Raw genomic sequence first — 72089 nt, 5'->3', positions numbered from 1 at the left:
AAGAGAGACAGGTGGCTGAAGAAGGGGCCCAACAAACTACCACGGAGCAGGACATGCAGGAGTGTTTGGAGCCAGTTAGACAACTCCTTGCCCACAGCCCATCCAGGTTTGGGGTATTTAGACATCCCCACACTCAACGTAAGCTAACAGATTGGAATTTGGAGGTTGAAAAGAAGTGGCTTATAATAGGAGATTCCAACCTGTGCAGTTTTCCAGCTTTTTCCTGCAGGGACTTGCAGGTAGACAGTTTCCCAGGTGGACATTTTCGACATGCACAGGCCTTGATGGAAAAGATGATACCACCACAGGGTTTGGTAGTAGAAAAGGTGGTCTTATCATTCGGCATTAATAGTCGTGCTAACAAATGCAGGGAAACCACCATAAAAAATCTACAGGGAGCAATAAGATCGACCAAGAAGCGGTTTCCATATGCAGAAATTTGGATTCCACTGGTGAATTTCTCGGATCAACTTCCGGACGATGAAAAAGAGAATCTTCAAATTCTCAATGACCACATCACCAGAAACATGCCTTTTATTCCATTATTACCAGTCGAAAAGTTCCATACTGAACGGGATGACATTCACTGGACTGCAGAGACAGGTAGATCGATGTTGGATCATTGGATGGCGGTGTTAAACTCCATCTCCCCCTGAACCCAGAAGTAGAGGGGGACAAGGGATTACAGTCCTTCCATTCTGAGGATGTAGTAGTTTTGGCTAGGAATTTCATGCTTACTAGGCCACAATTCACTCTTTTAAGTAGGGGTTTGTCATTCATTCCAACTCTAAATATAGGTAGAGAACAAAAACGTCAACTACAATTGGACTTACAGATGTATCATCGGAAAATTAAATTGGCCACGTATTACAGACACTCAAATAGACAAAGTACATTACCCTTTATGGGACCATCGGCTTGGTCACCTCCTTTAGACTTGTTGCCACAGGAAATAAAAACCTTAATCAATCAGGATCTGGAAGTAATTAAAAAATGTGATGGATATATTCAGGAAAAACAAAATATCCTGTTGGAGGAAGTAAAAGCTTTACGTGATTTGCAGCACACTAAACACATAGTTATCAAGCCAGCTGACAAAGGGTCAGCTATTGTCATAATGAGTAGGGAACAGTACATATTGGAGGTGGAAAGACAGCTCAACGATGCAACTTATTATAAAAAATTGGACAAACCCATGTTTATGGACACTATTCCTATGGTGACTAAGATCTTAGATACATTGAAGGCAAAGAAATTTATCAATGAGAAACAGAGACAATATTTGAGTGGCAATTTACAACCAAGAGAGAGAAGGTTCTATGTTCTGCCAAAAATACATAAAGATCCACGGGAATGGACGGTACCATTTGAGGTTCCCCCAGGCAGACCAATTGTTTCGGATTGTGGGAGTGAAACATATTTCACTGCAGAATATTTAGATTATTACTTAAACCCATTATCTGTCACACATCCAGCCTATGTTAAAGACACATATCATTTTGTGGACATTGTCAAAAATTTGAGCCTTCCATCTGAATTCTATTTCTTTTCTATGGATGTGAATAACTTGTATACAAATATCCCCATCCAGGCTGGAATTCATTGTGTTCAGAAAGTGTTTGAAGACAACCCAGATCCAAAAAGACCTGATGAGGAGTTATTGAAATTGTTGGAAATTAATCTCACGCGGAATGACTTTGTTTTTGATGGAAACTTTTATTTACAAATTAAGGGAACAGCGATGGGCAAAAAATTTGCACCGGCATACGCCAACATTTTTATGGCTAGTTGGGAAAGAGAGGCACTCCGGAAATGCAAGAGAAAACCCATGTATTACTTAAGGTACTTAGATGATCTGTGGGGAGTGTGGACCGGCTCTAAAAATGAGTTTAAGGAATTTGTAGACACGCTAAACTCCCAAGATCCTTCTATCCAGTTAAAAACGGAGATCAATGAACGGTCTGTGGATTTTTTGGATACTACAGTCTTTAAAGGAAAGGACTTCCCGACTACATTGAAATTAGACATTAAGGTACACTTCAAAACTACAGACACACATGCACTGCTACACAAAAATAGCTTTCATCCCAAACACACATTTAAAGGTATTGTGAAATCACAATTGCTAAGATTCAAAAGAATCTGCACAAAAGCAGAGTACTTTAGGGAAGCTGTGAAGATTTTATTTAGAGCAATTAAAAATAGAGGGTATTCCAGATCGTTTTTGAGACATTGTCTCAAAACGTTTCAGAAAAAAGGGGAGATGAGCAAAGAAAACCTAATTCCCCTCATTACAACGTATTCTTCAACAAGCAAAATTTTAAATTCTAAATTGAAGTCCAATTTTGATACTATTGTAGTCAAATCAGATTTATTGCCTCATTCAAGGGTAATCTCAGCCTACAAGAGAAACCAAAACTTATTGGATCTTTTAGTCCAAGCCAGATTACCTTCTCTGACCTTTGAGAAACCCCTGTTATTAGAGGAAAAGTTTTGCAAATTAAAATTTATTAGGAATACTTCAGAAAAAACAATAATTAGGATTCAACAGGGATTCTCAGTAAAGTCAAAGAACTGCATTTACGTCATTTTCTGTTACAAGTGTGGGGTGAAATATGTTGGGGAAACCAAAAACACACTTTCCACACGTATGACGCAACACAGATATAATATCACACACAAGAAGGAGTCGGATACACCTTTAGTAGCACATTTTATACATCATGGTCTGGGGGCCATGAGATTTGCTGGTTTACAGAGAGATATCAATTGGACTGATGGGGATAGGAAAAAGAAGGAACGACATTGGATCTATTTATTGGGGACCAAGGAACCTATGGGCTTAAATGTCAAGCATTATTGATTAAGCCTCATGAAGTTCCACGCTTCTTCAAAACAGGCGTGATGTTACACTACTTTTGAATATGATACAGTTGCATTCCTAACCCTAACTTCTCTGGACCTAAAAAAACTAACCACATTTTTTATCCAATTCATTTTTGGACATTTACTTGTCCCTAAACATTTTTGGAGTTTTTACCTAAATCCAACCCTTTTCATTTAAGCCCATTCATGATCTTTTCCCTAACCCTAAGTCCGTGGGGCTATTGCCTAACCCTAAGTCCGGGGGTTTATTGCCTAACCCTAAATTTTACTTTAATCTAACCCCAGCCGTGATCCTTACCCTAACCCTAAGTCCATGGGATTCTTGCCTAACCCTAATTGTTACAACCCTAAACAAATTCAGCCTTATCCTACAAGGAAATTTTTAATAATTTAAACTACATGAAAAACATTAAAATTCCTAAAATTTAAAATCACGAACATTAAAAACCACAATTACATTTAAGGGAATAAAATTTGTATAGTTAAAAAAGAATATGCTTTAAAAATCACAATTACATAAAGATATTCAGGGTTAAAAAGGGAAAATATTAAAAATGTTTAAAATGTCTGATTTGACTAAAAACATAAAATATTAAATTAGTTAAAAAAGAACATGCTTTAAAAATCACAATTGCATAAAGATATTCAGGGTTAAAAAGGGACAATATTAAAAATGTTAAAATGTCTGTTTTGACTAAAAACATAAAATATTAAATTAGTTAAGTTTAAAAAATTTTCTTAAAAACATAATAGTTTTAGTTATGTGTGTACGTTCTATGGTTCGCACACAGGATTCACATTAGTGATTTCATATTTAAAACAAACCATTCCTTTAAAAGATAAAAAGAAAAAAAGAAAAAAAGGGGGCGGGTATAAATACAGCTGCACAGCAGCTCCGCTTCATTTCTGCTCTGACCTACGAAGAGACAACATATCCCTGGGGCTCTGCAGATCAGCTCATACGGTGCGCAGAAACCTGAAGAAGACCTGTATAGGTCGAAACGTCGTTTTGAGCGCACCTCTCACACATTGTTAAAAGGAATTTTTTTTAAAAAATTTTTTGGAAAAAAAAAAAAAAAAAAAAAAAAAAAAAAAAAAAAAAAAAAAAAAAAAAAAAAAAAAAAAAAAAGCATAAAAAAAATTTAAAAATTTAAAAAAAAAGAAAAAAAATATATAAAATTAAAAAAATATAAAAACGCGAAGAAGTGCATTAACAAAATACGTTTTTTTTCCTTTTGGAAAAGACTGCTTCCCCTTTGGGAAACACTACCTTGGTTTAACACCTTTCATTTAATTTGGCATAACAAATTTTAGTTCATTTACACACATATATATTATTTTTCTTAAAAAAAACAAGCTTTAGTTTACGTATTGTTTCCCCATTTGGGAAACCCTCCCTTAGTTGTTGGTTTTAATAATTTATAAAAACAAAAAAGCTTTAACCCACTTCATGGGAGACGAATGGACTACGGTCCGCTATGGTGGCGGACGACAAAGAGGCCGTCAACCAAACAAAAGTCGTTGGCGCGGGGGACCTGACGGGTTGATGGACAGTGCACCTCCCTTCTCCTACGGGAGGAGGAATCAGTTCCCCTATCCTAACCCTAACCCTAACCCTAACCCTAACCCCTAACCCAGGACTGAACTGGCTAGCTGGCTTAGTGACCCCTGGGCCGTTTCTGAGTTTTCATTCAAGAAGCAGGTCTGAATTCACACCTTTCTGGTAAGTTTTCTCACCTTGTTAAAGTGGTTGTGAACTATTATGGTCCATCAACTGAGCATTCCAGAGGTTATGCGGTGTATGAAACGCTGGAAAAGCTGCTCAAAATTGAACTGGCATCTGGGGTGCCTGGATGGTGACAGTTTGCTGTTGCCATTTTAGGTTGCCCCTCCTGGAGGCTGGCAGGATGGTCACAGTTTGCTGTGGCTGATCCTGTTTGTCCTTTGGGGCCATCAATTTGAGCTCTTTCTACCGCAATTTACAAAATTAAACAGAAAGTGGTGTTTGCCAATCCTCTTGTGAAAATCAGTGATATTCACTCTAAAACCGATTTTCAACTTTAACTATTACACTTGTGCAAAACTGCAGATTGCTATGGTTGTTCCTGTAAACCTCAGTGATGTTCACTCTACAAACCGATTTGCAACTTTAACTATTAACCCTGTGTAAAACTGCAGATTGTTGTGACTATTCCTCATTTTATGCTATTTTCACCAAACTTTAGAGAAACTAAGACAAAGATCTGTGTTATAATGGTGTTTGCCAATCCTCTTGTACAAAACAGTAATGTTCACTCTAAAACCGATTTTCAAACTTAACCGTGTACAAAACTGCAGATTGCTATGACTGTTCCTGAAAATAACAGTGATGTTCACTCTAAAACCGATTTTCAAACTTAACCCGGTACAAAACTGCAGATTGCTATGACTGTTCCTGAAAATAACAGTGATGTTCACTCTAAAACCGATTTTCAAACTTAACCCGGTACAAAACTGCAGATTGCTATGACTGTTCCTGAAAATAACAGTGATGTTCACTCTAAAACCGATCTTCAAACTTAAACCGGTACAAAACTGCAGATTGCTGTGACTGTTCCTGAAAATAACAGTGATGTTCACTCTAAAACCGATCTTCAAACTTAAACCGGTACAAAACTGCAGATTGCTGTGACTGTTCCTGAAAACACAAGTGATGTTCGCTCTACAACCGACCTTCAAATTTACCTGTTAAGATTATGCAAAACCTAATTTATATGACACACACCAAGACTTGATCAATCTTGGCTGGGCCTTCCTCGGGTTAGAGTGTATAGTGATAAATGGCCGAAACACTCAATGACACCCGAGGTCCACTACTGATGATGTGTCTAATCCTTTAATGTTTAATCTCTAACCATTCAATATTTAATATTAAATGTTTACCATTTATGGTTCAACTATAGGCGTTTTTAGCTTAATTTTGCTTCAATCCTGAGCTATTCTTCAATTTCATGTTTTAGACTGCTGTTCTTTTCCTTACTACTGATTTTTCTGTATTTTACACTGTAAAATAGAATCTTTCCACAATTTTAGTTTTTCAGTAACTGTTTTTATCAATTTTTAACTGCATAGTTTATGTTGTACAGCCACAATAGAACATAGTGCTCTTTTCAGTTGACTATAGGGATCATGTACTAGGTACATAACTCACACTTAGCTGTTTTCTCACCTTTGCAATTTGTGACCTTACTGGGTTTGTTAATGGTGATAATATTGATCCAAATACTAGTAATAGTATACTACTCATTGGAAGGAGTTTAGTAATTTTTACTGGTAGGTTTTTCACCCTTTCCTCACCTCTTTTCCCTCAGGTCTTGCCTTGAGGGAGTAGAGGGGGGCAGAGTAACGGCCCGATCCGGCGGGGGAGAATGCAGCCCGTTCAGGCGGTTCTCCCTGACCTCTGTCCTCCTCGACTTACTCTTCTCTTCCCCTTTTCTTTTTTATGTGTAATCCTTAATAATCCCTTGAGTTTCATACCCTTAATGCTTGTTCTTGCCTAACACCTAAATTCACTGGGTGTTTTAATGCCTAAACTTAAAAATTTGGCTTATTGTATTTTGGGCTTGATACCTAAAACCTAAAATTATTGAGTTTATGTTTGATTAATAATTTTTTATATAATATTTAATATATATTTGTTTATATACTTTTTGTCTTTCAATTTATGACCTACCCTGATGTCTTACCCTAAACCTAAGGTTTCAGGGTTATTGCCTAAAACCTAAATTCACTGGGTGTTTTAATGCCTAAACTTAAAAGTTTGGCTTATTGTATTTTGGGGCTTGATGCCTAAAAACCTAAAATTATTGAGTTTGTGTCTGATTAATAATTTTTTATATAATTTTCTTAATATATATTTGTTTATATAGTGATAAATGGCCGAAACACTCAATGACCCAGAGGTCCACTACTGATGATGTGTCTACTCCTTTAATGTTTAATCTCTAACCATTCAATATTTCATATTAAATGTTTACCATTTATGGTTCAACTATAGGCGTTTTTAACTTAATTTTGCTTCAATCCTGAGCTATTCTTCAATTTCATGTTTTCGACTGCTGTTCTTCTTTTCCTCACTACTGATTTTTCTGTATTTTACACTGGGAAATAGAATCTTTCCACAATTTTAGTCTTTCAGTAACCAGCCTTTCAGGACTTATCTTACAGTGGGATTAGGACCTCAGCATTTATTTAGTAAGTTAGCTTGTTTGAAGGAGAGCTTCTACAGCCTTAGCATGTTATACAACTCTGACTTTAGCTCTTTATTATTATTATTATTATTACTATTATTACTACTATTTCCTCTGCTTGGGTGCGGCCAAGGACATGAGAGCTGCGGACGGCGTGCGACGGCCAGTGCATTACCTTTGACTTTCCAGTTTCAACCACTCAGTCGCTGGACGAGTTGGGGAGAGTCACCGAGAGAGAAAAATTGCCTAACCCTAACCCTAACCCTAACCCCTAACCCTAACCCTAACCCCTAACCCCTAACCCTAACCCTAACCCTAACAGACGCTTCCAGATGCCCTTTGTTTCATTTCTCTCACATCCTCCCTTTGTGAGATATAAGCCCTCAAAATTTGGAAATTCCAACATTTGGTGCCCCCTGGTGGTGTCCTGGAAAGTCACAGAGCCACCATTCTTGGATGTCTGCACTTGGGTTACTGAGACCTTTCTAACGACACCTTGTTCAAGTCTCTACTACCACCTATAAGGAAGCCACTAATCTGAGCATCGTCCTCTCCACCCTCTGGCTGACTGAGAAGGCAAAATGAGCCCTGCAACACGCTGAGGAGAAATAACATGAAAATGTATTTTGAGTGTAATCACACTTCAATCACAGCTCAGTCAGCAAAATGTACCTTAAAGGACTGAAACAGATGGTTTTCATATCATCGTTCTGAAATCAATGTAAAACAGTCCATCAGTTCACCTACAATAAAGTTGGGCTAAAAGAATGAAAGAAATACACTTAAAACTGTTTAATATGTAAGTTTAACTAATTTTAATATTTTTTAGTAATTTAATAATTTTCAAGTTGGACCGTAAATTTGAGACAATTTTATCAAAAAATATCAAATTTTAATGTTTTAAAATGTTTTTTGGATCACCAATAAATGCCTGTACTTTATTTTGAAAGTACCTCCAAATTGCAAATTTTTAATGTTTTAGCGCCCCCTAGGTGTAGTACCACATCTTCCAAATTCCCCTTTAATAACTTATTACTTGGAAGAAACAATGGATAGAATGTAATCTGAAAAACGTTTCTGATGCTAGAGCGCCACCTACAGGTTTGTTTTCAATGAAAAGTGTGATAACAGTTGACCTACAATTAAGTTCGGCAAAAAAAAAAATGAAAGAAATACACTTAAAACAGTTTAATATGTAATTTTATTTAATTTGAGTATTTTATATTAATTTCAATATTTTCAAGTTGGACCATAAATTTCAGAAAATTTGGTCAAAAAATACCAAATTTTAATGTTTTAAAATGTATTTTTAATCACCTCCAAATGCCTGCATTTTATTTTGAAAGTACTTCTATATTAATAATTTTTCATGTTTTAGCGCCCCCTACGTGTAGTACCACATATTCCAAATTCCCCTTTAAATAACTTATAACTTGGAAGAAAATATGGATAAATTGTAATCCGGAATTGATTTTTGGTCCTCTAGCGCCCCCTACAGTTTTTAGAATTGGTCCAAGTAACACTTGGAAACTCGCCACCAACTCCCATATGATAGATTGAGTTCCGGGTCCGCAAATTGTATTGTAAATGGATCCGTGGTTTCGCCCATTCATTGTCTATGTGAATCTCCTCACCCTAACCCTAACCCGGTTAAACTTCCCTGATTACTTTTGCCTCTGCCGTTCTCCCTCCCTGTTGGAGGGAGTAAGGGGGAGTCAGGTTTAGCCTAAACCGGCTCAGTTATGGCTGAGGTGCAAACACACCCTCCATTTCTGCTACCTGTGCGACCCCTGTTCTTGTCCAGCAGTTAGGGATATCAATGGCCAACTATGGACTCTAGATGGACAATATTGTCTATTTATTAGTACCCCTATATATAATCCATCCTGAAATGGCCAATACCTAATACCCAGTGGTTATTATTCACTCCCCCTACAGCCCTGCACCACTCCATACCCTAACACCTAACCCGGTTAAACTTTCCTAACCCTAAGTCCACCCGTTTTATTCCAACCACACGAGGTTAATCCAGCCCTAACCCTAAGTCCTAAGCCCTAAACCCACCCTAAACCTTACCAATAGCCCTTTCTATGGCTAAACTCGAACACTAAATAGTTTGTCTTAACCCTAGCCCGACAACCCTGCACCACTCAAACCTTAACGCCTAACCCACTAGACTTCCCTAACCCTAAGTCTATCCACTTTGTGCCAAACCAATCCTGGATTTTACCCTAAAGAATACTAACTTTAATTTCAATCATGGCAACCTGACCACAATTCTGAAAGCAAATATAATGGCAATATTGACCCTAACCCTAAGCCCCGCCCCTTTCCGGGACCCCGCCTTCATTTTCTATAACAACTCGTGCCCTCACTCACTAGTGCAAGCACAAAAAGCAGGTCAATTTTAGCAAGTCCCATTGCTGGGAATGCTCTTGGCCACGCCCACTTTTGTGATCCCGCCCCCAATTGCCTTAACTCGCCCACAGAGCGTCAAAGTATGGGGAGGAACAGGTATGGCCAATCCCATGCTGGGAGGACCCAAATCAATCCCTTCAGGGACTTGCAGAAGCCCAACTCCAATGGGAATACATATAAATGCAATAGCCATCTCTCTCATGGTTTCTATATACCCAGAATGCCTTGGGAGTTTTAACACCGTTTTTGGGCATTTTCACCACTTTTAATCCTTTTTAACCCCCTACAACCATATATTGGCGTGTTCGTCTAATCAAGGGCTTTCCGTTGACATACATATATCCCACCTATAAACCACTTTACAAAACAGTCGAACCAAAAACAAACAGAAATTTCCCATGATGCCGCTGGACTCCATATAATTATAGAATGCAACCATGAGTGAGAGTACTCTATCCCGGAGAGATCTAAAACATTTTTTAATGCCGACCTTCCAGGGAATCGGGAAGATACCTTTTGAGGTAAGCTTCCTCACATGATTATTACTTATCATGTGACTTGATCCTGGGGTCGTGCGGTGTATGGGGCACAGGATCAAGCTTAGCACTCCAGGGGTTGTGCGTTGTATGGAACACTGGAGATGCTGATTCCCTCTACTTGATCCTGGGGTCGTGCGGTGTATGGGGCACAGGATCAAGCCTAGCACTCCAGGGGTTGTGCGTTGTATGGAACACTGGAGTTGCTCGTCCCGGCAAGTGTCCTTCCCGGAGGACGGCCGGACCGTCGCGGCTTGCTGCGGCCGGTCTGGTTCGTTCTCTTGGGGGACACCAGGGCATGGGGGGCCGTAACGACCTAGAGAGGCTTGCTTCTCTGGGGGAGCCCCTCAATCCCCTGAGATGAGACCATTTCTCAACCTTACTTGGGCAGGCTGGAGTAACCTCACGGTGTCAACAACCGGCCTGTTTACCGAACGGTTCTGGGTAAGGAGGTAAGTATGCGGCCCTCCTGCGTTCCACTCTGAAACAGCACGCAGGATGTGGTGGTCCAGGGCATCAGGACCTTAAACGTGGCCCAGTCTTCTATGAGGGTTAGCCTCGCTCATGCACGGTCCATTTTGCACCTCACACGTCCAATCCAATCCGTCCTCTAAACTGTTGTTCCACTTCAGGGTTCCAGGGTTCCTGGAGAAATCCAGGTCCCCGTTACCTATGGCATTGGGATGGTGGTGGCTTGCTGCTGCCATTCCGATTAGCCTCTAGGTGATAACCCTCACATTGGTGGTTCAACAATTGGGCTCCTTCAAATTGTCATCTCCCTCCAAATTTACATCCCCTAACCCAGCTTAGAGGGTTAGGCCGTGGATGCACTGGACAACCATTCCCTTTGTTTATTCAGATTATTAAAATTTTTACTAACTCACTCAGATAACGTTTTTCAAAGCTCGAGCTTTAGTATATTGTTTATTTTCTATATTAAATTTTACTCCCTGCAGTATCTCATTTTAATTCCAAAATTAGAAGGTCCTATTGAACAATTGTAAACAAAAACCAATTGGTCTTCATGACACACACCAAGGCTTGATCAACCTTGGCTGGGCCTTCCTCGGGTAGGGTGTCTAGTGATAATGGCCGAAACACCCAATTATCCCGGGGTCCACTACTGATGATGTGTCTCAAATTTCTATTTTAGTTCAAATTTTACTTTAATTTTAGTTTTACATTTAATTATCCCTTTTAACTTACAATCTCTAAGATCAGAATTAAATCTATATTTCTGTTTCATTCGATTTTTAAGCCAAATTTTTAACGTTCCCATTAGCTTAACTAAGTTTTTATTCCCTCCCAAACATTTTACCTACAACCTCCTGCATTGGGGTTGTGGGCGGGGGTGTGGGGACATGGGTAGAGTGGTGGTGGGGGTCCTGGGTCGGTTTGATTTGTCATTTGGGGAAGAAACTCGTCGTGGCTCCATTCTGTGACCGGTTGTCCTTGGACTACTGTGGGTTCCTAGCCGGATTGAATTGCGGCGTAGGGGGTTCATCCGAGCCCCTTGCTTAGCTTCTTTCCGGTATTGGGTTTTCATGGTGGCTCGGGGATGCCGGCCAGTTTGGTTGCCTGCGGTGGGATTGAAACTTGTTGTGGCTTCATTCCGTGGCCGGGTTTCCTTTGTCTGCTATGGGATTCTTGCCGGTCTGTGTGCGGTGCGAAGAGTCTGTTAGGACCCTTTGTTAGCTGCATTCCGGTATTGTTTTCCTTTGGTGGATGAGGGATCCCGGCCGGGGTTGTTGCTATACGACGGGCGGAGACCTATCGCTGCCACTTTCCGATGTTGGGTTTCCTTCGGTGGCTGGGGGATCCTTGCCGGCTTGGGTGTAGCCAAGGGGGCTTAATCGAGCCCCCTGTTGGCCCCATTCCGGTACGGGGTTTATCCAGCGGCTGTGGTTCCCAACTGGTCTGCTTGGCTTTGCGGCGGGTGGAGGCCCCTCCTGGCTTCATCCGATTCCTGGAATTACCTGCACGATCTTTGCCTGGTTCCTGGGCCCTTGCTCGCTCCCTGATGTGGTATTAGGATTGTGTTATTGTGTACCTTCCACCTGGGTCTAACATACGGAGATGAGCTCTTGAGGGACATGCGTCGGCCCGTGCCTTGCCTTTGACTCCCTACACCAAACTTTTTCGGTCATTAGACTGAATTAGGGGGATGTCATCGTGACACTAAACTCACCCTAACCCTAACTCTTTTAGTACTGTTTGTATTTGCAGGTCCACAGTTTGAAGTAAAAAAATATATTTTAGTATGAGTGTTGTTACCAACGTTTACCAGTAGATGGAGGCATTGGATTATTTTTGGACCTATATCCTCTCTAACACAAGGGGAGCTCCTCAAGTGTTGTTGGATAAGGAGTGCTATGTCTGTTTTAACTTACAGACCTTTTTATTTTTATTTTATTATTATATAATTCACATTCTACGTGTGTGTGTATATATATACATATATTTGGGAACACTGTACATCTAATTTTTCTATACATTTCACGGCCATATGACCACTGTATGAGCAATTAGTGACTTAAACTCAATACTGTATGTTTTCCTGTATTACTCTTGGATTTCTTTTGTATATATGGAGTCTGTAGTATGGGAATGCTGACTGGAAAGGAGACTTTGCTGTGTGTAAACGTATAGTTTGCATTTATTAAGTGCCGGGCGCTCAGATGGACAGCAGAGGGAGCATGGACTGTGAAGCATTAACCACTCCCTAAGCGCTGGATTGGCACTCTTTAATTGCATCATTACGCACAGGTGCAATGAGAGCCTCTTAACCGTAGGCCTACGGCTGAGGCGCCCTTTTGGAATCTGCCTTCAAGCTACTCTAAGCTCGACTGAATCTCTGGTGAGAAACGGCATCTTTCTTACAGCAAGCAGCCTGAAGAAGGTTCTTTATGAACCGAAACGTCGCGAACGCTTGCTGTTTTGTATATTTGTAAATTTTGTTAATAGTTTTTTATTAAAAGTGCCGAATGGCAAAAATTTAAGTTCCGGTTTTACTTCGTTTTATTTTTTAATACTTTAGCACTAGCTACCTGCTTAGTATAGTCAGTTTGCACCTGTTTTCAAACACCTAACCATCATCACCATGACGTGGCGAGACTACGGAGAGGAAGAGGACGGCTGGACCTGGGTGTCATACCGCAGAGGCCGCCAACGCAACTGGACGCGACCGGAGGAGAACCACAACGCAAACAGGTGGGGACAGAGAAACCGAAGCCGGTCCTGGCGAGCATCCCCCCAATATGAACGCAGATCATATGCGTCAGTTACCCGGTCACGAGTCACTACAGACCAGCCATCGCAGTATGTGAGGAACCGCAGCAGAGGCACCGGTAATCAGCAGCGACAACCCCGCCCCTCCCTCCGGGCGCAACAGTTTCGCACAACAAACGCACCATCTCAACGGTACGTACGACCACACCCGACCCAACGCTCCAACATGCCACATAAACCACCGCAGTCTGATGACCCGAACTTTGGTGACAAAGTCAGATCCTGGCACAGACTAATTAAAGCTCAGCATCACCTTGAGAATGTATCTGATCTTTATAATGATCCGCCAGCCATTAAACGGATCACTGCACACTTAGCTGAAGTAATAAAACCAGCCCATTCTAATGACAGAACCAGACTCTTAATAGACGGCAATGCCAGAAATTGGGCTCATAACACTATGATCATCCTCAGAGAACATTATGATGACACCATTAAACTTGAAAAACATAGATTGCTACAGTTTGGTGAGGAAGATCTTCTGGCTCCATTTGAAATAGCTACAAAATGGGCCAGACGAGCGTTGGGCAAAAGACTTAAAACTGAGACATTGGAGCGGGCCCAACTTAGATTGCTGGAGGAGACTCCCTCCACCCCGGGCTCGTCCTCATCCTCTTCTTCCTCCTCATCATCCCCCTCGGCACCTGCCATTCGACGGCCCCAGCCTGCAGAAGGAGGAGAAAACTCAGAGACAACATCACACTCCACTCCTGAACGCACACAACCAACGCCGCCTCCCCCCTCTTCCCATCCCGTCATGACAACCACTGCCACCATGACGGAGCCACTCAGCAGCGGTTGGTCTCCCTCATCACAAGATTGTGGCTTTACCACCATCTCCGCGGGCGACATCACCTGCTTTCGACAGCCCAGCTCGGCAGCAGAGCCCCCCTCCTCCACGAGAGCAGAGAACAAGAGACATCAATCAAAGGAGTCAACCACTGGTCCCGATGACATCACTGGCAACTCCCCTCCCTCCTCCAGCTCGTGCCCAACCCGGCACAGCACCTCTCACCTCTCGGGACAGAGCAATGCTGATCTTCGCAGACCTCCTAGAAGAAGAGGCAAGGAGACATCCAGCTTCAGCCTCTCCTTCACAAGTTTCAGTCCGCTCTGGTCCAGACCTTCTGGGGCCGGCTCGGAGGCCACGTGTAATGAAAATGGGCCCCATCCTTTGCCGCAGACTGGAGGCCAGCACTCAGAGGCGTCTCCCCTTCCGGCTCAAGCCCAGAAGGGCGACCTCCACACTCAGCTCATCCACCACTACACCTTCTGATCAGGTAAACGCTCCTGCAAGACACATGAACACTTTTTATAAATCACGTGACTGGGCACTGAGCCTGAAGCAGAAATATGCTATCTTGGGCGACTCTAATGTGTCCAAGTTCCCAGTCCTGGACCACCCCGAGCTGCAGGTGGACAGCTACCCCGGAGCCAAGTGGAAGCACGTCACCCGACTGTTCCAAAAAGCACCACGAATGGAGCAGGTGGAGAGACTGATCCTTTCCTTTGGTATCAACGACAGATCCCAGAGGGACAAAAAGCTGGTTGTGGGACAGATGATGGCGGCCCTTTTGACAGCCAAAAATAAATGCCCAAATGCTGAGATCTTTGTTCCCAGAATTAACTTTTCCTCCTCCCTTCCTTACAGAGAGCAGGTAATTCTTACACACCTTAACAACCACATTGCTCACATGGCCAACCACATTCCTGAACTGCAGCAGAAGGACTTTAAGCTGACCAAGGACCATGTCCACTGGACCAGGGCTACGGCGGCACGCATTCTGCAATTCTGGTGTGAGTGGTTAAAATAAAGAGCCCTAAGAGCCTGCAACAGAAGGATGGGCATGGTATTGTAAATAACAATGTTTGTAACTTATCTAAAAACTTTATTCTTTCCAATGCACAGTGTTCCCTATTAAATATAGGTTTAACTTTTATCCCCACACAGGGTTATAATAATTATAATAAAATTAGATTTCAAACTAGATATGACATTCAAAAATACCATAGAAGAATTAAGCTAGCCATTTACTATCAGGGGGATGTAGATAATAATGTAAATAGGAATAATACCAAACCTTTCATGCCTGAATCGGACTGGTCTCCTCCAATGGGCACTCTCCCTCCTGAGGTTGGTCAACTGATTGATAAAGACCTCCGTTATTTTGACAAAAAATTCAGGATTAAGGACACCCAACATAACCTAAGTTTAGAAGAAACTAAAGCACTTAAAGAACTTATAGAAAATAAACATTGTTATTAAACCAGCTGATAAAGGCAGTTCTATTGTCATCATGGACAGAGAACAATACATATGGGAAGGTAATAGACAATTACTAGATACCACATATTATACTAAACTAAATGAACCTATTTTTTATGAGACTATCCCCATAGTAATGAAAATAATAGACAATCTATATAAGAAAAAATTCATTAATGCTAAACAGAGGAATTATATTAGGGGCTCCTCAGAACCCAGAGCCAGACGGTTCTACTTATTGCCTAAAATTCACAAGGAGCCTGCAAAATGGAGCAAGCCACATGAAATCCCTCCTGGAAGGCCCATAGTGTCTGACTGTTGCAGCGAGACCTACGGCACAGCAGAATTTATTGAATATTATTTAAACCCACTATCTATAAAACATACCAGTTATATCAAAGACACTTATGATTTTGTTGAAAAAATCAAGCAAGTCCACTTACCTGAGGAGTGCTTTTTATTTACTATGGACATCGATAGTCTATACACCAATATAGATATTACAGAGGGCATTAATTCAATAAAAAACATATTTCACAAATACCCGGATAGTCGAAGGGCTGATAAGGAACTACTCCAATTGCTCGAGATCAATTTAAAGAGGAATGATTTTGAATTTAACGGCCAGTTTTACCTCCAAATTAAAGGTACAGCTATGGGGAAGAAATTTGCTCCATCCTATGCCAATATCTTTATGGCAGAGTGGGAAACAGAAGCTCTAAATAAATGTAAAAAAAAACCCTTATATTATTATAGATACCTGGATGACATCTGGGGGGTCTGGACCCATTCCGGGGAGGATTTCCAGGAATTCCTTCAAACATTAAACACACATAATGCATCCATTAAGCTCAAGTCCACCACCAGCGTCACAGCAGTGGACTTCCTGGACACCACCACTTACAAAGGCTTACACTTCAGCACCACACACAGATTGGACGTTAAAGTCTATTTCAAACCCACAGATACACATGCTCTACTATTCAAGACCAGTTATCATCCGAAACACACATATGCAGGCCTCATCAAATCACAATTACTTCGCTTCCACAGAATCTGTACTCAGACAGCAGACTTTCAATAGGCCACTAGGACGCTGTTTCAAGCCCTATCCCATAGGGGATACTCCAGGTCTTTCTTAAGGAAGTGTAAGGCATCCTTCTTAGAGTCCAGACCCCTTGATATATCCCCTATGCTTCCCCTTATAACCACTTATTCCACCTCGGCAGGCCAACTAATGTATAATATAAAGCAACACTTTAATAAATTCCAATTGGATACCTCCCTCCTAAAGAATTACAGAATCATTGCAGCATACAGGAGGAACAAAAACTTAAAAGACTTCCTGGTACATGCTGAGATAAAACCACTACAGAAACTCAAGGTCAAAGGTCAAGGGGACTTCTTTAAACAACTACAATGGGTACAAAACCAATTCAATAATACTACTTATGAAACCAATTGCAGAGGGAATCCCAAAACTAAGAATTGTATCTATTTAATTACCTGTAAAACTTGTGGTATCTGTTATGTTGGGGAGACGGGTAACACCATCCTAACCCGCTTTACCCAGCACAGATACAATACAGGTCCTTCTCAAAATATTAGCATATTATCATAAAGTTATTTATTTTCTATAATGTCATGATGAAAATTTAACATTCATATATTTTAGATTCATTGCACACTAACTGAAATATTTCAGGTCTTTTATTGTCTTAATACGGATGATTTTGGCATACAGCTCATGAAAACCCAAAATTCCTATCTCACAAAATTAGCATATTTCATCCGACCAATAAAAGAAAAGTGTTTTTAATACAAAAAACATCAACCTTCAAATAATCATGTACAGTTATGCACTCAATACTTGGTCGGGAATCCTTTTGCAGAAATGACTGCTTCAATGCGGCGTGGCAGGGAGGCAATCAGCCTGTGGCACTGCTGAGGTCTTATGGAGGCCCAGGATGCTTCGATAGCGGCCTTTAGCTCATCCAGAGTGTTGGGTCTTGAGTCTCTCAACGTTCTCTTCACAATATCCCACAGATTCTCTATGGGGTTCAGGTCAGGAGAGTTGGCAGGCCAATTGAGCACAGTGATACCATGGTCAGTAAACCATTTACCAGTGGTTTTGGCACTGTGAGCAGGTGCCAGGTCGTGCTGAAAAAGGAAATTTTCATCTCCATAAAGCTTTTCAGCAGATGGAAGCATGAAGTGCTCCAAAATCTCCTGATAGCTAGCTGCATTGACCCTGCCCTTGATAAAACACAGTGGACCAACACCAGCAGCTGACACGGCACCCCAGACCATCACTGACTGTGGGTACTTGACACTGGACTTCTGGCATTTTGGCATTTCCTTCTCCCCAGTATTCCTCCAGACTCTGGCACCTTGATTTCCGAATGACATGCAGAATTTGCTTTCCTCCGAAAAAAGTACTTTGGACCACTGAGCAACAGTCCAGTGCTGCTTCTCTGTAGCCCAGGTCTGGGGAATGCGGCACCTGTAGCCCATTTCCTGCACACGCCTGTGCACGGTGGCTCTGGATGTTTCTACTCCAGACTCAGTCCACTGCTTCCGCAGGTCCCCCAAGGTCTGGAATCGGCCCTTCTCCACAATCTTCCTCAGGGTCCGGTCACCTCTTCTCGTTGTGCAGCGTTTTCTGCCACACCTTTTCCTTCCCACAGACTTCCCACTGAGGTGCCTTGATACAGCACTCTGGGAACAGCCTATTCGTTCAGAAATTTCTTTCTGTGTCTTACCCTCTTGCTTGAGGGTGTCAATAGTGGCCTTCTGGACAGCAGTCAGGTCGGCAGTCTTACCCATGATTGGGGTTTTGAGTGATGAACCAGGCTGGGAGTTTTAAAGGCCTCAGGAATCTTTTGCAGGTGTTTAGAGTTAACTCGTTGATTCAGATGATTAGGTTCATAGCTCGTTTAGAGACCCTTTTAATGATATGCTAATTTTGTGAGATAGGAATTTTGGGTTTTCATGAGCTGTATGCCAAAATCATCTGTATTAAGACAATAAAAGACCTGAAATATTTCAGTTAGTGTGCAATGAATCTAAAATATATGAATGTTAAATTTTCATCATGACATTATGGAAAATAATGAACTTTATCACAATATGCTAATATTTTGAGAAGGACCTGTATTATAAAAAATAAGAACGTACACATACCATTGGTACAACATTTTATAGCCCATGGGTGGGAAGCCTTAACAGCCACCGTCCTGCAGTCCAACCCTACCTGGTCCGCAGCCCAGCACAGGAGGGCTGAAAGGATTTGGATCTCCAGTTTAGAGACCACTATTCCAGGCGGACTCAATGAGAGGTAGAGCACACGGGGGGACTCCCAGCAGGAGTGCCTGTGCACAAAAAGTTCTGTCGCCGAACCCTAGGATTAATTCAGTTTTAATCCCTACTATGGTCTCTCTGAACCCTTATACTTTATATAATTGAGCTCAGGTGGCCTTACTCTATCACACCAAGGAGACTAATTAAGTCTTGAAGTGTAACAATTGCTGTCACCAGGACTAATCTGGCTAGCTGACTTAGTGACCCCTGGGCCATTTCTGAGTTTTCATTCAAGAAGCAAGTCTGAACTCACCTTTCTGGTAAGTTTTCTCACCTTGTTAAAGTGGTTATGCACTGTTATGGACCACCAACTAAGCATTCCAGAGGTTATGCGGTGTAGGAAACGCTGGAAAAGCTTCTCAAAATTGAACTGGCATCTGGGGGATTGGTGCCTGGATGGTGACAGTTTGCTGTTGCCATTTCAGGTTGCCCCTCCTGGAGGCTGGCAGGGTGGTCACAGTTTGCTGTGGCTGATCCTGTTTGTCCTTTGGGGCCATCAATTTGAGCTATTTCCACCGCATTTTACAAAATAAAAAAGAACGTGTGTTTTAATGGTGTTTGCCAATCCTCTTGTAAAAAACAGTGATGTTCACTCTAAAACCAATCTTCAAACTGAAACTGGTACAAAACTGCAGATTGCTGTGACTGTTCCTGAAAAAAACAGTGATGTTCACTCTAAAACCGATCTTGAAATTTAACTGTTAAGATTATGCAAAACCTACACTATATGACACACACCAAGGCTTGATCAACCTTGGCTGGGCCTTCCTCGGGTTAGAGTGTATAGTGATAAATGGCCGAAACACTCAATGATCCCGAGGTCCACTACTGATGATGTGTCTAATCCTTTAATATTTAATATTAAATGTTTACTAATTATGTTTCAACTATAGGCGTTTTTGACTTAATTTTGCTTCAATCCTGAGCTATTCTTCATTTTCATGTTTTAGACTGCTGTTCTTCTTTTCCTCACTACTGGTTTTTCTGTATTTTACACTGTAAAATAGAATCTTTCCACAATTGGGATTTTTCAGCAACCAGCCTTTCAGGACTTATCTTACAGTGGGATTAGGACTTCAGCATTTATTTAGTAAGTTAGCTTGTGTGAGGGAGAGTTTAGACAGCCTTAGCATGTTATACAACTCTGACTTTAGCTCTTTATTACTATTATTATTATTACTACTATTTCCTCTGCTTGGGTGCGGCCAAGGACATGAGAGCTGCGGATGGCGTGCGACGGCCAGTGCACTACCTTTGATTTTCCAGTTTCAACCACTCAGTCGCTGGACGAGTTGGGGAGAGTCACCGAGAGAGAAAAATTGCCTAACCCTAACCCATATGTATGTATATATATATATGTATGTATATATGTGTATATATATGTATATATGTATATGTACCCTGAACTGTCACATGGCCACCATTATTGGATGTCTGCACTCGGGGTTACTGAGACCTTTCTAAAGACACCTTGGTCAAGTTTCTACCAACTATAAGGAAGCCACTAATCTGCCCATCCCCCGCTCTGCTGTCCAGCCGGCTGAGAAGCCAAAATGAGGCCCTCTGGCCGGGGTCAAAAACCATGAAAATTTATTTTGAGTGTAATCACACTTCAACCACAGCTCTGTTGGCAAAATGCACCTTAAAGGACTGACACAGGTGGTTTTCACATCATCTTTCTGAAATCAATGTAAAACTGCAATATCAGTTGACCTAAAATAATGTTGGGCAAAAGGAATTTAAGAAATACACTCAAAACTGTTTATGTAATTTTAACTTTTTCAAATATTTTATAGTAATTTCATAATTTTCAAGTTGGACTGTAAATTTGAGAAAATGTGGTCAAAAAATACCAAATTTTAATGTTTTAAAATGTTTTTTATTTTGTATTTTATTTTGAAATTATCTCCAAAATGCTAATATTTCATATTTTAGCACCACCTAGGTGTAGTACCACATCTTCCAAATTTTGCTTTAATAACTTATTTAGAAGAAACAATGGATAGAATATAAACTGGAATCCTTTTTTGGTCCTTTTGCATTCAAACGTTTAGAGGTCACATTAGGTTGAAATGTAAAGGTTAAAGTTCACTTTAGGTTCATCCTGAAATTTTACTTGAAAGCTGGATGTCTCTAAATTTTTGTCAGTTGTGTATATAGCTGGTTGTTTAACATTGTTTCTACTTTATTATATTTCTTTAATAAATCTTGGTAGTCCTGGGGAAAAACGTCCAACATTCTTAGAACAATCTTTTTCCTGTTAATGTAGCTCTGGGTTATTTACTGATCCTTTCTGGGAAGTTTTTTTCTTAACTTATTGGTTACTGGTCCCAAACAGACAGAAGGCAGACATATATTTACATTTTTTTATGGCTGTGTTTATTCAGCTATGGCTGTAATTAATAATAAATATCAAGAAAACTAACATTCCAAAAATCTTCCAGCGCTTTAACATTCTGCTGTATATCCTGCAAAACACCATTAAATAATTAAGAAAGAACTTATTAAAAGAAGGTAGAAAAAAGAAACAAGTGGCTTGTTGTTATATTTACACATTTATTCTAAGAAAATAATCCCTGTTGTTACTAACAGCTATATACATTATATGGTGGAGGAAACAGGAGTGGATTCTTCATCTCACTTCTTCGACAACTTGGCTTGTTTGTTTTTGGGTGGCGCCCACTTCAGACACACGGTGTCGACTGTGAACAGGAAAAAGACACAAGGTGAGAAACAAAAGGAGCAAATCAGGGGACTTGTCTTTAAAAAAATAAAGTTCAAACACTGAAAAGACATTCATGTGATATTATGAATATATTATTATTAAGGGTGATTCTACTCTGGAACCACCCAACCCACTTCTATACAGGAGGGGACATTTTTACGGTTTCTAAGAAATTACAAGGAGTCCAACTGCTGTTGCACAGTGAAAGGACAACACACAATTAGGCCCAAAACATTTTAGACGTTCATGACAGTCTGCAACACACTGAGGCAGCATTGAGACCACGGTGCGACAGTTAAATTGCATCTTTAATGCTCTTATTGTGAAGGTACGAAGTTGAGGATGTGCCCCAGGTGTCACCCAGCAAACCCTTATTGCACCTGCTAGGAGTGGTTCCCCCTCCCAGGTAACAGTGAAGAGGTGTACCCCATTTAAGGATTCAGGAGTTACCTGTGATTGGTGGTTTCTTGTACTGGGCGCTCTTGAGGTGTTCCTCCACCAGTTTGGGGGTGACGCAGATGACATGCTGACCTTTCCAGTATTTGACCATGTTGAGCGACTGCAGGGTGCTGATGATGTCACTCTGCGTGATGCTGGTCATCTGACTGTAAAACAGCAGCAGGGTCAGCTGGCAGCAGCAACAGCATCATTTTTTGGGTTGGGTCAGACTGGACTGGACTGGACTCAAACTGTTTTTGAAACATTTGCTAAAGAGTAAAATTATTTTCAAAATGTAAACATTAAACCACAGTATCCGGTCTGGGTAGTATGCTTCAACACAACTCGTCACAGACTTCCTGTGACGAGTTTCAGCTCCGCTGTGAGCTCATTAACCAGCAGTAGCTGGAAGCAGACGGGGTGTCCAAACTTTCTGCCTGGCAGCTCAAAATCAGAATAGAAAATCTTCACAGGCCACAATTTATAATGTATTTTAAAAATAAAACTCAAATATGTCATTTTATTTTAGTTCCATCTCTCTACAATAATACAAGGTATTTTAATGAAAGACGGTACGTTGAAATGATTGTAGATCTCACGTTTGCCTCGTTAAACGAAAGGCAAACAATTTTCTCATTTTCTTTTTTTAAAAATAGTTTGTTCGTTAATTCTGATCAATAAGGTCAGGATATGGGTCATTCATTCTTTGTATGGCCAAGTTTAATGATAAAGTCTGTTTTAGAGTAAAAGTTGCTTCATGTTTGTGGTCCTACTTTCTACACAACTAAAACGGCATAAACGGACCCCAGGCTGCACATGGGACACCCCTGCTCTACTGTTACCATTCAGGTATTTACAGCAACGCATCTCCATACCAGTCCAACCCTCTTAGCTCGGTTATGGATATTTTTTATACTTCTGCAGAAGCACATTTCACTTTGGGAAGAAATGTCTGAGTGCTAACCTGAGATCTTTGATGGACAATGTCCCTCTGAAGTCCCTCAGGATCTCCAGCAGCACCCAGGACCAGTAACTCCTGTAGCTTAGTTTCCCCAGATCAGACAGAGGCTTCTCCGGGGAACCGACTGCGTTCTCCAGCTTGGACAGCTCATAACCTACACACAGCAGAGACAAAAGAGAACAAGACCAGGCTTTATAGTGATCCACCACTTGGTCAAAGATTTAACAAATACAATTCTTCCTTTAGTCAAAAATAAATCAGGCATATGTTATCAAATTAATACAAAAAGAGACTGAAATGCAGATCTTAGCCTCAATGTAAACAGACTTATGGTGTTTCTCCACAACAGGAACCTTTTTAGGAACTGGGTTTGTTTTCTGGGGTAGTTTCTAACTGCAGGAAGCAGGACCAAAACAGTATTTAATCTATTTCTCCAAATTAGAGATTAAAAGGACTTGGCGTCAAAATGAATGAACTTTAAGATTTATTTTCTCAACTCCATGTGGGAAAGTTTCTTATCTATCTAGCTCCTGAAGGACGGGGAACAGGGAAAAGGGAGGAAAAAAGAGCAGAGACCATCCAGTGATCTTGAATCTCAATAAGAGAAACAATCCCTCCTGTGTGGCAGAAAACTTCCAGGGAAATATTGCACAACTTCTTTTGAGTCGGCTTCCCAGAGTTGCAGCCACACCTTTCCATCTCTTTCAGCAAAGCGTTTACGGCTGCTGCCTGCAGACGAGTCACTAATGGATGCAGGCGAGCCGACGGTGCTGAATGCAGGAGTTGTAGCCGTAGATCTGAGGCTGACGAAAATTCTCTCTTAAAGCCTCGACAAAAATCTTGTGCTTAACCGGGTCAGTGTATAAACACACACTCAGAAGAATAGAAAAATGGCTGGAACCATGGTTTCCTCTGACTGCTGCCTGTTTAAGGTTGTCTACATATTTAACAGAACATTCCTATGGGAAAAAACTCAGAAATATTTATTTATCTTCTTCCTGCTGTATTTAAATAATGTCTATATCCATCTTTTTTTCCTATCTTTCACTCTCTCCATCTTTGTCTTTTTATCACATCGTTTATCTGTTTGCTTCTTTCCATCTTTCTTTCTTTTCTCTACATACATCTTTTAAATACATTCATCTATCATGTATGTATTTAATTACCAAGCTCAGTCCTATGGATCCAGGGGGATAATATCACCTCCGTCAGCCAAGCCGGGTCAGAACCTTTTATTGGGTGGTGACTGGACTTTAGCTGCGTGTCAGGGGCAGGGCCTGAAACACTTGGTCTATGTTGTGTACTTCTACCTTCACCATATGTACCAGGAGAGTTAGCCCTGCTGCTGCTGCAGGAGAGGAAGTGCTGCCATCAGAACTAAATTTGACGCTTTTAAAAACCACAGATATCCTCGCCTGCTTTCTAGGTTTTAGCGGCATGTTTTTCTGTCCGCTGTCAGGAGTTTGAGTTTACCTGCGTGCGACTGTAGTAACTGAGTGTGTCAGCGTTGGTAACAAAGAGCATGAGGAGTGTGTTTTTGTCCAGCTTTAGTCAAGTTTGGCCATAGAAAGTAGAGTAGCGACGACACAGGGACAGAAATCCTTCATGACGTGATCTTTTAAAACGAATGACATTAACTGTTAAAACGTACTATTACTACATGCCGTGATCCTCTTGGCGGGGTTAATGATGAATATTGTGAAAACAATCAACAAGCAGGGCGGTCAGGTTTGGTTCAGGTATACCTCTCCATCAGTGACTGATGAGGAGGAGTTTTTGAAAGGACCCTGAAGCAAAGATGGACCTTCATGCTGGGAGGTCAGGTTGAATATCTCCAGCACTCCCAGTTTATCCACCACTTCAGTTCATATTTTCTGTTTAAATGACTGAATCAATGGAGGCAAGTTCATGTAGGAACCACGATGTTGGGCTGAATTGGTTTGTTGGGAAACTGCTGTCAGTTGATATCTGCCGACAGAACGTTGTGTCCCACAAATATGAACACTTTGTGTTTGAGTTGATTTAAACTGTTAAAGTCAGCTAGAACAGACGTTGTACTGTACATCTGACCAACATGTGTCGGATTCTGCTGATTCAGGCATCTCTTAGATCAGATCAGAGACTCTGGAAGATGCTGCAGCATCTATTGCTTTATTTCTCACCACGTCACACTCGTTCTATTACCACTTAGGGTGCATAGCTGGTTTGATACTCCCTGCTAAGGTGGATCAGAAGCACAATATTAGTGGGTCAACCTCAACCCCCCGTTCTGTGTTTGGACCATTCAGCCTATAGAACGCCTGTAGATGACAAGATGATCTGAGAGGCTTTCAAAGACCTGGACCAGAGACTACAGCCCGTCTTTTTCCAAGAGACTTCCTGGCAAACAGAACCGCTGATAGCACCAAACTGGTGACCATCTGAACAGCCAAAGTATGAACCTAAACAGCCTCTTCTGACCCAAAGTAAACCCTCTTCCCATTGCTATCTGGGACGTACTAGTTCTGGAAACAGATCTGTCAAGGTTCCTCCTTCAAATCCCTCTCCTTTACTTCCTCCCAAACATTCAACACCCAAACTGTGTAAGGTGTTAAGATTTTTAATTATTCTGTTAAAAAAAACTTTCTTTAAACTGAAGAGACTCAAAGTTTTAATAAAAGGACTTTTATTGAGCTTCTGTGATATTTTGATCATTTATTTCTTCAGAATTGAGAAACATTTTCCCTGTTTAATTGTAAAAGTTAATAGAATTAGTGATAATGTTTCTATGTCATCGCTTCAGTTTTTGTGTTTCTTTAAGTTATTTTTCTTCAACAGCATACAATTAATTTAGTTTGTGATGCATGAAAACTGATTCTAACCCTAAACTGACAGAATTAGACTTATTGTTATGAGATGGATCAAATTTAGATAAATTGATATTAAGGTGACTCCTCGCTGCTACAGCAGGTTATTTTCTATTACTCACTGAAAGCTATGAGAAACTTTCCGTAGCCTCTGCGTTGGTATGGTGGCAGCGTGAGAATACATGCAACATTATTCCCATCTGGAGACTCTTTTTCCTGCAAAACCACAAAATAAAAGAACAATCTTCATTTACCATCATGTTTTTACTATTAAAAGCTGAAAACACTTCAAATGTCTGTGCAGAACCACTGAAACCGTCAGTACCAAAAACTAAGCCCATAAATCTAAATTGTTAGAGTAACACGGCTGTTTGGTCGGTTTATTTGTCACATTATTTGTGACATTGCAACATAAACGGATTGTTTTATTCAATGTCATATTATGTATAATTTCTTTTTTCATTAAAATTCACCCTGTTGTTAATAAAAAAAAGAAGCAAACAAGCAGGCCGTCGGTAACAAGACTTACTTTTGAAAAGTATCCGACGATGTGAGCTCCCTGCTTGTTGACTTCAGTGAGAATGTAGAAGATGAAGGGCTCCACGTCAAAATAAAGCGTTTTATGGTCCAGGAAAAGCTTTGCTAGTAGACAAAGGTTCTGGCAGTAAATCTGCAAATAGAGTTAAAAAACACTAAATGTTCCTGTGAAACACAACCAGACGAGGAACTCTGAGGTGTTCAGATGTTCAGGTGTGCTCACCTTGTGATCTCGCCCGTCCACCTCATAAACTGAGATGTTACTCCTCCTGTAGATCTCTTTCCCTGGAGGCTGCCTCCACTGACAGTGTGACTGAGGAGGAAAATATCCATGTTGTTAAAGATGCAGGAAGAATGACTTGTGAACAACCAAACAAACCCGTATATTTGTATTTAGAACAAAAACGGGTTCAAACTCATGCACACATTTTATCTGCAGTCATGAAAAACAAAAAAGCAGATTCACAGAAGATGTGATTCATGGCTTTACCTTTTTATTTAAATCGTTTCCATCACCTACAGCAGAACAGTTGAAACATTTCATAAGACTGTGCTCAGCGTGAAGATCTCCAAACCTCCTGGACCAAATCAAACCAAGAGTGACCTGTTCTGGTCTTCTTGGTGCTTGGAGATGATCCAAGTCAGTCAGGCTGTTTTTCTACCTACTTTTTGAAAAGAGAGCAAAGCTCTCAGTGAGGTTTAAATCTGGAGAGGTTCCTAACCACAGATCCAACAGTTTCTCGTTCTGATCTTTGTTCAACTTTCTAATTACTCTAGTCTTTCGGTACAATTCTCGATCATGCTGGATAATCAACAGACCTCCCAGAAACTGTTCCTAGATGGTTGGAGAAATGTGCTCTTCATCCATGGATGTGTTCCTGGAGCAGAACTGACATGAAGCCCACTGACTTGGAGGAGTGACCCAGCACATGGATTAGATCAGGACTGTTGGCACCAAACAAGATCGCTTGTTGCTCTCTGCTTCTCTTGTCCAGATGTTCCAAACAATAAGGAGCGGCCTTAATCATACATAGACTCTGTTTGGGAGGCCCACCCAGGTAAAAGACCCACCCCCCCAAAAACAATGTAGGCTTTTTAAAAAAGCACACACAGACCATCCGCCCGCCAGCAACACCCACCTTGTCACACAGGCGTGCATGACGAAGCAACCAGCATCAGCAGCAATTTAGCCTACTTCATGCAGCAACTCAAGAGTGTAAAGTTGGTGTTTCAGAAGTAAGTCAACTTTTTTCACATGCTGACAACTTAAACTCTAAGGTATCGATAAAGTAGCTAGTTTCTGGGGCCCTATGATTTCCGCGATGCGGACGCAATCGCAGAATTTACAGTAAACAGTTAAACCCCGTCGGGCGCAGGCCGGTGGTGTAGAGGTCAAGCGTACAACCAGAAATATAAAAGACAAAAACAAAATAGATAAACCCTGAATCTGCCAAACGAACAGAACACCACTGCTATGTTTTGGTGTCATACGGGCTTCACTCTTCCAGTCTCTTTTACTGGCGTTGTTTTAGAGGGGTAGAGGGGCTCTGCACACACACCGTCAAATGCTCCTTCTCCACTGGCTCGTTTTACGCGGCACGGCTTCGCTTCACTTGGCTTCGCTCTACTTGGTACGATACCTGCTGTGTTTCCAGGGATCCACTGATGGCAGGTGTATGCAGGGCTGTCTTATATGTTTTTTATGTATAAAATGATCCCCTGGGATAATTATCAGGACCACAGCCCAGTCAGAACTTCTAAAATAAGGCTCAGAGATTTTTAATAAAAATTAAAGACTTCTACATGCTTTGGAGGTGGGAAAACCTGCAAAATTGGCAGCGTATCAAATACTTGTTCTCCTCACTGTATGTGCAGGGCTGTTAGAGAACACCAGAGCATGAATTCACTCCTCCTTTCCTAAAATGCCACACCTCACCAGGCAGGTATTCATAAAACAATAACTGGCAGAGACCGAGAGCTGATTGGCTGATGCCCCAGTGAAGTTTTGATTAAAATGAACAACTTAAAAATTACCCTTGGCACTAATTAATAGTGTGGGAGCAGAAGGTGAATTAACTGATACTATGAGTTATTGAGTGTCAGGTCACATGGGTGATCAGTGGTCATGACTATGTGTGGTAGGAACCCTTCTTTGTTAGGTCAGGTGTTCCACCAGGAAAGGGGTGGAAGCAGCAAGGTGCTAACAAAAAGTACGTATGATTACTAGCATGGTGCCAAAGGAAATAAAGGGATGAACTGTTCAACTGGCAACAGCGATTCAGACTTTAATTCATCAGACAAGGTAACAATCAGCGCGTCAATTTTACTACCCAAGTGCAGCACCTCAGTGGCTTAAAGCGCTGGTTTAGCCTCTACAAACCAAACCTATTGCTGTAAACCAGTTGGTCGTTTAACTGAAGAACATCTGCGTTTACAACATCTTCTTACAGGAGTGAAATGGAAGGACTCCACAGACAGACCTCTTATCTGATGTTTGCAGGGATCACTTTGACTCCTCATCACTTCACAACAATTTCAAGGTCAAGCATTTTTCCTGTGCTACTATTTAGCTTTTTGTTGAACAAGAGCTTCACAGAGTCATGTCTTTTACATTTGTTGGGACCCAGCCATGGGTACAAAATGAAAGGCCAGTATTAACTTTTCAACCTTTCAAAATAAATGACATTAACCTACTTCCAGCACAGCCAGAAACAGAAAATAACAGCAGACTTCCTGTGACGTCACTGTCCAAATAAAAACACCGCTCTTGCTACATCCTGTCTCTTTTACGCGGGTTCCCAGAGGAACTGGACAGAGGGACACAGCGCGCTAATGTCTCTTTGCTGGCAAACAGACATAACTCTTCAAACTGGATCCAAGAATGTCATATGATCATCGTTCATATCCACTAAGTTAAGTAGGAATAAATTGCTGTTTGTGTATCCGGTATTCATTCATCAACGGGGTAATTAAGGTATAAGCGTTGCTTGACTTTTCTCTCTGAGGTCTACAGAAGCAAACTGTGTTCCAGAGACTTCCCAGCAGAGACCCCGTCTCTACGACACTGAGTGGAGACAGGAAGGACAAAGGGACCGCATCACCATGGTTACAGCAGTAACGTGCAGTTTGGCTGGCCGACAGAACGAGCCGCCCCACCCCCCAGCTACGGAGGTTAGCTGCATGTTAACCCTTTGTTCACTGTGGATGCTTCTTCAACTTTGTCGCCCGGACAACTTTTCCTCAGGACGGTTCACGTAAGAGGTCAGGTTTGGGCAGAGAGAAGTAGTTTAGAATGAAATAATCTAAACATTTTTCATTTCATGACGTCTGGTTTTGTTTGTGTTGAAACTCAGCTATCTTAGTGCTAGCAGACTATCTGCTCAGCACATGTGCTCAGTTTGTGTTCTGTTTGTTTTTTTTAAAGTTAAGACAAACTTTATTTAAAGGTTGCTTTTAAACACAGAAGATCAGCCATGCTTATGAATTTAACCCTTTTATTAATGGTATTTTAAAGGTCTGTGTTTGATTCTGATGATAAGCTATAAGCTTCTTTTGTTAGCTTTAACCGCTAACAGGTAAGAACACGTGCTTGCTGCTAAGATCATTTACCCAGAAAGGCTGTTAGATTTCAATCTAGAAAATAATATTTCCCTAAATATTATTTTACTAAACTTGATAACTAAGTAAACACTATTAAACCCTATTTCTCCAGAAAGTTTTGGTTCTTTTCCAAAATATTCCCTTAATAATATTTCTTTAAATATTATTTCAATAAATAAAGGCAGTTAATGAGACACCGTTGAAAATTATTCATCCAGAAGGTTGGTTTTATTCAGCAGATCATTCATTAAAACATTATTTTATTAAAATAATATTTTATCTGATCTTGCATTGTGAATGGTTGTCTAAATGGTTGCTGATTATTGTCTAAGTTGGTTCCAAGACTAACTTAACTTCATTTCCAGATTCTTCAAGATAATCTTTGGTTCTCAAACATAAACATTGCATGGTAATGTTGCATCACTCTTTTGGTCATAATTATCAATCATCTTTAATCAACTTGTTTATATTGTACATAGTCCATTAGTCTTCATTATTCTTTAATTCTGCTTGGTAGTTTAGTTGAATTGTTTTAGCAAAGTAAAGAGTTTGTTGATTGAAATATGTTTGACTTTAAGTTGACTTATTTTTGTTAATAAATTCTTGTATTTTTAGAAATTGTGTGAATTTATTCCATATATGTGCAGAGTTTATGCTGTTCAATAATGTCAGAGCTCGTCTCACACCTTTCTATTTTGTTCTAATACCATCACCTTACTGGGCTGGTATTCACAGGACAATCCTTAACAGACCCAAATATTATTTAATAAAATATTAATATTAAATAATATTCTCAGATTCATAATCACAACACATTAGAATGACAGATGGACTCACCAAGTGATATCTAAACGTCTTTTCATACTTCATATATTTAAGGCAGTACTCGCAGATCCAAAGCTTGGGCTGCTTGCCGTAGTCCTCAGGGAACGGGGAGAAGTACCAGGCATCAATTTCAAAGTTTCCGATCTGGATTTTATCCACGTATTTGACTTTGGTGATCTAAGAAGATGAAATGAAGGAAAAGGTAGAATTCTGAAAACAGGACGACCACAGACAGGAGGTCATCAAGGCACACAGTGACATAAGGTAGAAAGAATTACATACCGCCTCATGCTCCTTCTCCAGTGCAGCTGTTGTTGGGTCCATTTCTGCATATGTCTGTTAGGAAAAGAACAACTCCTGTTAGTTGAAATCAACACATGCAAACATCTCTGATAACAACAGAAAATGCCAAACATCCCCACCTTCTGCACGTGGTTGATCTCATCATGCTTCCTCTTCTGGTTGCGAGTGATCTTTCTCTCGGGCTGATCACAGAGATCTCCGACTCCTCCGATCTCTGAGCTCTTCCTCACTGCATCCTTCACTGTCTTGGTAAGAGCCAGACGGGATTTCCCCACCCATTCATCCAGGCGCCGGTTAACTGCATGCCAAACACATCAGAAACACTCATTTCTTCTAAAGAAAGATGAAAACAGCAAAGATGATTTTAGCTCAGGCACTTTTGTGGTCCCCAGAGATATTTGTACTCACATCCCACATAGTGAACATAAAACTCCTCTCTTCCCTCCTGCTCGTTCAGGCGAGACTGAATCACCTCTGCCATGTCTGAAAAATTAATAATTAGTCACCTTCAGTGAGGATGTCAAAGTTCCTACAGATAGAAATTAGCCAAACAAGTTACTTAGCAGCCCCGTTCCAGGACATTTTACAGAGATGGCTCAACATTACATACCAACAGGAAATAAAAATGACAGTTGGGCATTTGTGAAACCTTTGCCATAGTTTCTTCCTAAGAAAACAGATTTACTATATTTTTTGGTGTCTTCTCAGTTCATTATGCTTCAAAACTGGAAAAGATCACAGTTTTCAGCTAATCTTGTTTCCATTAGAGGCTCTTGTCTATCGCTTCAACACCAAGCAGAAATCATTCAGGGTAAAGTTACATAAATTTGTTTTGTTGGAATTTCTAAATTTACCTAAGGAACCTAAAATTTTTATGTTAGGTTCCTTCCACTGTTTCAGCCCATGTCATATTCCTTACAGAGCCTTCCCCACTAACCCCAACCCTTCCAGAGCCTTTATTGTTGCCCGAGTCAAAAGTTGCTCAAACATTTTATTGCTCTTCGACAACATTGGGGGACAGCTGTTAGGAACGTTTCCTTGCTGTAATAAGGTAGTGGCTTGAGTAGGTCCAAAACATGACTGTTGGGGTAAATGGCCACTCTTAATTGCCCTTAGGCATGGATGTGTGTCCTGCTTGAACTGTGATGGAGCGACTACACCCTGCCTGTCAGAGCAAGGCATCAACTTCCCAGCGACTCACTATTGATTTAATCCAATAATTATTTTAATGTCTTAAATGAATTTGTATTAACATGTCTCGTTTTTGTAGAGCCTGCTTTCCTCTCCTGGACCAGCATTCAGAACGTTTGGTCATCAGTCTTCTCACTGAACAGACTTGGGGTCTGATCTTCAAAGAATCCAAATAAGGAGCGCTAAATTGCTTGAGCAAAAAAACAAAATGTACAAATGCAATAGGTGGGCGTGTTGTGCGTGATTTACAAAGATGGTGCGTGGCAATGGATAACAGGTGCAAAAGAGGTTTGGACCGCCTTATTTAAATGAGGAAATGGCTACTGGCTGTCAACACGGTGAGTGTTGGAGAGCAGAGAGATGAAGTTCAAAATCATGGATTTGGAGGTAATAATAAGAATAAAAAATATCATCTGAAGTATCTGAAAGTACTACAAAACAAGATTAAAAGCATAAAAAAACATGAAAATACAGTTAAACCATAGAAAATCAATAAACCTTGTGGCGCAATTTTTCACATCCTCACAAACTCGGCATGTACAAAAATGAACGTTGCATGAAAATGAGCAGGAACCCACGGAAACTTTTTCAGTCGACAATAATAAACTACCGAGAACTAAAACTCCCCTAAATCCACTGAAATACGACTGAATCCAGTTTATTTCATGGATGTGTTCCTGAAATATGTTTCTTCATGAGTTTGAGCTTTTATGGTTTAAATCAGAGCAATGAAACTGAATCACATTCAGCCTCAATAACGTAACACACCTGAGAAAATGATGGAAACTGAAACTTCCTCTGTTTCTGTCACCTGTAGATGAAAATGCTCACCAGTCTGAGCGCTGAGGAGCAGAAAATGCATGAGAATCATCTGAGGGACACTTTCATTCTCACTGAGAATAAAACGGTGTCGGATCAGCAGATGAACTCCTAACAAGTCAGGTTTGATGGTTCCTAAGGTGGACCAGCTGGAGATAATCACACATGTCCATAAATAGCTGCTAAAGTTGCTCCTAACTGTGGAACGATGGCAGCTTTGGTTCAGCTGGAGGACATCACCAATGGAAGAGGTCAGAGATCCTCCTGACCTGCTGGGACATGATGATGCATGGCTCATCAGCTGGGAGGTTCTTCAGGACATGAGGGACCTGGTCTCTGGTGGCTGTGAATATTTAGTTTAGTTTGTTAAATAACATTAAATAACATTTTGTGTGCAATTAGAACCTGCCATTCAAAAGTCCTTCATATAGATGCAGAAACGGCAATCCATTTCACATTTGATCAATTGCATTGCAGGTGGTAGGGAATTACATTTGTATATTCTCCAATAAATTTGCATGTTTTAGTTTATGTTTTGCATATTTATGAAGACAAACATGCTAAAAGGTTTGCGCCTGCTGTTCTGATGATTTTACATACGCAATTCAATTTGCACCTGGTGTGTAGATCAGCTTTGCCCACGAAACCAGTTTGCCAGTGTTTTTGTACACGCAAAGCTTTTGAAGATCAGGGACTTCATGCAGAATTAGGGTCACTTACCTGAGCTGTGGTATCTGCCAGTTAATAAAGTCATCTAACTCCACCTACATGGCTTCCGTTTAGCTTTCTAGCTATTTGCTTTGTTTAATTAAATTAAATTCAGTTTTATTTATATACCGCCAATTCACAAAACATTTGTCTCAAGGCTCTTCACAAAGGGTCTGGAATGATGCGGGTTGCTGGGGAGGTCAGATTAAACTACCGAGTGTTAGTTTGGCCATTTTAGAATGGGCTATGTGTAGGGGCTCTAAGTAAAATAATAAACTGATAAAGTTTATCCATCTAGGTCCCACTGATGGTCATTGTTATACTAAAAACCACAAGGATTGGGATACCTCTCTCTGTCAGACTGATTATAACCATCGGAAAAGAGAAGGGGTCATACAGGTAGCAGAAATGGAGGGTGTGTTTGGACCTCAACCATAACTGGGCCGGTTTAGGCTAAACCTGACTCCCCCTTACTCCAACCAACAGGGAGGGAGGAAGACGGAGGTAAGAATAATTGGAGGGTGTTGTTTCCTGTTGCATTGTGTGAAAGGTGGGTAACTTTAAAATGGGTTAAGTCAATTCAATCAAATCATATAGATTTCAAGTCAGGTTCATACATTCCAATTAATCGTAACCATTGAACAGTTCAGTCAGATTCAGTTATTTATTCAAATTGGATAAAAGTTTTTCTATCTAAGGAAACCCAGCAGATTGCATCCAGTCAGTGACTTGCAGCATTCACTCCTCCTGGATGAGCATGTAGAGACAGTGGACAGTCACTGGTGTTGACTTTGCAGCAATCCCTCATACTGAGCATGCATGTAGCGACAGTGGAGAGGAAAAACTCCCTTTTAACAGGAAGAAACCTCCAGCAGAACCAGAACCAGGCTCAGTGTGAGTGGCCATCTGCCACGACCAACTGGAGGTTTGAGAGAACAGAGCAGAGACACAAAGAGAACAAAGAAGCACTGATCCAGGAGTACTTTCTATGGGAAGGAAAAGTAAATGTTAATGGATGTAGCTCCTTTAGTCGTTTCATCTAGAAAGAAAGAACAGATAAACTCTGAGCCAGTTTTCAAGGTTAGAGTCTGAAAGAGAGAACATAGAGTTAGTTACAGTAGAAGCTCAGTCAGTAGCCATGTCTAGGAGAGAGAAAGGGTTAAACACTGAAAGACAGGGCCATGTGGATCATCAGAATCAGAATCAGAAAAGCTTTATTGCCAAGTACGTTTTTGGACATACAAGGAATTTGTTTTGGCGTAGTCGGTGCAATACAATACAAATTAAAAAGTATAAACATATCTACAATATAATATAAATATATGTGCACAGTTTTAAGTGAGTGAGAGTAAGTATAGAGCAGTATAAGATGCAAGAGCAATACAACAGTGCAGGTGATCATTGTGCAAGTATCATCTGTAGAAGGTGAGCATTAAGTTGTTGCCAGCGGAAGCTTGGATGATGCCCCTCTCCAGAAAGGTGTCACAGGTAGACACAGAGCCAGGCCAGGTGTAGCTTCTAGGAAGAGAATAGAGAGAACATAAAGTTAAAAGCTGAAATAACAGCAAATAATGCAAAATTGGAGAGTAGTATGAGAATGTAGCAGAGAGGGTGAAAGTGGTCAATATATCCTCCAGCAGCCTAAGCCTATAGCAGCATAACTACACAGATAGTTCAGGATAAACTAAGCCACTCTAACTATAAGCTTTATCAAAAAGGAAAGTTTTAAGCCTAGTCTTAAAAGTAGACAGGGTGTCTGCCTCACGGACTAAAACTGGGAGCTGGTTCCACAGGAGAGGAGCCTGATAACTAAAGGATCTGCCTCCCATTCTACTTCTAGAGACTCTAGGAACCACCAGTAAACCTGCAGTCTGAGAACAAAGTGCTCTGTTAGGAACATATGGACCAATCAGATCTCTGATGTATGATGGAGCTAGATCATTAAGGGCTTTATATGTGAGGAGGAGAATTTTAAATTCTATTCTGGATTTAACAGGGAGCCAATGAAGGGAAGCTAAAATAGGAGAAATATGATCTCTCTTTTTAATTTTCATCAGAACTCTTGCTGCAGCATTTTGAATCAGCTGAAGGCTTTTAACTGCATTTTGTGGACATCCTGATAGTAAAGAATTACAATAGTCCAGCCTTGAAGTAACAAATGCATGGACTAGTTTTTCAGCGTCACTCCTGGACAGGATATTTCTAATTTTGGCAATGTTCTGGAGATGAAAGAAGGAAATCCTAGAAACCTGTTTAATATGGGATTTAAATGACATGTCCTAGTCAAAGAGAACACCAAGGTTTTTACTTTATTATCGGAGGTGGATCAAATGCAGCACTGAGATCTAACAGAACCAGAACAGACACAAGTCCATTATCTGAGGCCATAAGAATATCATTAGTGACTTTCAGCAGAGCTGTTTCAGTGCTATGATGAGCTCTGAAACCTGACTGAAACTCTTCAAACAGGTCATTGCTGTATAAATGTTCACACATTTGATTAGCAACTATTTTCTCAAGAATTTTAGATAAGAATGGAAGATTGGATATAGGTCTGTAATTTATTAAATCATCTCGATCAAGCGAAGGTTTCTTAAGTAAAGGTTTAATTACAGCTAACTTAAAAGCTTGTGGTTCTGATCCATTTACTAAAGATAGATTAATCATATCTAAAATGGGGCTGGTAATCAGAGGGAACACTTCCTTAAATAATTTGGTTGGGATTGGGTCTAACAAGTTGAAGGTTTAGATGAAGCTAATATTTCTGATAACTCAGGAAGCTTCACAGGATCAAAACAGTCAATTTATCAATAAATGTGTTTTCATTGCTGACTAATTTATGCCAATCATTAAAATATTAATACGTATATTTCTGGAGACTATTTTGGGTACATTCAGATAGCTGAAACAGATTTTTAAACTCAGATCAATTGTCTACCTTAGCTCAGACAACAAGGTATTATAACTGTTTCTACAGTGTTCAATATTTTATGTAACAATCTGCTAAGTTTTTAAACTTCATCTCAATACACTCCAGTGTTAGTTTTCTTGGTGCTGGAGCTTCAAGCCTGTTTGAAGCATGCACAAAAGTGGATAACCTTTGTGGCCACAGTGACACATGATATTCTGCAACAACAGTAACATGTTCATGGTTTAAACAATCTCAGATGAGATCTAAAGCAAACACTGTGGATGAGATGTATGGATGAAACAATCAGCATTTTTATTAAAACTTAGATTAGATCTGATCTAGATTATGAAATTAAAAGCTGTTTAGCAAGTCAGCTTGTAAATAATGCAGATTTATGGACAGTGGCTGCACTTCTGCCGCGGAAAACATCTTGCTGAGCTGATTACAGACCTGGAGAAAAAATACACGGAGTCTTTCATCATAATACTGGAAGATTTTAACAGAGCAAACCTCTCCAATGAACTCCCCAAATACAGACAGCATATTAAATGTCCCACCAGAGATAAAAACACACTGGACCATTGTTACACAGCTTTAAAGGACTCATATCATGCTGTTACCAGGGCTGCTCTGGGTTTTTCAGATCATTATCTAATCCACCTCATCCCAACCTACAGACAGAGACTAAGAGCTTCCAAACCCAAGGTTCACACTGTGAAGAAGTGGACTGAGGAATCAAAGCAGATGCTACAGGCCTGTTTTTGAAACCTCAGCCACTGACTTAAACCAACTAACTGATGTGGTGACATCATACATCAGTTTCTGTGAGGACATGTGTGTGCAGACCAAAACCTTCTGTAGCTTTGGGAACAATGAGCCATGGTTTACTCCACACCTCAGGAATCTGCGCAGGGAAAAGGAAGAAGCTCACAGCAGTGGAGATTGGGCGCGGTACAGGCAGGCCAGGAACAAACTAACAAAGGAGATCAAAGCAGCCAAGAGAAGCTACAGTGAGAAGCTGAAGAACATCCTTTCTACTGGTGATACTTCAGCTGTATGGACCGGTCTGAGAAACCTGACTGCCTATAGGAGCCCCTCCACCCATCCTGAACAGAGTCCTCACCTGGCCAACCGTCTGAATGGCTTCTACTGCAGACATGACAAGAAGCCATTCACACCTCAAACCATCTCCTCTACATCCCATTCAGGAACAAGTTCTTCCCACAAAGCTACCAACCCCCCACCTTCAGATCCTCTGCCTGCACTAAAGATCTACGAGGAAGATGTAAACAGGCTCTTTCAGCGCATGAAAACAAAGAAAGCTGGAGGACCCGATAACGTCTCCCCATCATGCCTGAAAGCCTGTACAAATCAACTCACTCCGATCTTCACAAGGATCTTCAACATGTCACTGGAGAAATGTGAGGTCCCCTCCTGCCTCAAACGATCCATCATCATCCCGGTTCCCAAGAAACCCACCATCGTAGGATTAAATGACTACAGGCCTGTAGCCCTGACGTCTGTGGTCATGAAATCCTTTGAGCGGCTGGTGTTGAAGCACCTGAAAGACATCACAGGCCCCCTGCTGGACCTCCTGCAGTTTGCCTACCGAGCAAACAGGTCGGCAGATAATGCTGTTAACTTAGGTCTACACTTCATCCTGCAACACCTCGACCTTCCAGGGACGTACGCCAGGATCCTGTTTGTAGACTTCAGCTCCACCTTCAACACCATCATACCAGACATCCTCCACCAGAAGCTCACCCAGCTCAACGTCCCAGCCTCCACCTGTCAGTGGATCAACAGCTTCCTGACAGACCGACAGCAGCAGGTGAGACTGGGGAGCATCTTCTCCCGATCCAGATCAATAAGTACTGGTGCCCCCCAGGGGTGTGTTCTATCCCCACTCCTCTTCTCTCTGTACACAAATGACTGCACCTCATCGGACTCGTCCGTGAAACTCCTTAAGTTTGCAGACGACACCACTGTTATTAGACTGATCCAGGACGGTGATGAGTCTGCATACAGACAGCAGGTGGATCGGCTGGTCCACTGGTGCGGTCAGAACTACCTTGAACTCAACCCACTCAAGACTGTGGAAATGGTGGTGGACCTTCGGAGAACACCACCCCCATACACCCCCCTCACCATCCTCAACAACACTGTATCGGCCGTGGACCACTTCAGGTTCTTAGGAACCACCATCTCTGAGGACTTGAGATGGTCTTCACACATAGACACTGTTCAAAAGAAGGCCCAGCAGAGACTGTACTTCCTGAGGCAACTCAAGAAGTTCAACCTTCCACAGGAGCTGTTGGTCATCTTCTCCACTGCCATCATTCAATCTGTCCTGTCTTCATCCATCTCAGTGTGGTTTGGCTCATCCACAAAACAGGAAAGGTCCAGACTGCAACGAATAATCAGGACTGACCTTCCCTCCATTCAGGACTTATACAGGTCAAGGGTCAAGAAAAGAGCTGCTAAAATCTCTGCAGACCCCACACACCCTGCACATAAACTGTTTAGAGTTTTACCTTCAGGTGGCGCTACAGAGCACTGTTTACTAAAACCAGCCGCCACAGAGACAGTTTCTTCCTCCAGGCTGTTTGTCTGATGAACATTTAATAGAGTACAAAACAACAGCATACAGATGTTGCAAATGCACCTTTTTTATTAGATATGTGTATATTGTAAATTGTAAATATGTTTATTCTGTAATGCAAAAACAGAACCAAAGAGCAAAGTGTACCGGAGTCAAATTCCTTGTTTGTATGTAAGAACTTGGCAATAAAGCTGATTCTGATTCTGTTTATCAGCAATTACCTTTGCTCTCTGTAAAACAACCATCTTTTTATTTTCATATTTAAAAACCTAAACATTGTCACAGAAATTTTCAATAAAGATCACGTAATGTGAAGACAATAAATATGTGACTGATGAAAAACACATTACTAACCGTTCACATAAAGCATTACATTTGATAATATTAAAGTTATAATTAAGTGTAGAGACATTGATAGCAGAGTTCCTAGAACCTGGAAAATAATGGAAAAATACAGTATCCCATTGATAATTCCTATTGTCTAAAAGTTGTATTGACCAATCACACATAACCATTAATCCTTCTCTGAAGGACTCTGGTGATTTTTAACAAAATCATGAAAATTCTCATTATTGTGCTGAATTTCAATAATAATTAAAATACAAATTTTTTTTTTTATTGTTTTAAATCGCTTGTCATGGGTATTAAAAAACTGTTGACTAAATGAACATCGCTCCTGGATATTGACCCTTGACCTCATGCTGAGACTGTAACAGCACTGTAGAGCTCATGTAGAGACAATCTGCTAAATCCTAAATTCACAAATAGGCGCTGTACTGTCGGTTGTTCTTCCCGGCAGCTGTGAGACTGTATAAAAACCACCGTTTATGTGACGACATCATGAAACCTGTGCACAGTAGTAACAAAAATAAAATGATACGTTCTGTAATTCTTGTCCTTGAAACTAATGTCCGTAGCGTTTCATCTAAAAGAGCAGTCACCTGACATGAATCGGTTTACACAACCTTTTTCAAACAATCAACAATTTGTCAATTTAACATATTTATTTCTCATCATATAAACTTTAATGAATAAATCAAAACAACATCCAGCTGTTTTTATTGTAACATCCCAATTGTTTCAAACATTTATTTTCCCATGTTGCTGGCTGCAGACGAGCAGTCGCTAACGGATGGAGGCGCGCCAACTGTGCTGAATGTAGAATGTAGCTGTAGACCTGAGGCTGATGAAAATTGTCTTTTCAGCCTTGAGGAAAATCTTGTGCATAACCAGGTGCTTCCTGAGATTAGACGTTTTCCCGCCGCTGATCTTGTACTTCACATCACAAATAGTGCAGTGACCATAATCTCCGTCACATTTTGAAAAGTGGAGCCATACTGTCAAGCGCTTTCTACCAGCCATGCTTTGTTGACGGTGCCAGCGACTGCTGATGTCATTACGCTCTGGTGCGTGCAATGCTGTGTTCATGTCAGCAAGAAAAATCGCCCACTCTTCCACTCCATCAGTGTCATGATGATGTGTTTAGGTACCGAAACATGGTACAGTTTAATTTTACATAAATCGGTACTAAGTACCCATCCCTAGTGGAGGGGTATTATGCTATGGGTTGTTTGGAGATAGCCCCTTCCTCTTCCTGACCTCAATCCAGTAGAACACATGGGATGAATTAGAGCAAAGATTGACATCCAGACCTTCTCATCCAACACCAGTTTCTGACCCCATAAATGAGCTTCTGGAAGAATTGTCAAAGATTTCAAGGAACACATTCCTAAACCTTGTGAACAACCTTCCAAGAGCTTAAGCTATTATAGCTGCAACGGGTGGATCAATGCCATTTTCAACCCTATGGATTAAGAAGGGCAGGTCACTTAAGGTCACATGCTAGTCAGAGCAGGTGAGCAAATACTTTTGTCAATATAGTGTAGTAAGCAGGAGAAAGATTTTGGTCATTGCAAGACTAAAGAAAGTTGTTTTATTTATTACAGGTTCATTCCACATTTGGACATATGTTTCTTTAGTTACACATGTTGTGCTTAAGGAAAAGCATTATATAATAAGATATCAAAATAAAAAAAATAAACAACTAATGTATTTTCTATACCTGCTCATTCCTTTTCAGTGTCATAGATCAGGAAGGTGTTGGTAAGGTATCATATATCACTCACAAAAGGTTCTCCCCACCTTGACCATCCTCCAGTTGCTTTGTGACCCATCTTGGCCACCCCAGTAGAAATGTGAAGCTGCCAGTCCAGCTTTGACCATTCAGATCAGCAGATTGGCCCTTTAGTCAAGAACAGAATGGGAAGCTACAAATCGGATGCCAACTTCAGCGTTGGATACAATGGCCGTTTTGGTTAAGAAATACTTTTTTTTACTTGTTCCTAGGACTAAAACAATTACACGATTATTCGATTATTGAAATAAACATTAACTTAGTAATTTAATAATCAGAGTATAGACTATATAACTGGAGTATAGACTATTAAACATGCCAATTGCTGAAAAAACAGCCCACTCAGAGCAGTAATTAGGCAAAAATTGTACAAGAAATATATACATTTTGCATTTAAGATGAAAAACCTTCTGTGTATGTAAATTTGCTTTATCCAGAACCCCTGGTAACATAGCTTTAGCTTCACTTGGTTCATATTCTGTAAAACAATCTCTTATTAAGCACCTTTTGCTATCTGATTATTAATCGATGAATCAAAAAAATAGTCGACAGACTAAATGGATTAGCAAAATAATCATTAGTTGCAGCCCCATTTGTTACCAACCAATATATCAATTCTTTAGGCCCTATAACCCGGGTGCCCCAGTACCAGGGGCGGCAGCACTTCTACCAGCAAAATCATTCCTAACACATGCTAAACAATTACCAATAAATGCATCTTGCATTTCCACTTAACGGGGAAAGGCTCGTCTAAATGACAAAAAAACTTTCTTTCTCAACGAGACCAAATTTTAACGCCAAGAAGATAAATGAAAAAAAGGAAGACATGCTCAGAAAAACACAGCAACATCAGTGCAATGTGATTCAAGCCAAGTGTAACACCGACACAATATGCTTGTATGGGTTACGTTTTTTTAAAATATATATATATATGGACCAGTTATCGCAAAGATATTAACAAAACTGACAAAATAAAATTAAGTTCGTCATAGGAGCCTGGGATGGAACAAGATAACCAGAGGAAGAAAAAAAATAAATGCTCATCTGATTCAGAAATATATATTTAACTTAAATTACAACAAACAAATAATTAGACAGACACCAGATAAGTGTGTCAAGACAATATTAAATTAGACAAGTATCCAGTCATTCAATCAAAATGGTTCAGTTTGTGGTTATCCAACCTAAATATGAAAGTTCAGTTATTGTCCATGTTCTTTTAGTTAAGTTCCTTTTGGGGGGAAAAAAACAGGACTCTCACAGTGTCCAAGGTCCCGAATCAAAAGGGAAAAATAAATAATCCTACCAGCTCGCCACTCTAGAAGAAGTTCAGGGAGTCCAAAAAAAACCTGACCAATGAGTATGGGAAGATTTACATAAGGTGTTAATCAGATTTCGTGTTGAATCAGTCATTTGTTTATTCCAGCCATGCACAGCCAACAGCAAGGAGGACGTGACATCAGAACGGGGCGTACTCTGAGAGCGTTTCCCTTTATAACGGCGCCCCTGATGGCTGAACGGGCACTCAATTTAAGTAACATAGGTTACAGTGGGTCCCCCCCTGATCACATGTACGTCCCTGTACATGATTCAGACTGTTAGGAATGTAGCTGGTTGACACTGCCAGGGAGGATTCTTCGTCATCATCGTAGTGCGTGGTTGTAGAGAATGCTTCACTCAATCCCTGGAAAAGTAGTTGGATACTTTTCAGGATGGGATGTCCCAGTCTACTATATTGAAATTTATTTGGTGGTCGTCTGATTCGTGTTGAAGTTCTCATTTGCTGTTGTGGTTCTGAGGTTGATACATTTGTGTCATGAAAAATATCAGAAATATCAGGGTCTGCAGCACTTGAGGTGGGGTTGGGATCAGAACCAGTTTCAGATCTATTGATTTCAGTGGGGACTAGCACCATTTAAGGCTCCAAGTCGTCTTTGTATTCAGTACCTGCTGTTTCTTCTGCGGGTTGCGCCGAAGTCACCTCCGGCTGGCCCCAGGTATTTGGTTCAGGCTGTGTTGGCTCAGCAGCCGGTTCCAGACGTGGTTTGGAAATGTGCAGTGAAGTGGTGAACCGAATAGGTTCTGCACCGAGTGGATTGTGCCAATCGGACAACAGGATATCTTCATCCGACACTGGTTCTTCTTCAGGAAAGCTTGGGGATGAGGTATAGTTGACTTGTTTTTTCGTAGGTGGTTGCTTGATGTGGGATGTGGCAGGTAAGTATCCACACGGCAAAAGCAAGTCACGGTGGAGAGTTCTCAGAGGTTTGTCTGCCTGCTTGGGTCTTACAGTGTACACGGGTAAATTCCCAGCCCTCTTGACAACCACGTAAACATCGCGCTCCCACTTGTCGGCAATTTTGTGTTTTCCCCTTATCCTAACGTTTCGAACCAGCACACGATCTCCAACTTCCAAGTCTGAAACAATAACATTTCGGTCAAAGTGAGCTTTATTCATCAACATTGTCTTCTCAGCATTTTCGGTAGCCAATTGGTAGCTTTTCTCTAGATGTGATCGTAGGTTTCGAACATACTCAGAGTGAGTTTGACTGGGTTTATCCACAGGTAGGCCAAATACTAGATCGATAGGAAGCCTTGGTTGTCGCCCAAACATCAACTCGTAGGGTGCAAATCCAGTAGTGTCATTTTGTGTGCAATTATAGGCATGCACAAGAGGTTTGACAAAGTCCTTCCAGTGAGTTTTATCCTGATCTGCTAGTGTACCCAGCATATTCAACAATGTCCGGTTAAATTGTTCAACTGGGTTCCCTCTGGGGTGATAGGGTGTTGTTCTAATCTTTTGAATACCTATCAGTGCACAGAGCTCTTTTATTGTTCTGGATTCAAAATCCGGTCCTTGGTCACTGTGGAGTTTTTGAGGTATGCCGTAATGCACAAAAACATTTTCCCACAGGCATTTTGCCACAGTTTTGGCTTTCTGATTTGGGGTTGGTACCGCAACAGCATATTTGGTGAAGTGATCTGTAATGACAAGGATGTCTTTGGTTTTACTTTTATCAGGCTCTAATGTTAAGAAATCCATACAGACAAGTTCCAGGGGGTATGATGTTTTAATGTTCACCATAGGTGCAGCTTTCTCTTGTGGCGCTTTGCGCTTTACACATCTTTCGCACGTTTTTATCTTGGTATGAACATCACTAGCCATCCTTGGCCAATAAAATCTGTTTCGAATAAGATCCAGAGCGCGTTCAATGCCTATATGGCCCATTTGATCATGCAACCTAAACAGCACATCAGGTCTGCTTTCCTGTGGCAGCACAAGTTGGTGTTGCAACTGGCTTCCAAGCTGCCTTCTTCTCACGAGGATGTTATCACGGAGTTCCATACGATTTATGTCCTGTTCCTCCACTCCAGTGTGAGTGGTGAATCACCAAAATTATAGTCAAATTTAGGCTTTGTCGAGTTGGAAGGTGTGAACTCTGCAACGGATTGTTTGGAACAAGAGACAGACTGGAAAGCACTTAGTTCAGCAATTGTAACTCGTGGTGGCAAAGTAACATTATGCTTAAATTCATTGCAGACTGAGACAGGTAACACTGGCTGGTGGCTTCAGAAGTCAACGAGACAGGATTTCACCACTATTCCTCCAGGCAAGTGGACGGAGGTGGGGTGTTCAACAATAACAGCCTTTTCTGCTTGTAACGAGTGGGAGACAGCAATGCCTTCCAGAATGACCGTCTGACCAGCAGGGATAGTTTTTGGAGTCACACTGAGGATTTTTACAATTCCATGGTGTCCTTCCTTTCTCCTCCTGTGTCTATGTTCCAATATTTTCAGTATAGCACGATACCCATAAGGCACCGGTTGAAACTCTGGGCATTTTTCACTGAATAGTGAATAAACAATGTCTAAGGTGTTAGTTCCTATCAAAACCAAGGGTTGAAATCAGGCACAACCAATGCAAGTGTGGTAACATCTATTGGGATTCCCAAGAAGTCTGGGGGAAATGTGATGTTGAGGGCAATATAACCCAGATAAGGCACCATTTCTCCGGATGCCCCTTCCACTTTAAGAAGGTCATTCAGAGGCTGCATTTCAAGGTCTGATAGATGTGCCATATACACTGATTCAGGAATGGTAGTTACTTGGGATCCGCTGTCCAACAAACGTTTTATTGGCGTTCCTTGTATGATAACCGGGGCAGTGCATTTAGTTCCAACAAGCCCTTTAGGTAATGAGTCATATTGTTGTTGAGGTGTAAGCTTGGGACATTCCGATGCAGCAGCCTCCGCTTGCCCACCAGCAGAAACTGCACTTAGTTTAACTGTTTACTTTGACCGTTATTTTGCTCCCATTGCTCTTGTTTCTGCTGGAGCCGTGTTTTCTTCTGAAGAACAAGAGCTGGATTGGCTGGTTGGCTGCATGTTGGAGCAATATGCCCATCCTCTCCGCATTTAAAACAAAACCCCGGTCTGGGTCGTGTTGTCTACGCTCTGCTGCTTCCTTGAAGTGGAAGTTTGTCGCGGTTAGCCAAGTTGGAGGGGCTGCGAGCTTTCTGCGCCAAAAGTGCAGACATCTGTTGCTGTAATTTTTTCATCTGCTGTTTTAATTCAGTGATAGCAGGAATGTCTGTATCCGCATGACCACAGGAGCAGGCACTGAGCATGCACAGTAGCTCGCTGCTTAGAAGATCCAATATGTTTCTTCATTAAGCTTTCTTTGGCCTCATGTCTGTCCTCTTCTGTTCTCAGGAGGAGCAGTAGTTCAGAGAATGAAGGAGGATTATTTTTTCTCTGCTCTAATTGTAGCTTACTGATTATGGTGTTATCCCAGCAGAACTCGGCAGAACTGTTTCAGTAAATGCTTGTCAATGTCAATGGAAGCCACGCCACCGCGTTTTACCACAGTGTTTAATGTAAAGAGCAGCCGTTGCAGATATCCAGAGGGCTTTTCCCCAGGATCCTGTAATGTAATTAAAAACTGTGCAAATAACTCATCACCATCCTGCACAGTTGAGTATGCAGAATCCAAAACTTGTAGATATTTAGCTGGTGATGTATCAGGTTGCAGCCCTTTTACAACATCTGCAGCAGGAGAATGAAGGCTTTCCAGAATCTTCCGGGTGATGTACAGTAAAGGTAGCTTATCATCAGCCATCAAAAGATCAATCTGTGATCTCCAGGTTTCATAGTCCACTTCGTTTGTAGCTTTAGGTACTTTACCGGAGAATGGACAAAGTCTTAATGTTGATGCAGAGTGCGATAGAAGCTCTTCTGTTTTCACAATATGTTCCACAACAACTTTTTGAATTTCAGGGGGATTTAAATGAGTTGCTAAAAGAGAAGGTTTCTGTTGGGAAAACACTGACTCTCTCTGATCAGTTAACGAATAACCAACAGGAAACTGAGGTTGTGACTTGGCTCCACTTGGTGCCCCCTGCTGGCCGGGCAGGAAAAGCACTGAGCCCACAGCTTGATCAGCACCTTCTTCTTCCTCCTCTTCACTGATTTCCAAAGTGTCCAAATGTGTCTTTATCTGTGACATCACTTCTTGTAGAACAACATCAAACTTCTGTCCACTTCTCCGTGCAATATATTTCAGTTCATCCATATAGTTAGGGAATGTGGTCGACCCCCCTGTGCCTGTGCATTGGTCTGGAGATAATGTAACGCAAAATTTGATTTCAGGATTCTCGCCAGAAACACGGGTATGTGGCAAAATAGGCTTGAGTGCAGTTAAAGCACTATTATCATTATACTCAATAATCAGGTTTTCATTAAGCGGACTCTCTACATCATCAACAGCGATTATTTTTTTAATAGACCCATATCGCTTTAAGACATCTATAATTTCTTCATCTTTGTCTGTATGAGTTACACCAGAAATGATAACACAATTCTGTGTGTCTATCCCTGATTTTTTTTAAAAATCCATAATGGAACCCGACAAAAGAAATATTCATTAACCACATCAAATGAGCAATGAGCAATCAAAATCAAATCATCAATCAATCATTACTTGTCCACCCACAACCAGGCTCCTGGCTAGCTCGCCAAATGTAACACCGACACAATATGCTTGTATGGGTTACGTTTTTTTTATATATATATATATATGGACCAGTTATCGCAAAGATATTAACAAAACTGACAACAGAAAATTAAGTTCGTCATAGGAGCCTGGGATGGAACAACATAACCAGAGGAAAAATAAAAAATAAATGCTCATCTGATTCAGAAATATATATTTAACTTAAATTACAACAAACAAATAATTAGACAGACACCAGATAAGTGTGTCAAGACAATATTACATTAGACAAGTATCCAGTCATTCAATCAAAATGGTTCAGTTTGTGGTTATCCAACCTAAATATGAAAGTTCAGTTATTGTCCATGTTCTTTTAGTTAAGTTCCTTTTGGGGGGAAAAAAACAGGACTCTCACAGTGTCCAAGGTCCCGAATCAAAAGGGAAAAATAAATAATCCTACCAGCTCGCCACTCTAGAAGAAGTTCAGGGAGTCCAAAAAAAACCTGACCAATGAGTATGGGAAGATTTACATAAGGTGTTAATCAGATTTCGTGTTGAATCAGTCATTTGTTTATTCCAGCCATGCACAGCCAACAGCAAGGAGGACGTGACATCAGAACGGGGCGTACTCTGAGAGCGTTTCCCTTTATAACGGCGCCCCTGATGGCTGAACGGGCACTCAATTTAAGTAACATAGGTTACACAAGACTGCTCTTTCCAGCGGTACATTTGCACTACATGCAAAACTATCTGAGCTACCAACCGTGTAGAAAACTGTGACACAATATTCCCTCGCTTTACAGCTAATTTATTTCCCCCATTGCGAATAGTGAATCATATCATCCAGCCAATGGGGTGCGGAGAAAATGCCCCACGCAGCTGAAAATGTCTGACTAGGTCACTGCAGGTTTTTACGCACAGAGCGTCATTAGGCTGATTTACAGAAATGGTCTGTGGCCTCTCTAGGCAATGGAAAAAAAGTACAGAATTCTCTGGGATTCCTATTATCCGGGTAAAACAAATCCTGGGGCTTTACACGGAAAAGGGGCTAGAGACTGAGCTTCCCACGGCAACTCAAAAAGTCCAACCTTCCACAGGAGCTGCTGATCATCTTCTCCACTGCCATCATTCAGTCTGTCCTGTCTTCATCCATCTCAGTGTCATCAGGTCTGCAGAGAGAATCATCAGGGCTGAGCTTCCCTCCATCCAGGACTTATACAGGTCAAAGGTCAGGAAATGGGCAGCTAACATCTCTGTATACCCCACACAACCTGCACACAAACTGTTAAGGCTTTTATCTTCAGGTGGCGCTACAGAGCGCTGTTGAAAAAACAAGCAATCATAGAGACAGGTTTTCCCCAGGCTGTTGCTCTGATGAAAACAGTGAACCATTTAAAGCCAGAGTAGTTGCTACTCTGCTGGAAACAAATAAGAACAAATTGAAAAAATTGTTTTCCTATATTGCGGTTGTTCTTATGGACTGATGTTTGTTGTATGATGTGAGCGATGGAAACAGAAGTTAAATTCCTTGTTTGTACTCTCAAACTTGGACATTAAAGTTCATTCTGATACCATAAAATCCTGTGAGGCTAATAAAATATAGTTTATGTTCAAACTAGGGCTGGGCAATATGGAAAAAAAAAAACAATCACGATAATATTTTTCATATCAGTCATATTGACATATATCACGATATAAAATAAATCACTATTTTTGTCACTCTTTAATGTTTCCTGGTACTATTAAGTGAGATTTGAAGATATCAGAAGGTTATTATTGATTTAAATATTTTATTTCAAAATGCTGAACATGTCATCGAACATTATTCAACTGTTTACGATACATAAAATCAGAATCAGCTTTATTGCCAAGTTTGTGACACAAACCAGGAATTTGACTCTAGTACACTTTGCTCTCAGTAAAGATTTTTTTTCTTCTTTTTTTTCTATATAAATGAAAATAAAGTACCTATTTAAATGTACATACAGGTCCTTCTCAAAATATTAGCATATTGTGATAAAGTTCATTATTTTCCATAATGTAATGATGAAAATGTAACATTCATATATTTTAGATTCATTGCACACTAACTGAAATATTTCAGGTCTTTTATTGTCTTAATACGGATGATTTTGGCATACAGCTCATGAAAACCCAAAATTCCTATCTTTTCATGAGCTGTATGCCACAATAATCCGTATTAAGACAATAAAAGACCTGAAATATTTCAGTTAGTGTGCAATGAATCTAAAATATATGAATGTTAAATTTTCATCATTACATTATGGAAAATAATGAACTTTATCACAATATGCTAATATTTTGAGAAGGACCTGTATATACACAGAGGCTTTCCAATAGAATATAATGTGGTATCGGTCCAAGTATGCCTGGTGTTGTTCTGGAGATCTGACTGTCAAGAGTTCATCAGAGAAACAGCCTGGAGGAAGAAACTGTCTCTGTGGCGGCTGGTTTTAGCAGACAGCGCTCTGTAGCGCCACCTGAAGGTAAAAGTCTAAAGGGTTTAAAAGTATTCTTTAAACTAAAATCTTCTTTTGCAATACAAACTCCTGCTTTTTCTGTCACTTTAATTTTCTTAACACATGAGAAGCTGACTGTATGGTCGGTTGTTGCCGCTGTACAGGCGACGTTTTCGGAGAGAGGGAGGAGGCGGGGGCTTACCAGTTGCTCCTTACTGGGATTGTAACGTTTTACACTCGGCGTGCTCCAGTGTGGCACTGGTTCAGGTGGTAAAACAGATTGGTGGTATTCCCCACCTTCGTCTGAACATGCGCTCGAAATAATTTGCAGTGCACATACTTTGATCATTTGACTGACTTTAAATAGCCGAAATAGCCACACGACTAAGCTGCTTGAACCCTCCTTGTCAATGATGTCGTTCGTTGTGTTTTCCGTCTTTTCTTCATTCGAGGCACAAATTTTTTCTCTCTTTTTTTTCAGTGTGAGTCCTACCTGTTACCTGAAGTAAGAGACTACAGCTGCACAAACAATAGCATTTAGCACGTCTGGCTGCTACTGTGCTGTCTGTGTCAACCTACCTTTGCGTCTCTGTTTTCCAGCCACATGATTGGTCCAGCAGAGTAACTCTTATTATCACTGGCTATTCGTAATGTCTGTCAAAACCTGGATAAACGCCATCTATTGAAAAGTCTATAAATCATGTTTCATAGCTCTATTGAGGAAAAAACCCAATCACAAGAAGGCATGGTAAGGCGTATTCGTCACTTCCTGCTTTCACTGTTGCACTCGGTGGATTGTTTGGTGTGTGAAGGCTTTCTCGTTTGCTCTGATTTCTCTCTACTGTGATATCTCTGACTTGTTCTAATACATAAGCACGCTAAAATACATACTTTCGCCTGCTGCTTTTAACGTTTGGGGACTCCGTGTTTCACATGTTTTTTTCTGGTAGTGATAAGGGGTCACTAGCTTAGCCTTAGCTTTAGCTCCACCATGGCTACCCGTTCTGCTGTTTCTCTCTCTGAGTCTCCTCCTCTCTCCTGCTCTCTGTGTCAGATGTTCAGTTACTCCTCTGCCTCCTTTAGTGATAATGGTACATGTAATAAATGTAGCCTTTTGTAGCTTTGGTGGCGAGGTGTCGGAATTGGAGGCCCGGCTCCGCGCTGTTGAAAAACCAGCAGATAGCCGAGGCCCCTTAGCCAGCGTGGAGCCACTGAGGGTAGCTCCCCGTAGCAGTCCTCCAGCAGAGCCCGCGCAGCCGGGGCCTCAGGCCGGCTGGGTGACGGTACGTAGAGAGAATAGTCCTAGATCCCAGCCCACAGGTGACCACCAACCCGTCTGTGTCGCTGAGAAGTTGGCTTCTCAGCGACACACCCTAAACCTCTGGTAATTGGCAGCTCCATAGTTGAGTTATCAGAAATATTAGCTTCATCTAAACCTTCAACTTGTATGTTAGACCCAATCCCAACCAAATTATTTAAGGAAGTGTCCCCTCTGATTACCAGCCCCATTTTAGATATGATTAATCTATCTTTAGTAAATGGATCAGAACCACAGGCTTTTAAGTTAGCTGTAATTAAACCTTTACTTAAGAAACCTTCGCTTGATCGAGATGATTTAATAAATTACAGACCTATATCCAATCTTCCATTCTTATCTAAAATTCTTGAGAAAATAGTTGCTAATCAAATGTGTGAACATTTATACAGCAATGACCTGTTTGAAGAGTTTCAGTCAGGTTTCAGAGCTCATCATAGCACTGAAACAGCTCTGCTGAAAGTCACTAATGATATTCTTATGGCCTCAGATAATGGACTTGTATCTGTTCTGGTTCTGTTAGATCTCAGTGCTGCATTTGATCCACCTCCGATAATAAAGTAAAAACCTTGGTGTTAACTTTGACTAGGACATGTCATTTAAATCCCATATTAAACAGATTTCCAGGATTTCCTTCTTTCATCTCCAGAACATTGTCAAAATTAGAAATATCCTGTCCAGGAGTGACGCTGAAAAACTAGTCCATGCATTTGTTACTTCAAGGCTGGACTATTGTAATTCTTTACTATCAGGATGTCCACAAAATGCAGTTAAAAGCCTTCAGCTGATTCAAAATGCTGCAGCAAGAGTTCTGATGAATATTAAAAAGAGAGATCATATTTCTCCTATTTTAGCTTCCCTTCATTGGCTCCCTGTTAAATCCAGAATATAATTTAAAATTCTCCTCCTCACATATAAAGCCCTTAATGATCTAGCTCCATCATACATCAGAGATCTGATTGGTCCATATGTTCCTAACAGAGCACTTTGTTCTCAGACTGCAGGTTTACTGGTGGTTCCTAGAGTCTCTAGAAGTAGAATGGGAGGCAGATCCTTTAGTTATCAGGCTCCTCTCCTGTGGAACCAGCTCCCAGTTTTAGTCCGTGAGGCAGTCTGTGAAATGACTGCAGCATTAAACGTGACACAGGCATGCAGCTGCCTGAAAACAAAGATAACACTTCAGCAAACAGCAGAAGCTCTGAGAGCTCTGATAAAGATTTTAACTCTATCCTGCATATGGCAAACTCAAGGCCCACGGGCCAAAACCGGCCCACCAGAAGTTTGTGTGATTCTCTAGAAGTAGAACCTTAGATATGATAACTTTTTCTCTCTCAATATGGGGAAGTAAAACAGCAGAAGTCTCTGTGCTGGTTCAAAGCAAAAAGTCCCATTTCTCAAAAGTCATAAATTGAAGGATAATTTGAAAAATGTCACAACATATTTTGTGCAACCATGTCAAATCTGCAATTAGTTTAATCATAAGGTTTCATTAAAAGCAGGACTGGACAGCATTCCAGTCCACAGTGCTCCATGGAAGCAAATAATGATTGATTTTACTAACATGGGAGTAAAACGTTAATTGGTGCAGGTTTTCAAACCAGCATCTCATGGGTTAGTATGGAGAGCTAACAGAACTATGTATACAACAAGAAAAATTGGCTAAAGTCTGCAGACATAAAATGAACCTGGATTGAAGCTCTAACTAAGTTTATTTAATCTGAGATCTTCTCCAAATGCAACAGTATATGTCAGTCTACATGAGATACTAACAACTTCACCTACAGCAGAAATAACATCACACTGTGTGGAAGGTTTGCTGACTGCATAGGCTGGATCTATAAAACATTATGTGCACAGACCAAATGACCAAAACACCAAGGTTCTGAATGACTTCTGAACCTCACTGACCTGACAATGACAACCTGACACTTCTCCAGACCGGACAAACAATACCTTCAAGGTGGACCCCACTAACACCACCTTATTGATTCTGGGTGGAATAAAAAAAGAGTTTAAGCATTCAAAGCAGACCTAGTGGAAACAAAAAGGATTATGAGTAAATTATGTGTATTATAAGAACATAAAACGAAATTATATTCAAATTTTTGCAAATAAAAATTGCTCTGACAGAGAAGTGAAAATGTATTTGTATAGCACATTTCAGCAGCATTCAAAGTGCTTTACATTATAAAAATATAAAATCATTAAAAACGTCAATGAAGTACACAGCAAATCAGTCATCACACAAAATCTTAAAAACCATAACATCTTCCTAGAAGCTACACCTGGCCTGACTCTGTGTCTACCTGTGACACCTTTCTGGAGAGTGACATCGTCCGAGCTTCTGCTGGCAACAACTTAATGCTCACCTTCTACCAATGATCCACATGGCCCTGTCTTTCAGTGTTTAACCCTTTCTCTCTCCTAGACATGGCTACTGACTGAGCTTCTACTGTAACTAACTCTATGTTCTCTCTTTCAGACTCTAACCTTGAAAACTGGATCAGAGTTTATCTGTTCTTTCTTTCTAGATGAAACCACTAAAGGAGCTACATCCATTAACATTTACTTTTCCTTCCCATAGAAAGTACTCCTAGATCAGTGCTTCTTTGTTCTCTTTGTGTCTCTGCTCTGTTCTCTCAAACCTCCAGTCGGTCGTGGCAGATGGCCGCTCACACTGAGCCTGGTTCTGGTTCTGCTGGAGGTTTCTTCCTGTTAAAAGGGAGTTTTTCCTCTCCACTGTCGCTACATGCATGCTCAGTATGAGGGATTGCTGCAAAGTCAACACCAGTGACTGTCCACTGTCTCTACATGCTCATCCAGGAGGAGTGAATGCTGCAAGTCACTGACTGGATGCAATCTGCTGGGTTTCCTTAGATAGAAAAACTTTTTATCCAATTTGAATAAATAACAGAATCTGACTGAACTGTTCAATGGTTACGATTAATTGGAATGTATGAACCTGACTTGAAATCTATATGATTTGATTGAATTGACTTAACCCATTTTAAAGTTACCCACCTTTCACACAATGCAACAGGAAACAACACCCTCCAATTATTCTTACCTCCGTCTTCCTCCCTCCCTGTTGGTTGGAGTAAGGGGGAGTCAGGTTTAGCCTAAACCAGCTCAGTTATGGTTGAGGTCCAAACACACCCTCCATTTCTGCTACCTGTATGACCCCTTCTCTTTTCCGATGGTTATAATCAGACTGACAGAGAGAGGTATCCCAATCCTTGTGGTTTTTAGTATAACAATGACCATCAGTGGGCTCTAGATGGATAAACTTTATCAGTTTATTATTTTACTTAGTGCCCCTACACATAGCCCATTCTAAAATGGCCAAATAGTAGTTTAATCTGACCTCCCCAACAACCCCGCACCATTCCAGACCCTTTGTGAAGAGCTTTGAGACAACATGTGTTGTTAATTGGCGGTATTTCAATAAAGCTAAATTGAAAAGTTATTTTTGCGATATATCTCTCCATTGTTTTATCACCCAGCCCTAGTTCAAACTGTTTTGAATGGTTTCCAGTACACAGCTGTTTACCCAGGCATGTTTTATCTGTTCATATCAATCTTTTAACATTATTTTATATCTCATCTCCTAAAGTGATTTTTCAGTGATTGTAATGATTATGATACTATGAGGATGATGATCAACCACCAGCATCTAGATGGGCATCCTCCAAGCAGGACCACCTTCATCAGTTTCTACCTGTGTTCATAATGTTTTCTGACAGATAGGTGTGAACTCTTGTTTGCATTGTCACCGTTTTATAATTCCATTTGAAAAGTTATTGTTAATAAATCTGTTACAATTGAAGTCAAACATTATTTCCTCTAGATGATTTTTTATCTTTTTGAAAAGATATATATACAGTAAGTTTGTTGTGTTTTCTAAAACAACCCCAAACACAATTGTTATTAGGTGGATTGACTATGGTAAAATATAAGTGGGGGGGACCCATAAAAAACACCTGATAAATTTCAGTTGGCACACATGGTGCCAAAATGTCTGATTTAGACGGTTCGCTTGGACTTTTATCAACTAATTCCTCTCTACAACGTACTTGCTTTACTTTGTTGCATGAATTTTAGAGCAGCTAATGGTCAGATCTCGTACTGTGGTTTGCAACTACATACTTTCAAAGGGGTTTTCACAGTATTCTTTGGAGTCTCACATTTATTTTGATACCAGATCAACTGATATAAACCTTGTAGTTCCTGAGAAATGTTCAATTCATTTCGGGTATTTTCGAGCAAATTTGTCAAAAAGAGACCTAGGGTTTAAAAGTTACCTGTTTGAAATATAACTATTCTTCAGACCGCTAATTTTAAGATACTTGAAACGCATCTATGGTCGGATAACAATAATATAGGTAAATCAATGTAGTTTTGCGTATTTTTGTCTTAAAAATTGACGTAATTTGCAGCTAACTAAATCAGAAATAAACCAACTGAACCATAGTTTTACTCACGCCATGTTTTATCGGTTCTTTGACACAAATACGTCTCTCCAATTTCCACCGACACTTCTTGCTCCCTGCCGATGGCGATTTCGCCTGTTCTGTTCGGTGTGAACTGATTACTTGAGCCCCTGGCTTCTCCGGGCCTGCCGATGCCCTCCGCTTCGTCCTCCTCCCCGCCGCTGCCATTGGAGGAACACGCAACGGGGACACTGCTGTCCAGGTCTCCCCGCTCGCTCTCGGTCCGACTTGAATCCATGTCCACGTCCATGCTGGGCTCGGGGTCCTTGGTGTTACAGGAGCTCTTGAGAAACGTATTCCCGCCAGTCATGCCCGTTCGTCTTCAAACCTGGAACACACAACCTGCGACTCTGCGCAGTTTAGCCTCCGACGTCGCTCCTCCCGCTACAACAATCGGCCAAAGACGGAGAGTTGTTTCTTCTTCTGTTGATGTTGGTGGTTGGTAACCAGCGTAAACGTGCAGTACCTCCACCTACCGGACTGGAGTGGCAGTAAATGAACAATAACAAACAATTCACAGATTCTGATATCGTCCCAGTAAAATTGCTTAAAGTAGAGTTAAGATTTTCTTTATTCACTTGTTTTAATATTTCTGTTTCTTCTAAGCTGTATCTGTTGTACACCAGTAATATTTTTACTCCTGGATGATTTCAATGCTAACATTGTCCAGTTTAATGTTTACCTATTTCATAAAGTATGTCATTCAATCCTATGTGTCCTATTCTAACTGAAGTAGTGATAAGTCATTCTCTCCTATTTCTAACTCATATTTGTTTTTTACCAACACAATCTTGAATATTTTAAAAGGTGGCCACTATTACCATTGATGTCCCATTATACTGTCCATACCATTGGAACATGTTCTTTATAGAGGGAATTTCAGTAGGCACTGTTTAAATTATTATTGATTGTTTGGTAAAACGTTTTTTATTTCTATCTCTGCCTACATGAGCCAGAATGAAAAGCTAGTAGAAGGTCCTGTTGCGTAATTTGTTGTTGCTGTTTATTCAACGAAGTACTAATAATTGCTATAAGTTTTGTTGTGTATTCTGCTAAATGATCATTTGGTTTGGTTTCTATCTGCACCGTTCCATTGTGAAATCAAGAATGCCGTTTGTGGAACCATCTGTGCATATAAAGAGATTTTACATATATGATTAGACTATAGCAGATTTTGGTTTTGATTTAGGACTATTTCATTTTGGTTTTTTTTATATCAATCTTAAGGCTACATCCGGTCTAATGAATCCCCAAGGAGGTGTATCAGATATGGGAACTATGAAGGGTGCTCTTAAATATTTTATGCCTGTTTTTTGTGCTTCAACATTCCCTACCCATCCTATACAAAGATGGCAGATGAAAATCCAGGTCTGGATCTCCGGGGCATAGATCCACTCTGGGAGAGAGGAGCACAAAACTATGGTAAGACACGGTCAGGAAAAAAGAAGTAATGGAGCTAGTCAGCTGGCCTCACCACTCAGGTGAGTTAACAATCTGATGCCTTCTTCAGGGTTCCAGCTGCTTAAGAGCTCTTCCTTGATTAGTCCTGATTATCCTCAGCTGTGTGATTGCACCTGCCTGTAACACCCTGCAGGAAGAGCTGAGAGAGAGAAAACCACACACACACACACAATTAACCTGTACTCAACTCCGTGACATGACAGAGTCTCCCTTCCTCTCCTGCTACCTGCCCTCTGGACTCAAAGATCTCCTCCAAGAAACACAGAACATTTGCTCACCTGTCTGTCCACCCTACAACACCAATTGCTCATCTGAAGCGCTGCACCCCGAGGGATTTCACAGTACTGAAAACCTCAGAGTTACACCTCCTGCCAAACTCAGCCTCTGTGGGAAACTTGCCACCTCCTGACGAGCCTCCGTCCTTCCCCAACAGTAAGGTCTCCTCATATTCGTTCAATGGCATCTATATTACCTTCACTCAAACAAACAATAACATCTTACCTCTCTTCCTCAGTGCCAAACCAGACCTATCCAGGAATGAGGTGCCGTTTGTTACAGTTAAAAATTGGCAGCAATATTTTCAGTCATTTAGTCAATCATGAGAAAAATTAAATGGGGGTTCATTTGTTGAAGTCATATTTTCAGTTAAAACCTTAATATTTAGTTTGTTGCTGTATGTAAGACCAGCAGTTACAACCACCACCACTGGAACATTGAGCCGCTCTGTAAGCATTTTCTATTGTTTTTTCATTTTTACAGTTATTTTTTAAAATATGTTTAAAGCCAGAAGCAGACTCAAAATCTGTTTACTTTTGTTAAGTCCACATCTCTGTTTTGATTAGCAGCCTACTGTGACTTTCAGAGGTATTCTTTTGACCCACATGCAGAACCACACAAACTGGAGATGAAGAAACACTTAAAAGATTTATTTTGACACCAAGAAGGAGAGATAATTCTGGATTCAGGTACTCTGGGTTTGAGGGTTCTGGAAAGGACAGCAACAGTTAGTGGGAGTTTTCTGAGAATGGTTGATCGGAAGGAGGATTAATAGGTAGAGAAGCCTTACTGTTCTGAGCGCGATGGAATGCTATGAGGCAGGGTTGGGATTCCAGTGGTGAGTCTTGTAGAAGCTGGTGACTCCACGCGACTGTTGGAGAGTGGGCAGGCAGAGGCTGAAGGTTCAGTAGAAAGGTTTTCCAGAAACGAGCGGATAATAAGTGATGTTGCGTGGAGAAATCCGGGGACAAAGTGGCTTCATAAATCTGGGGACAGGAGACAACGAAGGAGGACTTCTTCCTGGAAGAATTCAAAAGACAGGTTAGAAACTACTTAGAGGTCTAATTGAGAACTTGAATTTACCAACAACGTGGACCATCAGGTGAAGAATGCTCGTTCAGCAGCTCCTTCAGAACACCGTGGGAGATGATGACTTGCGCCCACCAGCAGAGCTCCTCAGGAGAGACTGGGAAAAACCAGCCACGCAAACAATTGTGACATCCTGTCTGCATTATTAACGAAAGTAAAAAAATAAAATAAATAAATGCTTGTGTTGTTTAGCACAGCAGGGGGCGCTAATTGAATAATGCGAGACGATAGGAACCTAGAGGAGTGAAACAATGTAGAAATACATACAGATGTTTTTTTTTTTCTTTTAAGTAAAGAAGAACCCTAGCCAGAGAAACCATTTATTTGATTTAAAAATGGAAATGAAACAAATTTCAATCTTTTTCTTTTATTTTAACACCTGAACCAATTAAAAAAACTCTGCTGTTCTTAGTAACTAAATATGTCCAGCAGGGGTACTCCAATCTGTAATTTGGGTTCAGTTCTAGACATCACCAGAGCCTTGCAGAAAATGATAACACCCCTTAAACTTTTTTTAACCTTAAAACTACAAACTTCATTTTATTTTATTACCCCCTCCCCCCCAAAAAAGTGCATTGCTATTGAGCCTTCAGAGTCTAAATCCAGATGTTCTGGGTTCAGAGGTTCTTTAGAGAACATTACAGAACCAGCAGCATTATGAAGGCCAAGGAACGCAGCAGACAGGCCAGAGAGAAGGTTCTGGAGAAGTTTAAAGCAGGGTTAGATTTAGTTGGGTTTTTTTTCAGCAGGAACAAGGAAGTTGGTCAGAGGTGATGGGAAGATGGATGGAGCTAATCCAGGACAATCCTGGGAGAAAACCTGCTAGAGGCTGCAGAAGACCTAAGACTGGGGTGGAGGTTCACCTTCCAGCAGAACAACCACCCTAAACATACAGCCAGATACAATGGATGGTTTAAATCAAAGCAGATCAATGTTTTAGAATGACCTAGTCAAAGTCCAGAGCTTAATCACAATGAGAATCTGTAGGAAGACTTGAAAGGTGATGTTCACAGATGTTCTCCATCTCTATGTTTAGCACAGAAGAATGGGTAAAGTGTTAGTTTCACTATGTACTACTTGTTGGTGTGTAAAATAAAATCTCATTAAATTCTACTGACCTGTGTGGTTGCACCATGAGAACTAGTGAAAACGTTAGAGGGGTATGAATACTTATACAGGTCCTTCTCAAAAAATTAGCATATTGTGATAAAGTTCATTATTTTCCATAATGTCATGATGAAAATTTAACATTCATATATTTTAGATTCATTGCACACTAACTGAAATATTTCAGGTCTTTTATTGTCTTAATACGGATGATTTTGGCATACAGCTCATGAAAACCCAAAATTCCTATCTCACAAAATTAGCATATCATTAAAAGGGTCTCTAAACAAGCTATGAACCTAATCATCTGAATCCACGAGTTAACTCTAAACACCTGCAAAAGATTCCTGAGGCCTTTAAAACTCCCAGCCTGGTTCATCACTCAAAACCCCAATCATGGGTAAGACTGCCGACCTGACTGCTGTCCAGAAGGCCACTATTGGCACCCTCAAGTAAAAGGGTAAGACACAGAAAGAAATTTCTGAACGAATAGGCTGTTCCCAGAGTGCTGTATCAAGGCACCTCAGTGGGAAGTCTGTGGGAAGGAAAAAGTGTGGCAGAAAACGCTGCACAACGAGAAGAGGTGACCGGACCCTGAGGAAGATTGTGGAGAAGGGCCGATTCCAGACCTTGGAGGACCTGCGGAAGCAGTGGACTGAGTCTGGAGTAGAAACATTCAGAGCCACCGTGCACAGGCGTGTGCAGGAAATGGGCTACAGGTGCCGCATTCCCCAGACCTGGGCTACAGAGAAGCAGCACTGGACTGTTGCTCAGTGGTCCAAAGTACTTTTTACGGATGAAAGCAAATTCTGCATGTCATTCGGAAATCAAGGTGCCAGAGTCTGGAGGAAGACTGGGGAGAAGGAAATGCCAAAATGCCAGAAGTCCAGTGTCAAGTACCCACAGTCAGTGATGGTCTGGGGTGCCGTGTCAGCTGCTGGTGTTGGTCCACTGTGTTTTATCAAGGGCAGGGTCAGTGCAGCTAGCTATCAGGAGATTTTGGACCACTTCATGCTTCCATCTGCTGAAAAGCTTTATGGAGATGAAGATTTCATTTTTCAGCACGACCTGGCACCTGCTCACAGTGCCAAAACCACTGGTAAATGGTTTACTGACCATGGTATCACTGTGCTCAATTGGCCTGCCAACTCTCCTGACCTGAACTCCATAGAGAATCTGTGGGATATTGTGAAGAGAACGTTGAGAGACTCAAGACCCAACACTCTGGATGAGCTAAAGGCCGCTATCGAAGCATCCTGGGCCTCCATAAGACCTCAGCAGTGCCACAGGCTGATTGCCTCCATGCCACGCCGCATTGAAGCAGTCACTTCTGCAAAAGGATTCCCGACCAAGTATTGAGTGCATAACTGTACATGATTATTTGAAGGTTGACGTTTTTTGTATTAAAAACACTTTTCTTTTATTGGTCGGATGAACTATGCTAATTTTGTGAGATAGGAATTTTGGGTTTTCATGAGCTGTATGCCAAAATCATCCGTATTAAGACAATAAAAGACCTGAAATATTTCAGTTAGTGTGCAATGAATCTAAAATATATGAATATTAAATTTTCATCATTACATTATGGAAAATAATGAACTTTATCACAATATGCTAATTTTTTGAGAAGGACCTGTAATTGGTGGGAGTCTAGTCATGTTGCTTTAATGTGGGATGTTTCTAAACATTTTTTACCTTTATGGCTCAGATTTTATTAACATTAAAATATAATAAAGGTTGCAGTTGTGCTTAGTGTGAGAGTTGAATTCAACATCAACACAAAAACAGAAAGTGGTTGAAAGCAATCTGATCTGGAACATTTTCTGAACAATAGATTGACTTGAATTAAAGGATTAATGTTTCTGAGAAAATACCAAACCATGTCCTACATTGTTAAATACACAAATGGTTTACTCAGATTAATTACATGTTATCTGTAAACTGCTGAGCTACTTTTTGTTCGGGAGTGAAGACCAAAACCAGTTGAGTCCATGCAGGTGCACAACGTAAAGTGAGCTGTTTCAATTTTGAAGGGTTTATGTTTCTAATTATGACCCAGTTATTCATTTCCACTCATTAAATTACATTGAAACGGCCAAGAAAGCCCATTTAACACTTTCCAAAAGTTAATTATTTAAATTATTATACAACTGAAACCAATTTAATTCAGTTTCAATTCAGTTTTATTTATATAGCGCCAATTCACAACACATGTCGTCTCAAGGTTCTTCACAACAGTCAGGTTCATACATTCCAATTAATCGTAACCATTGAACAGTTCAGTCAGATTCAGTTATTTATTCAAATTAGATAAAAAGTTTTTCTATCTAAGGAAACCCAGCAGATTGCATCCAGTCAGTGACTTGCAGCATTCACTCCTCCTGGATGAGCATGTAGAGACAGTGGACAGTCACTGGTGTTGACTTTGCAGCAATCCCTCATACTGAGCATGCATGTAGCGACAGTGGAGAAACCACATATTCCGACACACTGAATTTAAAGCCTCTGTGAAGGACTGATGTGTCCAGGTGAGCTGCGTGAAGCTGACACCCCACCCACTTGAAAAATTCCAGCAAATAGACAGAATGTTAAGTGCTTCGTTTGTGCAGGTTTGTGCCGTTAAAATTTTCGTTTGTGCTGTTTTAATATCTGAGATATTATAAGGTTTAATTTCGGCCGATGACGTCACCATCCCCCCATTTTACTCCGAATTCAACCGGAGTGGGCTCATTTTTTAGTGCTTCGTTTGTGCAGGTTTGTGCCGTTAAAATTTTTGTTTGTGCAGTTTTGGTTTATGAGATATTAAAGAATATATTTTTTTAGGTCATCCAGAGGTCACCATCCCCCCATTTTGCTCCAAATTGAACCGGAGTGGTCTACCTTTTTAATGCTGTTTGTGCCGCTTTTATGTACAAGCTATATAATTTTCTTTCAGGCAATCACTGACGACTTAAATCGATGACGTCTATGGCCTGCGCTGAACATCATCACCACCAAGCAAGCAGTTATTAATTTCGTGTTTTTCTTTCATCATGCAAGTTAAATTGTGTTTTTATCCGATGTTGTAAAATGTATGCCTTGTTATAGTGTTTTGCACTTTATTCCTTAATAAAGATTATGAAACTTTTTTGGTCTCAAAGAAATTTGCTTTAAATATGTCTACTAAGTCACCAATACATTTATCTTTCTACACAGTAATTCAATATTATCCTCTCACAAATGGGGACAAATCCACCAGCTGCAGCTACACATTCCTTGCCCAAAACCTGACATGGTCTGCGACCACTATGATGTAATGTTTATAATTTCAATAACTGTTCTGTGTTACTGTTGTGGTTTTAATAATCTAATTCAGCTCGTGTACGCTGGACAAAAGCGGAAGTGCGAGTAGGTCATTGGCTCAAAGTTCATAACCAAGTAATTTACTTTTTGTTCAAATAAAATTTTAAAATGCGTCAAGCATTAATTTCTAATTTCTGACATTAAATGTAAGAATTTTTAAAAGCGCTTGGCAACTTTGATATACTAAGTTCTCACGCAATGTCATAGGGATTGGCTCCACCCACGTACTGACCCCCACCACTTACCTTGTTTTGGCCGTAATTTAAACGTTTTACTACTTGTTCAAGGTAAGTAAGCTAATAATGTTTAGGTTTTAGATAAAACACTGTTTTTTAAAAGTCCAGACTTTTAAAAAATGTTGAAACAAAGATTCGGCAAGGCTTCATTTTGCAGCTATTCCATTCATTTTCAGTCATCAATGTTTAGCTACATCAGTAGACTCCACAGAACTAAGACACGTTTTTAAAGTTGAACAGATACTTCAATTGAAAATTCACAAGACAAGTAGTAGTAAAAAATTCAACATTTAAAATAAAATAAAAACATACTATAATTACAACACAGCATAAATGGCATACAGATTTGAGAGAACAATTTAAACTGAGTTTTTGAGTTGTGATAGAATGCTGAAATATCAATGTTTTGTGGCTTTGGGAGATTATATTGGCCAGAATAATATTTTGATTAATGCTAATCAAAGCCTTTTCGTTCTTTAACTAGATGCCTCGACAGCCATCAATAGACAGGGATTTCCTTATTGCAGTTCTCTGCAGTTCAAAAGAAGCTATCCTTCTAAATGGCAAAATAGCCACTCCAGCTGCCACTATTTGGACAGTATTAAGTCAGCAGCTGGAAAACAAGATGTCTCCAAAAGCCCTGTACACTTTTGTAAAATCTAACAGACACAACATCTGGTCATGTTTGGAGATCAGTGAGCAGGAAAGTGATCGTGAGAGCAGTGTGGACACAGAGTTTGACTCAGGCTCCATTTCTCCTGGACAAGACGACTGCTCAGGTTTTCAGCTTGAAGTTCCTTTTGAGGAATGGATCAAATTTGTACCTGAGAAAGTGGAATATAATGACAAGTTTTCATCATCTGGCAAAAGGGAATACATGATTTTGAAGCCTGGCACTTGGAGTCATGTAATTAACCATCTGATTTGGAAAAAGATCAAAAGCACATGTACATTTGTGTTCCAGAGAGCAAAAGTTTATCCAACTGTCACAAGCAACTACATAGATATCAAAGGCTTATGTAAAGAGTGTCAAGGCCATATTAAAATGACTTGTGCTAGAGAGCCAACGGTAAACAGCCCAATGCTGCTTCAGTGTTCCATCGAAGACATTGATATCTCCTTGCACACTGGGCAATCCAAGAGGTTCATGTCTGGAAACCTTCGTGCACAGATTTCAAAAGAACTGTGTGAGGGCAGGATGGAGCCGGCTGTATGGAGGTCAGCGAAGGCATCAGATTTGATGGATATTGGAGATGCTGAGCCAAGTCACCTTCCAAATTTGGCCACCCTACGAAAAGCTAAGCAGGAGAGAAGAGATTTGGAATTAGGTGACAAAGATCCCATTTTGTCTTTGCAGTTATTAAAATATAGCACACCTCACAGTGGTAGTATAAGAGACATTGGTCTAGACAAGTTCTTCTGCCACTATTGGAGTCAAACACAGCTACATGTGTATAAGGCATTGTCCAAAAAATGCCCCTCAGTAATTTGCTTTGACGCAACTGGCTCAGTTGTGAGAAGACTGGTGAGACCAAATGGTACATCTGGCCGCATCTTCTTATATCAAGGCGTTCTGACAGGGGACAACTGCTCAGTCCCAGTTGTGCAAATGCTGTCAGAGAGACACGACATTAATGCAATTGCAACATGGCTGACAGAATGGCTTCGTACAGGTGCTGCTATACCAAAGGAAGCCGTGAGTGACTTTTCTCTGGCTATTCTTGGTGCTCTGGTGAAGGCCTTCACTCCTTACCCCGATCTGAAGACATACATTAACGAATGCTTCCGTTTGCTACTTGGGAACCAGTCTGCAAAACTTCCTTCTTGTTTTATCAGGGATGATGTGGCACACTGCATAAAGATGATCTGTCAGTGGGACTGCCTGAAAAACAAGTCACACCGTGTCAAAGATTTCTTTGTCAGGGCAATAGCAAAGCTTCTTCAATCACAATGCTTGGACCATGCAAAACAGCTAATACATGCCATCACTGTTGTGGCCCTCAGTGAGGCAGAGGGTGATGATAGTTCTGGAGTCCCTCTCGAATCAGAGATGTGCAAAAAATATCTAAAAACCCAGATCACAGAAGACTCCATCATCATTCCAGCTGAAGATCCAAATGAAATGCATCAAGTGGATTCTTTTGACGAGATCCAGACTGACCTACGCGGCTGGGTATCAAACATATGCGAGGAGAGCAGGTCACTCGCTGCAGCCAATGGGGATAGGGACAACATCCATTTTCTCCCTGATATTGTTCCACACATAATAAGACTAGCAAGTTACTTACCACTTTGGACAGGAGTAATGGTCCCCCTCTTCAAAAGCACCAACCTCACAGCAAGCTCAGCCACTGTTGAAGCAGAATTAAAAAATGTAAAGCATGGCCTTTTTAAACACGAGAACTTACCCATTCGAGTTGATCGTTTTATTTCTCGTCATCTTTCCTTTATAGAAGGAAATATGCGGATTTGTTCTGCAAAAGCGAAAAATGATGAGGAAACATCTGGATTAGCAAAAGTTTCCGAAACAAACTCTGTATCCATGACTACCCACAGTGCTGAAGCCAAGACAAGAATGGATTCTCACCAATCTGTAGAATCCGATGAAACCACAAACATTCCTCCAACAGATGAAGACGTGGTTGAAAACTGGAGGGGACTAATTCTTCCACCCAAAAAAAGGAAGATAACTTTTTATCTCACTTCCTGCACTGAATGGCTCCATGCAGATCCATCTTTTGGGGCAAAAAGAGTGAAAGTGGGACTATTAAAAAATGGAAACCTGCATCAACCGATTAGAGTTGGGAAATCAACAATCTCTGTTCTGAACACATGTGCATTTGATGCGTTTTGTCAGTGCTTATGCTGTGCTTTCTGTGACAGCTCAGCATTTCACAATGTTGTCAGGAACAACAGTGACAACCCCATCTTGCTGCTGGTAAAAGCCATTGCAACAGATGGTGTGACCTCAAAGATCTATTCACAGAGGGCAGAGCTGCTTAGTGCAATGTTTGAAAAAATCCAGTTGAGGTCTGGTGCCCATCAAATCGATGCCCAGTGCAATATCTCCACGGTCATTGGAAAAACAATGAGAAATATATCCAGCGTTTACATCTCAAAACACTGCTCTTCACAGTTCTGCCAGCTAAACAAAGGAACAACAAGGGAAGTACCATTTGTTTCTCCTGACATTTCTGTGCTGATGGACTGTGGCATGGCTCAGCTTGACATTTCAGTGGAAAATGGACTCTTCCTTCCGGAGTCTCCCTGCCTTCGCCCACTACCGAAGGAATCAGAATGTCCACTTGAATTCAAAACAGGAGCCAGCACCTCAGGAAAAATGCTCTGTGCTGGAACTGTTACTTACAGCTACAGCATTGGAGAAATAACATGGATTGACACTGACCTTGCAAACACAACTCAGTTTCCTTTGAGTGAATTTCCCCCCACTGTGGCTCTCCAAGGAAAGACATTCTCTTTGAGAGGAGTCATCGCTTTCAAGGAAAGCTTGACTAAAGATGGTCTGGGACATTACATTGCATACTGCCGAAGAGCTCCATGTGTGTGGGAGCTTTATGATGACCTGGCAAATATAGTGAAGACTGTGTCTGAAAAGAAGACAATACAACCACATGCAGTGTTATACACAGGAGACTGAATGCTGTGAATCAACACATTTTGTGGGAAAATTTCTGAGAAGCCCAGATCAAAAGGCAAATACATTTTGCCATGGTTTGATATTCCTGACCAGAAATAGGTTCTATTTTAATGTTCTTTGTTACAAGTTCTTAGATGGTTAAGTATGCCATATTTTGCCTGTGGTGATTTATAACATAAAGTTAATTTTCCAAATCAGAAGTATTTATTCTTCTTTGAAAGTATAATGTAGATTACATTTTCAAACAGTAACTTGGTTATGCGTGATCTCAGAAGTCATGGTTACCTCTCTCAATTAATTAGAATAGAAAACCTTTATTGTTCCACAATAGGAACATTTGAGTGTGTCAGCACCAAACCATAAGGCGATGAAAGTACACAAGTTCATATTTATCTAAAAAAGTAGAAAACTTACCCAAACTAAAAGCTATAAGAAACAAAGTGCAAAAAACAATCACAAAAAGGCTGAAAGGGATTTACAATAAAAGAGAGGAAAAATACAATACTGTGCAGTTATCAGTAAGGTATAGGTTATATATATTAAATTAGGCGTGCAGAACAATCAGGTGACAGTGGTGACAACATTTATGTAAACACTTGATCAGATACAAACTTGATCAGATAAAAACTTCAATATTGGCATGAAAGTAGAAAACCTATTGTTTGTTGGAAGCAGTGATGGTTAGTCTATAAAGTCTAACAGCAGCTCTGATCTGCAAAAAAGTACTTTTGTCCACTTGAGGTAAAGCTTCACTTAGGCTAAAGTACCTCTCCATGTCTTTACTAGCTTCATGTATGGGATGGGAAATACTGTCCAACTATGAATATATTGGTCATGTGCCCACCTCATGGTGGTGATGATGTTCAGCGCAGGCCATAGACGTCATCGATTTAAGTCGTCAGTGATCGCCTGAAAGAAAATTATATAGCTTGTACATAAAAGCGGCACAAACAGCATTAAAAAGGTAGACCACTCCGGTTCAATTTGGAGCAAAATGGGGGGATGGTGACCTCTGGATGACCTAAAAAAATATATTCTTTAATATCTCAGAAACCAAAACAGCACAAACAAAAATTTTAACGGCACAAACCTGCACAAACGAAGCACTAACCATTCTGTCTATTTGCTGGAATTTTTCAAGTGGGTGGGGTGTCAGCTTCACGCAGCTGTCCAGGTGCACCCTGCCTCCCGCCCAGTCACTGCTGTAGATCGCCTCTGTACAGGTCCTTCTCAAAATATTAGCATATTGTGATAAAGTTCATTATTTTCCATAATGTCATGATGAAAATTTAACGTTCATATATTTTAGATTCATTGCACACTAACTGAAATATTTCAGGTCTTTTATTGTCTTAATACAGATGATTTTGGCATACAGCTCATGAAAACCCAAAATTCCTATCTCACAAAATTAGCATATCATTAAAAGGGTCTCTAAACGAGCTATGAACCTAATCATCTGAATCAACGAGTTAACTCTAAACACCTGCAAAAGATTCCTGAGGCCTTTAAAACTCCCAGCCTGGTTCATCACTCAAAACCCCAATCATGGGTAAGACTGCCGACCTGACTGCTGTCCAGAAGGCCACTATTGACACCCTCAAGCAAGAGGGTAAGACACAGAAAGACATTTCTGAACGAATAGGCTGTTCCCAGAGTGCTGTATCAAGGCACCTCAGTGGGAAGTCTGTGGGAAGGAAAAAGTGTGGCAGAAAACGCTGCACAACGAGAAGAGGTGACCGGACCCTGAGGAAGATTGTGGAGAAGGGCCGATTCCAGACCTTGGGGGACCTGCGGAAGCAGTGGACTGAGTCTGGAGTAGAAACATCCAGAGCCACCGTGCACAGGCGTGTGCAGGAAATGGGCTACAGGTGCCGCATTCCCCAGGTCAAGCCACTTTTGAACCAGAAACAGCGGCAGAAGCGCCTGACCTGGGCTACAGAGAAGCAGCACTGGACTGTTGCTCAGTGGTCCAAAGTACTTTTTTCGGATGAAAGCAAATTCTGCATGTCATTCAAGATGGCGCCGCAGATGGTCGCCTCGGCGTGTTGGTGCGCATTGTTTTGTTTTGTTTTTTGCTTTAAAACGGTCCTCTGTGATGGTACCCGGAGCTCTCTCACCAGAGAAGAACTCATGAACATCAGGGCTACTACACCAGAGGAGTTATTTCCAACATTTCTGCCTACTGCTCTGGAATATTTGGACATTCTGGTCAAAGGTGCGCTCACCTTTGTTCACGCGGTGAAACGCCGGAAGAGAGGGAAACGGGCTGGGGTGCTGGTACGTCTTCGCCAGCGTGGACTACGAACACCGTTACCTGGAATATTTCTCTCTAACGTGCGCTCACTTCCCAACAAAATGGAGGAACTACAACTGTTGTTGGGGAAAAACAGGGACTTTTATTCATCGGCAGTTTTGTGCTTCACGGAGACGTGGCTGTGTGGATTAATACCGGACTCTGCGCTGCAGCTGGCAGGATTCCAGCTCTACAGAGCGGACAGAGACACGGAACTCTCCGGCAAAGCGAAAGGTGGAGGAATCTGTTTTTACCTCAACAGTGGTTGGTGCAACGACGTGACAGTGATTCAGCAGCACTGTTCTCCAGACCTGGAATCCTTCATCATAAACTGTAAGCCTTTCTATTCCCCCCGTGAGTTCGCTTCGTTCATCCTGGTCGGTGTTTACATCCCACCGCAAGCTAACGTGCAGGTCGCACAGCGCATGCTCGCCGACCAGATACTGAGTGTGGAGCGGACCAACCCGGACTCCTTAGTAATCGTCGCTGGTGACTTTAACAAAGGTAATCTGACCCACGAACTTCCCAAATACAGACAGTTTATAAAATGTCCGACCAGAGAGGACAACATTCTGGATCACTGTTACACCACCATCAGAGACGCTTATCACGCCGTCCCACGTGCTGCACTGGGCCAATCCGACCACATTATGGTCCACCTGATTCCTGCATACAGGCAGAAACTAAAGCTCTGCAAACCTGTTGTGAGGACGACAAGGAAGTGGAGCAGTGAGGCTGTGGAGAATCTCCAGGCGTGTTTAGGCTGTACAGACTGGGATGTGTTCAGGACTACTACCAACAGTCTGGACGAGTACACAGAGGCTGTGACTTCCTACATCAGCTTCTGTGAGGACAGCTGTGTACCATCATGCACCAGGGTGAGTTACAACAACGACAAACCCTGGTTCACAGCTAAACTCAGAAGGTTTAGACTGGATAAGGAAGAGGCCTTCAGGAGTGGGGACAAAGACATATACAGAGAGGCCAAGTACAAGTTTGGCAAGGCAGTGAAAGAGGCCAAACGACTGTACTCTGAGAAGCTCCAAATCCAGTTCTCAGCCAACGACTCTGCGTCTGTCTGGAAAGGGCTCAAGCAAATCACCAACTACAAGCCGAAAGCCCCCCACTCCATCAACGACCGACGCCTCGCCAACGACCTGAACGAGTTCTACTGCCGCTTTGAAAGACAAAGGGACAGTCCTGCAACCATCTCCCACGACGCCCCCCAACAGCTGCAGCCACAATCCACCACCCCCACCTCCCCAACCTCAAGAGGGGCCTTGGCACCTCCAACCCCCACCAGCCCCCTACCCACGCCGAGGACGGCTCTTTCCATCCAGGAGAGGGACGTCAACAAACTCTTCAGGAGACAGAACCCCCGGAAAGCTGCTGGTCCGGATTCTGTCTCACCAGCCAGCCTGAAGCACTGCGCTGATCAGCTGTCTCCAGTCTTCACAGACATTTTTAACACCTCACTGGAGACATGTCATGTGCCAGCCTGCTTCAAGTCCTCCACCATCGTCCCTGTTCCCAAGAAGCCAAGGACCACAGGGCTTAATGACTTCAGACCCGTCGCCCTGACCTCTGTGGTGATGAAGTCCTTTGAGCGCCTTGTGCTCTCACACCTAAAAGACATCACCGACCCCCTCCTGGACCCCCTGCAGTTTGCCTACAGAGCCAACAGGTCTGTAGATGATGCAGTCAACCTAGCCCTTCACTTCATCCTCCGGCACCTGGACTCCACAGGAACCTATGCCAGGATCCTGTTTGTGGATTTCAGCTCTGCCTTCAACACCATCGTCCCAGCTCTGCTCCAGGAGAAGCTCTCCCAGCTGAGTGTGCCCGACTCCACCTGCAGGTGGATCACTGACTTCCTGTCTGACAGGAAGCAGCGCGTGAGGCTGGGGAAGCACGTCTCTGACTCCCTGACCATCAGCACCGGTTCCCCCCAAGGCTGTGTTCTCTCTCCTCTGCTCTTCTCCCTGTACACCAACAGCTGCACCTCCAGTCACCAGTCTGTCAAGCTTCTGAAGTTTGCGGACGACACCACCCTGATCGGACTCATCTCTGATGGTGACGAGTCCGCGTACAGATGGGAAGTGGACCATCTGTTGGACTGGTGCAGCCAGAACAGCCTTGAGCTCAACGCTCTAAAGACAGTGGAGATGGTTGTGAACTTCAGGCAGAACCCAGCCCCACCTGCCCCCATCACCCTCTGTGACTCCACAATTGACACTGTGGAATCTTTCCGCTTCCTGGGAACCATCATCTCCCAGGATCTCAAGTGGGAGCCAAACATCAGCTCCCTCATCAAGAAAGCCCAGCAGAGGATGTTCTTCCTGCGGCAGCTGAAGAAATTCAACCTGCCAAAGACTATGATGGTGCACTTCTACACAGCCATCATTGAGTCCATCCTCACCTCCTCCATCACCATCTGGTACGCCGCTGCTACAGCCAAGGATAAGGGCAGGCTGCAGCGTGTCATTCGGTCTGCTGAGAAGGTGATTGGCTGCAGTCTACTGTCGCTCCAGGAACTGTACACCTCCAGGACCCTGAAGCGGGCAGAGAAGATTCTGGCTGATCCCTCCCACCCCGGTCACAGACTCTTTGAGACTCTCCCCTCTGGCAGGAGGCTGCGGTCCATCCGGACCAAAACCTCACGCCACAAGAACAGTTTTTTCCCATCTGCCACCAGCCTGGTTAACAAAGCCCGGAAACCACCCTGACATTCCCCCTTTCCCCCACACCCCCCCTTTTTTTGCTGA

At 41.3% G+C, this 72089-nt stretch overlaps 1 protein-coding gene and 2 long non-coding RNA genes across 3 annotated transcripts; 1 reads left to right on the top strand and 2 right to left on the bottom strand.

Annotated features, from left to right (window-relative positions):
• Nucleotides 1-21519: 21519 nt before the first annotated feature.
• On the bottom strand, nt 21520-56277 carry LOC124863281 (histone acetyltransferase KAT8-like). The gene is made up of 11 exons (XM_047357606.1): nt 55851-56277; nt 31627-31701; nt 31338-31516; nt 31198-31251; nt 30928-31092; nt 26714-26803; nt 26483-26623; nt 26076-26169; nt 23111-23261; nt 22159-22313; nt 21520-21685 (listed from the first exon to the last, which is right to left on the bottom strand). Exons 1-11 carry the CDS (start codon nt 56167-56169, stop codon nt 21621-21623), a joined length of 1488 nt encoding a protein of 495 aa, XP_047213562.1. The 5' UTR covers nt 56170-56277; the 3' UTR covers nt 21520-21620.
• A 1200-nt stretch (nt 56278-57477) lies between these two features.
• On the top strand, nt 57478-59056 carry LOC124863405. The gene is made up of 2 exons (XR_007037125.1): nt 57478-57752; nt 57835-59056. It is a non-coding gene; the product is annotated as an uncharacterized LOC124863405 (long non-coding RNA).
• Nucleotides 59057-65353: 6297 nt separating this feature from the next.
• Nucleotides 65354-66882, bottom strand: LOC124863285. Its single transcript, XR_007037102.1, has 4 exons — nt 66777-66882; nt 66544-66650; nt 65659-65721; nt 65354-65539 (listed from the first exon to the last, which is right to left on the bottom strand). It is a non-coding gene; the product is annotated as an uncharacterized LOC124863285 (long non-coding RNA).
• Between the last annotated feature and the right edge of the window lie 5207 nt (nt 66883-72089).

Source organism: Girardinichthys multiradiatus, chromosome X (assembly GCF_021462225.1).
Source record: "Girardinichthys multiradiatus isolate DD_20200921_A chromosome X, DD_fGirMul_XY1, whole genome shotgun sequence".
NCBI classification, from domain to species: domain Eukaryota; kingdom Metazoa; phylum Chordata; class Actinopteri; order Cyprinodontiformes; family Goodeidae; genus Girardinichthys; species Girardinichthys multiradiatus.
Note: the sequence above shows the minus strand (reverse complement) of the source record. Positions and strands in the feature narration are given on the sequence as shown.

Bases quoted from the DNA above. Each gene is read 5' to 3' on its own strand.
- LOC124863281 (XM_047357606.1), bottom strand. From the start codon at position 56,169: ATGACTGGCGGGAATACGTTTCTCAAGAGCTCCTGTAACACCAAGGAC. The intron at 26,170-26,482 runs GTAAGTCTTGTT...GTGGTTTTGCAG, and splicing joins TCGTCGGATACTTTTCAAAA to GAAAAAGAGTCTCCAGATGG. The intron at 21,686-22,158 runs GTAACTCCTGAA...TCCTGTTCACAG, and splicing joins CAAGAAACCACCAATCACAG to TCGACACCGTGTGTCTGAAG.